The 66,642-nt window shown below is 48.3% G+C and overlaps 5 protein-coding genes across 23 annotated transcripts; 2 read left to right on the top strand and 3 right to left on the bottom strand.

Moving 5' to 3' along the window:
• Positions 1 to 11,937: 11,937 nt before the first annotated feature.
• Positions 11,938 to 17,210, top strand: Doc2a (double C2 domain alpha). 8 transcript variants are annotated; one of them, XM_032892622.1, is made up of 11 exons: positions 11,938 to 12,075; positions 13,119 to 13,402; positions 13,758 to 13,837; positions 14,001 to 14,075; positions 14,187 to 14,296; positions 15,442 to 15,568; positions 15,648 to 15,707; positions 15,790 to 15,953; positions 16,042 to 16,123; positions 16,213 to 16,309; positions 16,391 to 17,210. In XM_032892622.1, the coding sequence occupies exons 1-11, from the start codon at positions 11,972 to 11,974 to the stop codon at positions 16,534 to 16,536; spliced, it is 1,329 nt and encodes a 442-aa protein (XP_032748513.1). In that variant the 5' UTR covers positions 11,938 to 11,971; the 3' UTR covers positions 16,537 to 17,210. The 8 variants fall into 8 exon arrangements, with proteins under 8 accessions (XP_032748513.1, XP_032748512.1, XP_032748520.1 ...); XM_032892629.1 differs by lacking the exon at positions 11,938 to 12,075 and adding an exon at positions 12,229 to 12,316 and having other exon boundaries at positions 13,053 to 13,402; XM_032892621.1 differs by having other exon boundaries at positions 16,213 to 17,210.
• Positions 16,089 to 26,810, bottom strand: Ino80e (INO80 complex subunit E). 4 transcript variants are annotated; one of them, XM_032892630.1, is made up of 8 exons: positions 26,725 to 26,810; positions 26,287 to 26,636; positions 26,058 to 26,128; positions 25,814 to 25,866; positions 22,320 to 22,398; positions 22,126 to 22,237; positions 21,680 to 21,796; positions 16,089 to 17,497 (listed from the first exon to the last, which is right to left on the bottom strand). In XM_032892630.1, the coding sequence occupies exons 2-8, from the start codon at positions 26,365 to 26,367 to the stop codon at positions 17,276 to 17,278; spliced, it is 735 nt and encodes a 244-aa protein (XP_032748521.1). In that variant the 5' UTR covers positions 26,368 to 26,636; positions 26,725 to 26,810; the 3' UTR covers positions 16,089 to 17,275. The 4 variants fall into 4 exon arrangements, with proteins under 4 accessions (XP_032748521.1, XP_032748524.1, XP_032748522.1 ...); XM_032892633.1 differs by lacking the exon at positions 26,725 to 26,810 and adding an exon at positions 17,995 to 18,086 and having other exon boundaries at positions 16,928 to 17,497; positions 26,287 to 26,524; XM_032892631.1 differs by lacking the exon at positions 26,725 to 26,810 and having other exon boundaries at positions 16,928 to 17,497; positions 21,680 to 21,745; positions 26,287 to 26,464.
• On the top strand, positions 26,551 to 29,553 carry Hirip3 (HIRA interacting protein 3). 2 transcript variants are annotated; one of them, XM_032892620.1, is made up of 8 exons: positions 26,551 to 26,607; positions 26,751 to 27,104; positions 27,202 to 27,294; positions 27,395 to 27,503; positions 27,760 to 28,679; positions 28,749 to 28,917; positions 28,998 to 29,096; positions 29,168 to 29,553. In XM_032892620.1, exons 3-8 carry the CDS (start codon positions 27,268 to 27,270, stop codon positions 29,329 to 29,331), a joined length of 1,488 nt encoding a protein of 495 aa, XP_032748511.1. In that variant the 5' UTR covers positions 26,551 to 26,607; positions 26,751 to 27,104; positions 27,202 to 27,267; the 3' UTR covers positions 29,332 to 29,553. The 2 variants fall into 2 exon arrangements, with proteins under 2 accessions (XP_032748511.1, XP_032748509.1); XM_032892618.1 differs by lacking the exon at positions 26,551 to 26,607 and having other exon boundaries at positions 26,944 to 27,104; positions 27,174 to 27,294.
• Positions 29,554 to 30,165: 612 nt separating this feature from the next.
• Positions 30,166 to 49,156, bottom strand: Taok2 (TAO kinase 2). 6 transcript variants are annotated; one of them, XR_004386841.1, is made up of 20 exons: positions 48,346 to 49,154; positions 45,020 to 45,186; positions 44,771 to 44,842; positions 44,575 to 44,676; positions 43,951 to 43,996; positions 43,740 to 43,836; positions 43,483 to 43,596; positions 43,290 to 43,381; positions 40,490 to 40,583; positions 40,311 to 40,392; positions 39,507 to 39,674; positions 39,099 to 39,383; positions 38,746 to 38,907; positions 36,715 to 37,080; positions 36,422 to 36,625; positions 35,903 to 36,142; positions 32,623 to 32,835; positions 31,802 to 31,908; positions 31,484 to 31,666; positions 30,997 to 31,403 (listed from the first exon to the last, which is right to left on the bottom strand). XR_004386841.1 is itself a non-coding variant. In XM_032892615.1 (19 exons), exons 2-19 carry the CDS (start codon positions 45,149 to 45,151, stop codon positions 30,885 to 30,887), a joined length of 3,171 nt encoding a protein of 1,056 aa, XP_032748506.1. In that variant the 5' UTR covers positions 45,152 to 45,186; positions 48,346 to 49,153; the 3' UTR covers positions 30,166 to 30,884. The 6 variants fall into 6 exon arrangements, 5 of the variants coding, with proteins under 5 accessions (XP_032748506.1, XP_032748507.1, XP_032748508.1 ...); XM_032892615.1 differs by lacking the exon at positions 31,802 to 31,908 and having other exon boundaries at positions 30,166 to 31,403; positions 48,346 to 49,153; XM_032892616.1 differs by lacking the exon at positions 31,802 to 31,908 and having other exon boundaries at positions 30,166 to 31,403; positions 39,099 to 39,365; positions 48,346 to 49,153.
• A 1,548-nt stretch (positions 49,157 to 50,704) lies between these two features.
• Positions 50,705 to 63,012, bottom strand: Tmem219 (transmembrane protein 219). 3 transcript variants are annotated; one of them, XM_032892609.1, is made up of 6 exons: positions 62,915 to 63,012; positions 61,735 to 61,933; positions 61,436 to 61,625; positions 56,119 to 56,345; positions 53,326 to 53,495; positions 50,705 to 50,800 (listed from the first exon to the last, which is right to left on the bottom strand). In XM_032892609.1, the coding sequence occupies exons 2-5, from the start codon at positions 61,897 to 61,899 to the stop codon at positions 53,358 to 53,360; spliced, it is 720 nt and encodes a 239-aa protein (XP_032748500.1). In that variant the 5' UTR covers positions 61,900 to 61,933; positions 62,915 to 63,012; the 3' UTR covers positions 50,705 to 50,800; positions 53,326 to 53,357. The 3 variants fall into 3 exon arrangements, with proteins under 3 accessions (XP_032748500.1, XP_032748502.1, XP_032748501.1); XM_032892611.1 differs by having other exon boundaries at positions 61,735 to 61,936; positions 62,915 to 62,986; XM_032892610.1 differs by lacking the exon at positions 62,915 to 63,012 and having other exon boundaries at positions 61,735 to 62,902.
• Positions 63,013 to 66,642: the final 3,630 nt, after the last annotated feature.

Raw genomic sequence — 66,642 nt, 5'->3', positions numbered from 1 at the left:
AGAAGACCAAGTCACCCCCAAAGAACTTTTGCTGAACAGGTCCACTTCCCCCCATCCTAATAACTTTTCTTTTCACTACGTCTGCTGGGTGGTGGGCCACAGGAGAGGTTGAACCCTTATTAAAAGTAGGTTGTAGGGGTTGGGGATTTAGCTCAGTGGTAGAGCGCTTGCCTAGCAAGCACAAGGCCCTGGGTTCGGTCCCCAGCTCTGGGGGAAAAAAAAAAAAAAAAAAAAAAAAGTTGTAAAAAAATTGTGCCTACAGGTGGCGCCCGACATGGCCTAGGCATAATGGGTCACTGCCTCTAATGTGGGAGAGGAAACTGCAGATTATGAGGGGTTAGCAATGCTACTTAAGGAAATTGGCAAAATGGCAGCTACTGCCGCTGGGTGGTCGTCTGCTGTGTGGGGTTTTCTGGTTTTGCTTTTAGTGTTCACACATACTATTCTGAAAAATGTTTGGAGAGAAAGCTGAAAATGCAGAAGTTTCATTCAATTCTCTGCTGTAAGAAAAGATTGCAGACTTTGGCTATGCAGGTAGAGTTTGCTTGGAAAGCAAAAGGAGCCAGGGGGAGAACAGCAGCGTTCAGACTTGGTGAATGAGATGGGGAATGTACCATACGATGAAAAGGGGGAAGGAAATAGGCTGGAAGGGGAAGTGCCCCCCTGCCCTGCTCCCCGTGCGTTCACTACCAGGTGCTGCCCAAAGTGCCCCAGTGAGACAAGGGGCCCGGAAAAGCAGGAGGGTGCCACAGGCACCAAGGGTTAATGCACAACCAGGTGCACCACCAGAAGATTTGATTGGGCCTACACAGGCACCGACAGCCTTCCCAGTCTTTGTGCAGTATATGCCTGCTAACAATGGTATCCCTGCATTTAAGGAACTGACCTAGTGACCAATAGAAATGCTAGATTTAAAGCATTTGAAAGAGTCTATTTTGTATGGCTTACACTCTTCCTTTGTCAAAGAAATGCTAGCTAACCGGGCTGTACAGCATCAGTGATCAAGATTGGAAGGGATTGGTGTCAGCTGTTCTAGAAGCTGGTCAACAACTACAATGGTTGCCTGGTGGAAGCACGAAGCTACAAAACTAGCACAACATAATTTAGCAGGGGGAATAAATGTTACTAAGACCAGCTGCTTGGCGAAGGGTGTTATGCTGACTTACAGATCAGATGATGGTGTAATTGAACAATGTTGTGTTGCCAGTTTAAGAGCTTGGGATTTGGTTGAGGAACCTGGGGGGAAATCTACCTCCTTTACTTAAAATAACACAGGATTCTGGAGAAGTTTACAGAATTCAGAATTCTTACAGAGGTAGAGCTGAGCTGTGAATTTAGAGCCACATCAGAACCCGAAACCAGTCAGTCATTGATAGAAATACTGGCCTTTGAGAATGCAAACACCAAATGTAAGCAATCAGATCATTGAAAGCATGTGGAGCCCCTAATAGATGAATGGATTAGGGGAACCACTAGTATGGGTTCTCAGAAGTATAGTGCAAATATCATAGGACAAACTGTGGCTAGAAATATCAGAAATCAAAATGCTCGAAGTTTTAATTGTGGTCAGTTTGGTCATCTCCAAAGGCAGAGTTTGTATTTACAATATTATCAGTACAGTCCTAAGGCAGAGTTCAAAATGACAGGTATACCTATTCTAGAGACTACGGTAATCGTAGAGAACAGGCAGGTTTGGTTACCATGAGCCACAAAGGCTTCCAGGTTGTTGCAGCTGCTGTGGAAAGGGCAAATATTGGTCAAAGGATTGCCAGTCTTAAAAGAGACATAGGAGGGGGGTTGGGGATTTAGCTCAGTGGTAGAGTGCTTGCCTAGCAAGCGCAAGGCCCTGGGTTCGGTCCCCAGCTCTGGAAAAAAAAAAAAAAAAAAGAGAGAGACATAGGCGGTGACCTCTTGCCATCAGGAAACCAGGGGGCCGTTAGCTCAAGGCCCCACGGCAAAAATTTTCCTTTGATCATTCAGGAGGTACCAAGCAGGCAAGAAAATCTGGTGTTTCTCTGATTTTATACATGGGACAGAAGGAAGTGCAGCCTTGGCCACAGGTACTTGTAACATTCAACTTTTAGAGATAATGTAAAAGTTAAGCACTAGTGTTGTATGGTCCCTTACTTTCAGGGACAGTGGGAATAATCTGGGGGAAAAATGGATTAACTTCTCAAGGATTTGTTGTGGATCTGGGTGTTGTAGATGGGGGCGGATAGCAAGGAAAAAATAAAAATCATGGCAAATGTGGAAAAGGAGATGCACATTGAAGCAGGGGGTAGAATTGGCTCCGTTATTTCCTATATCAAGGGCAATGCCACTCCTATTGAATGAACAGGGCTTTTGGGAGCACCAGGAAATGTGTGTTCCGGCAAACAGTGGTCGATGATTGGAGACATGGTACAAATGAACGGTGTGGACATAGAAGGGTTGTTAGACACAGAAGCTGATGTAACTTTTGTGCTTTCACAAAAGTCTTGGAATTCAGATTGGCCAAGATATCACAAATAAGACAGAGTGTCTGATGAATTATCTGTGTGGGACCAGGCAGGGAAAAAGGGAAGTGTAGACCTTATGTGGATACCCATAAACTTATGAGGAAAAGGATATTTTACAACAGTGGGATGCTCAAATTAATATTCCTGCAATTCCAGGGACAGCAAATGAGATAATGGGTGATACGGTAGCTAACTCCTGAGGAGGGTCTTGATACCGTGATTGAGCAAAAACCAGGATGTCACAGGGATTGACTTTCCAAATTTATATAAAAGGGGCCACTACTGACTTACCAACAGCCTTGCCCCCAAAATGGTTATCAAACTAACCTTTGTGGCAAGAGCAGTAGCCTATAACAAAAGAAAAATTGCAAATACTTGAACAACTGGTACAAGAACAGCTTGGAGGCTCAACATGAAGAGTTTACCAGCCCATGGAATTCTGGTGTTTGTTGTTTTAAAAAAATTGGGTAAATAGAGTGGAGGAGGGTAACAGATTTAAGAGCAGTTAATGGGTCCTTTTCAAGCTGGGTTTCCTCTATCATCTTTGTTACCAAAATCACGGCCTATAATATAACTGTCTTGAATGGTTGCTTTTTCTCAATACCCTTGCATGAGAAAGAAAGTTTTGCTTTCTTGGTACCTACTCGGACTATAATAGCCATCCACTAAAGAGACCCCACTGGAAAGTACTTCCACAGGGAATGTTAAACAGTCCAATTTTGTCAATCTTTTGTGCAACAACCACTAGAAATGATCTGTGAGCAATCCCTCCATCTATCACTTATTATATGGATGACATTCTGTTGGCTGATTCGGACAAAGATGTTTTAGAGAATGTTTATGGTAACACAAAATTCTATCATGCTGGGGGTTACAGATTGCTCCAGAATAAAATACAAAGAGGAGATTCACTCAGTTATCTGGGTTATAAAACCAATCTACAAACAATTAGACCATAAAAGGTACAGATCTGTAGGGACCAATTGTGTACACTTAATGATATTTTCAAAAGTGGAGAGATTAATTGGTGGAGGCCTACAATTGGATTAAGTACGTATGAGTTAAGTAATTTGTTTCAAATATCACAAGGAGATTCCAATTCAAACATCTAAGATGTCTAACAGCCGAAGCAGAAAGTCAACTCTTGTAGAACAAAGACTGTAAGAGGCATAAGTGGATAGAATTGATCCTAAATTTGATTGTATTCTGGTCATTTTACCCTTGACTCATTCTCCTACCGGATTCATTATGCAAAGGGAAGATAGTATTTTGGAATGGCTATTCTTAGCTCATAAAGTTAAAAAAAATGGGAGACATTATAGAAAAGATTCCTAATTTATCAAAGACACAATAAGACTACATCGATTATCAGGAACATATATGGCTGAAATTGTTAAATTGTGGGTATCAATGAGGGCTGGCAAAAAGCTTGTACTTGGGCAAAATTAATAACAAATATCCAAAAGTTAAATGTATACAATTTAATAAAAGTGCTAACTGGGTTCTTCACATATTGTGAAGAGAACACAAATCCCAGAGGTACCAACTTTTTATACAGAAGGCAGGTTCTAAGTCAAAGTAAACAAGGTGGTCAAAAGTCCTTAATCTCCGTTCAAAGTCAGAATTGTATGCTATCCTTATGGTGTCATTAGGTTATCCTGAACCTCTAGACATAATTACTGACTCTTTGTATGCAAAGTCGTTTTGCATATAGAGACTGCTGAATTTGTACCTGATAACTCCAAATTAACGTTTATATAATTGTGGCAGGTCATAAGAAGTAGAAAACATCCACACATATTTGATCTTGATCTCATACAGATTTGCCAGGTCCATTAGCTCAAGGAAATGAAATGAAGTTGACAAATCACTAATTACTAACCAAATGTTAGACGCCTCAAAATTCATGAGAAACATGTTGAGGGAAAGGTAATAAAAGAAGAAAAATTAGAAAAGAAAAAAAAAAAAGGGTTGGGGTTTAGCTCAGTGGTAGAGCGCTTGCCTAGGAAAACAAGGCCCTGGGTTCGGTCCCCAGCTCAAAAAAAAAAAAAAAAAAAAAAAAAATTTTTTCCATCACTTGGCAACAAGCCAAAGAAATAACGTGTCCTACATGTTCTCTATATAATGAAATTCCATTACCTGCTGGGTAATTTCTAGGGGTACCAAAAGAAATGACATCTGGCAGATGGATGTTTTCTATTTTGCAGAATTTGGAAAACAAAGGCATACCATCATATCCTTGACTGGAACTCAGGGTTTCAAGGGGTAACTGCTTTAAGTTCTGAAAAGGCTGATTGTGTGATTACACACAATAGAAATAATGGCAATTATGGGGACACCTGCACTAAGTAAAACTTGACAATGCTCCCACATAGGATTCCAAGAAGGTGCAGCAATCCTTCGTATATTACACTATAAAAACATGGTACTAGTATACCCACAACCCCACAGGACAAGCAGTTATAGAAAGAACCAGTCATACCCAAAGAGTTGGCTACTGGGCTGGGGAGGTGGCTCAGAGGTTAAGAGCACTGACTGCTCTTCCAGAGGTCCTGAGTTCAAATCCCAGCAACCACATGGTAGCTCACAACCACCTGTAATGAGATCTGATGCCCTCTTCTGGCCTGTCTGAACACAGCTACAGTGTACTTACATATACTGAATCTTAAAAAAAAAAAAAAAAAAAAAAGATGCTTACCAAACAAAAGGGGTAAAAACCCTGGGACACACTAAATTTTAGCTGAGTTAACTTTCAATTTTTGTAATGTTGGTGTCTTGAGAGACACTGGGTTATTGAAATAACCAAGGAACTAAGCCAACCAATATACTATAAAGATATGTTGACATTAAAATGGAAACCTGCAGTAGTTTTAAGATGGGGACATGGTTATGTATCTACAGGGAATGAAAAGTCTGGCCACCAACAAAACGTACACAGATTAGATCTGATCAGGGAAAACCTCTTGTCAGCTGAGACAATGGCTTCACAAAACAAATAGCCCAGGTAATTCAGACTGAGTCAGTTACTGATCTCTCTTAAATGTGCATGGGAACCAACTTCTAAAGGGCTAGCCCTAATGACTGCTCACACAGATACTGGAAAGACAGACTGGGCACCAAATGCTACAGCTAGCTTTTCTCAAACCATTTTCCCCCTTGGGGCCCATACAGGAATCCTTCACCCCAGTTCAGCAGGAAGAAATTTTATGAAGATTGTCATCCTAGTCTTAAGGTGGGGTTTGGTCATTTGATGTGGTATAATTGTTACCATCTAGGATGGAAGGTTGGTATTGGTTATGATCAGGGATTGATAAAAACTTAGTTTTGTCTGAATTGTACATTAGAAATTTCAGGTATTTTGTTTCATTATTGTATATTGATAGTTTTGTTTATTGTATATTGAAAGAATGTAAGGTTCTGTTTGATTATATTGTATATACACCATTTATTGAAATGTGATGGTTCTTACAATTTCCATTGCTTGTAGATTGCTAATGACAGATTCTTTAAAGGGGGGGATATGAAGTGGAAACTTCTTTGGAAAGTTAGTTATGCCAAATGATTCACACAGGTGAAAGGATGTCTTGATAAAGCAAACTCATGAAAGACCGTTTTCCTGAAGCAGACACAGGTCAAAGGGTGTTTGGATATAACAGACACGTGAAAGGACGCTTGATGAAGGAGCATAACTGTGACCCCACAGACAGTGGGAGACGAGCACTGAGCCTTGGTTTGGTTTGTTTGCTCTGTCTCACTATTCTTCGCTAAAGCAGGCATGTATTGGTTCACCTTACATAGCCTTGTTGACCTCAACTTGTGACAACTCCAGCCTTGAAACTCGCCCAAGAACTGCCGCTGAGGTTCCTGAGGCAGCTTGCTGCTTCTGCAGCCTCCCCTGAGGCCGGTTGGTGAGCTTGGTGGTTTCTTCAGGATTGAGCTACAGCTGCCTGCTGTCTGCCTGCCTGGAGGACTGGTCTGCAGCCGCTGAGTCGTGTTTGGTGTTTGCTACAGGACTGAGCTGCTGCCCAAGAAGACCAAGTCACCCCCAAAGAACCTTTGCTGAACAGGTCCACTTCCCCCCATCCTAATAAATTTTCTCTTCACTACCTCTGCTGGGTGGTGGGCCACAGGAGAGGTTGAACCCTTATTAAAAGTAAGTTGTAAAAAATTTGTGCCTGGGCTGGAGAGATGGCTCAGTGGTTAAAGAGCGCTGACTGCTCTTCCGGAGGTCCTGAGTTCAAATCCCAGCAACCACATGGTGGCTCACAACCATCTGTAATGGGATCTGATGTCCTCTTGTGTGTCTGAAGACAGCTAAAGTGTACTTACATATAATAAATAAATCTTTAAAAAAAAATTTGTGCCTATATACACCCTATTATTGAAGTAATTTCAAGGGTAGTTTCTGCCCCACTGTAGCCTAGATAGTTCCCGAATAGAAGACAGAAACCTGGTATTTGTATATTAACAAGCTGTAAGCCTAAACAGGGCAGGTTCTGTGCTATTCCAACCTGCGCTCCAGCCTCAGGCCCAGTGTTATTCGCCCACCGAGTCCTGCTGTGTTTGTCCTACTCCATGTGTATCCTCAGGGTGATTTTCTCTTGGTCACATGCTCACGGTTCATCTGCATGGTCCACCCTCCCCATGGCGACCTTCTTAGTCCTCTACCTTTTTCCTTCTCCTCGTGGGTCCCTACTGAGACCTCCTACTCAATCTGGAGTCCTGCCTTCTCTCTCTCTCTCTGTCTGTCTCACACTCTAGCCTTTTACTACCCAATCAGAGATGGGGGAACGTTCTTTACAGCACACTGGTCAATACAATGTCCATGTCTAGACTGCAGCCTGGCTTTGGGACACAGCACTTAACCTCTGAATACACGACAAGCAAGAGCCCCAACACCACCTCACCCACATACACAGAAAAACAAAACCCACCCCTATCCTGCCAGCCAGACAGAATAAGGAAGATGAGAGACTTTCTCCTCAAGTAGACGTCTGGACCGCCTTTCCCTCCATCTGTCTGACCATTAATTGTACAGAGCTGCTGTGTGCTGCCATGGACTCTCAGGTTTAGAACACATTGTGAGGATGTGGCTAATGAGAGGCAGAGTATTTGTAGCAGAAATGTGAGGACCTGGGTTTAAATGCTCAGGACCACTGGCATGGTGAAGCACACCACGGGATAAAATCCCAACAGAGGTGGGAACAGCTCTGAGTTCCAGGACAGCCAGAGCTATGTCGTGAGACCCCATCTCAATAAATAAAAATCCCCCAGAACCCACCCAAAGCTGCACACATGTAAACCGAGCACTCTTGGAGGTGAGAGGTGGGGTCAAGACTCTTGGGCGATCTCTGACTAGCTGTGTGGGGCGGGGAGTGCGAGATAGAGAATTTGTCTCAAGGTCGAAGGTGAGAATACACAGGCTGTCTTTTGACTTCCACATACATGCCATGGCATACACAAATGAGGGAAGAAAAGAAGGGAGAGAAGGAAAAGGGAAGGAAGGAAAGCTATCTAGATAGGTACATCATTTCTGCCTTCTGGAATCAAGAGAATGCTCACAGATGCATCTTCGTTTAGAATTGTTGGTGTCTGCACTTGCTGCCTGCACTCAGCCCTTTCTGAGGGGGCTTTGTCCCCTCCCCTCTCCTTACTAGAGCCTCTTGGCTGAAGTCCACCAGTGGAGGTTACTTCCTTTTCCATTTGGTCTCTCTGCGGGGTGCCCCATCCCTCATAGCAACACACTCACCCTCACCGGTTTTCAAGGCTCCTCTTGGCCTCCTCTCTTCATATATATATTCCCTCTCCCTAGGTGATCTCATCTATTCTCATGGCTTTAAATACCATCTATATGCTGGTGACTCACAAACGTATATTTCTAGCCCAGACCTCTCCTCGGAGCTCCAGACTCCCATGCCCAACTTCCTGCTTGATGTCTCCAAGTCCAACGCCAGGAATTCTACAGGAAGGCCTCAATTCTTACTCCAAACCTGCTCCCCTCTCCATCTCGACGAATGCTCTGCAGTGTTTCTAGGTGTTTACTGGGAGCCTGAGGATCCTCTTAGATCTTTTTACCTGACAAACCCCAAGTGAACATCTGGTGTGATTTCCAGCAGAAAGCTCATGTCTGCCTAGATGTGGTAACACAACTGCACTCCAAACACAGGAGGCTGAGAATCCTGAATCCAGATCTGCCTGGAACGTATGCGGATTCTGTCCCAAAGAGGGGAAGGAGAGGAAAGAGGACAGCAAGGCCAGGCAAGGCAGAAATCTCACATTTGATCCTCCCCTCTCCCCCTCCCTCTCCCTCCTCTCTCTCCCCCCTCTGTCCCCTCTTCCTCACTCTTCCTCCCCCTCCTCCCTTCCCCTCCTCCCCCTCCCTCCCCTTCCCCTTCTCCCCTGTCCCGCTCCCCCTCCCTCTCACTCTGGTTTTCTTCTGTTCAAGCCAAAGTCTTTCAACTGATCTATTGAGTGCCATAGACTTTGGTCTGGTTAATGTGGATTCCTACCTCCCAAGTCCCAGCCTCAACCATTAGCAAGAACCAGTCAGTGTATTTCAGGAAAGGCTCCTGTATGAGAGCCAGGCCAGCCCTTCCCCCTTTTCATCTCCCATTTCCTTTCCTCCCTTTTCATCTTCCATTTCCTTTTCTCCAAGCTTTAAGTCACACCGGTTTCCAACCACCCTGTATTCTAGGTTCTTATCAAGTGGTTAATTTTTCTGAGAGGATTGTGTTTAGTAGCCCAGGCTGTCTTCAAGCTTAGAATCCTGCTTTCACTTCCTGAGTGCTGGGTCCCATTCCAAAGGCTTACTCAAGGTCTCCATAGTCTCCCAGATGCTCCCATACCTTGCCCAAGCCGCTCCTGCTACACTCTGGATTCAGCTCATGCCTCATTTTGGAAATGCCAGTTGACACATTTCCTGTAGGAAGGGTGCCCTGATGCACCCGGCTCCGGGCCATCCTTTGGCCATCTTGATTGTTGGAATGAATCATCCTCGTGTCTATTTCCCTACAAGGCCGTGAGGCTGGAGCCTGCTGCATAGAAGGTATTCAAGAGATGATGGGGTAATGGGACGTAGAGGTATGTTGGGCACAGAGCTTTTCCCACTGTGAACTGGTAAGGCTCATCACTGCTTGCCTTGTCCTTGGGCTCTTGCCTTTGGGGGAGGCTTTGCAAGGCATGCTGGGATAAGTCCAAGATGTCCACAATGAGATGACAGCAGTGAAGGATTCATTGATCACACAGCTCCTTTCCTTGGCTCCCAGGTCCAGACCTACAGCCTTTGCTCTGTAGTGCTGGCTGGTCTGGAATGCACTACGGCAACCATGACATGGAACTCATTGACAAATGTTCTGCCTCTGCCTCCCAGGTCCTGGGCCAGGAGGCCTGGCTTCCTCCTTCCTTTACCCCAGAGAGCTATGAAGGTCGAATGCTTTGTCTACACAAGGCCCTGAGTCTGGTCTTACACAAAGACAAATGGTAAACGTTCAATATTTATTGACTTGTGTGCTATGTCCCATGTGTAGGGGTCAGAAGTCAATCTGTAGGAATTCGGTCCTTTCTTCTACCATGTGAAGTCCTATAAGCAAAGCCAGGTTTGCATGGCAAGTGCCATTACCATGTGAGTTACCTCACACCCTCAAATTCTTTTCTTTTCTTTTTTTTTTTTTCCGGAGCTGGGGACCGAACCCAGGGCCTTGCCAGGGCCTTGCGCTTGCTAGGCAAGCGCTCTACCACTGAGCTAAATCCCCAACCCCAATGTTTGTGATTTTAATGTGCTCTTTGGAAGGGGTGACATGATCATGGCACAATTCAGAAGCATGCAGGTGGCTCACACCTTTAATCCCGCCTGGGGTCAGAGGCACACAGATCTCTGAGGCCAGCCTGGTCTCCACAGTGAGTCAGAGGCCAGCCAGGATTACAGAGGCACTGTCTCAAAGAGAACAACACAGGAAGATTTGGAGGCCAAATCTTTCCTATTCTTGCCCTTCCCTGCTTCACAACAACCTCATCCTTTAGCGGTCACCATAGATACCATTTTCTTGTGCAGTCTTCTGGAAGTAATATACGCACAAATAAACATGTGTAAGGTCTTCCCCCCATTCAACGGCAGCATTCCCAGGTGCTGCGCTGCACTCTGCATCTCGGCTTAAGCAAAAGAGATCACGAAGACAATTTTGTGTGTATGAGAATATATATATATCTGTAGCCTCACTTTTCATGGCTGCATACTATTTTGATATGGGAGATTATGTCATAGCTAATTTAACCAGTCTCTCATGCCTGGACATTTCATTTATTTTCTTTTTAGAAGTTGTAGGTAAGTCAGATGGTGGTGCACGGATTTAATACCAGGTCTTGGGAAGCAGAGACAGGTGGATCTGAGTTCGAGGTCAGCTTGCTCTAAAAACAGTGAGTTCCAGAACAACCAGGGCTACACTGAAACCCTATCTCAAAAAAAAAAAAAAAAAAAAAAAAAAAAAAAAAGAGGTTGTGCTGAGACTTCTCCATTTCATAGGGGACCAGTATTGTGTTATGACTTAATATTATTTTAAAGTTTTAAAATACAAACATGTAAAATTTACTCCCATGTTATCTTTATTCAGTGCCAGGGAGCAAACTGAGTGCGTGCTAAGTACACACTGTACTGGGGCCGCAGGCCTTGACAAACATTCAGGTGTACAGTTAGTCAGTGTTAGGCATAGTCACATGTTGGGCAGAAGAATTTCTCTGTTGAGGCCCAATATTTAGTGAGGCTGACTTAGTATCTGGGGCACTCCGGACTCAGAGATGAATCAGCCTGGTCTCTGTCGCAACTCCCCGGCTGTAAACAGGCAAAACTGTCATCAGAACTGAGTCTAAGGGTTTTCTGGCTAGAGGGATATAGAGATGAGAGGGTGTGTGTGTGTGTGTGTGTGTGTGTGTGTGTGTGTGTGTGTGTGTGTGTGTGTGTATGCTCCAAAAGATTGCTAGGAACAGGTGACTTGGAATGATCGGGGAAGGCAGTTCTCAGGAGTAGTGGATCCTAGAGGAGATCAGAAACTGAAGGTCAAGTGTTATCTGCCATACGTGGGCAGGGGATTCCTGGCCCTGAAGGGCACCTCTGAGGATTTGGCCTTTCCAGAAGGTAAGTTCAGGACACAAGAAAATCGAAGGTTAGGGTTGAAGCCTCCTGTAGCACAATCTGTAATCCAGTGAGGTAGGAGATTCAGGAGTTCAAGGCCAACCCATGCTGCCCACCTGGCTAATGCCCATTAAGATATTAAAAAACAAACAAACAAACAAACAAACAAACCAGACAGAAGGCTAGTGGCGGGAGGCAGGAGGCAGCTCGTGATGACTGCAGGTTCAAGGAACAGAAGTGGAGATGGCAGAGGGTGGTGGGAGATGTGGGTCTGATAATGGGACCCAGGTCCCGAGCTGAGTTGGATCACAAGATGGAAGGACAGAAGGGAAAGCCAGTCTCCTTCCGAATGTGGTTTCCCAGAGCAGCAGGAGCAGGTCTCTTCATCTTTTGCCGGCGGGTCCCTAGGTCACTGCGGATCTCTAAGCCACACCCACGGACACCCAGGGAGGGGTAGGACAGCTGCCCTTTCCTTTCCCCTCTGGTGCTTTCTGGCATGGGGGTGTGAGTGAAACCAGCGTCGCTATGGCAACCAGGCCGGGTGGTCGGGCCCTGGAGCCCTGGGAGCCAGCGAAGGCGAGAGGCGGGGCAGCGGGAGGCGCCAGGGCTGCGCGGCGGGGCGGGGGCCTGGGTCTCCCGGGAGGAGCTGGGGAACACCGGGCGCCTCTCGCGGAGGTGCACGCCAAGTTCTCGGGTGAGTGTGCACGCGTGTCAGCTGGCCCAAGGCGCACGGGCGGGTGTGAGCGCGAGCACACGTGTGGAGTGTGCACTCGCGTGCGTTCTGGGGCCCGTGCCTGGCCCTCTTCGCCCCGCGCCCCTCCCGGCGGCCCGCGGCAGCTCCCGCCACTCCCGCCCCGCGCCGCTTCTCGCTCGGTCCTCGCCCGCCGCGCCGCAGTCGCCGCCGCCGCCCAGCCTGCGCCCACGGGCGGCCCGTGCTGGGCACCTGTTGGAGGCTCAGGGACAGGTGCGGGGGCTGGACCGGCCAGGGGAGCGCGGGTGAGGGTGAGAGGCGGAGAAAACCGAGGCAAGGGGTCCCTACGTTGGGAGGGCGGATGACCCGGGTTAGGGACTAGGCAGGCAGACAGGCAGAAGCTTAGGCTGAGTGAAGAGAAGCCTAGAGGGGTGGTGGGTGACACCCGGGCCAGCCCCGCGCCTGATGCAGAAGATGGCCAGAGCTTCAGAGCAGCAAAGGAGGGGGAACTGTGGGGTTCCTGGAGGACTTGCAAGGATGGGGACAGAGGGAGAGCCCAGAATAAGAGGAAAGCCCTGGAAAGGTGACAGAGGGACAATGTGCAGGTAGTGGGCAGGGTTAAGTGGGAGTCACGACCTGTCTGCCAGGACTGATCTGACAACCCAGCCAGCCCCTTGTGAAGCCAGGCCTCCTGCCTGCCCACCAACTAGCACAGATCATCCTCTCCCTCAACACCCAGGAAGGGAGGGCAGTGAGGTTCCTACAGACCCCAGCGGGCCACTCCAGCTCTACACCCGTCTCCCAGCCAGAGGTGCTGCATGAGGGGCCGCAGGGGCGATCGCATGACCATCAACATCCAGGAGCACATGGCCATCAACGTGTGCCCTGGACCCATCAGGCCCATCCGCCAGATCTCCGACTACTTCCCTCGCAGGGGGCCAGGACCAGAGGGTGGCGGCGGCGGCAGGGGCTGCGGGGAAGCCCCAGCTCATCTGGCCCCTCTGGCTCTGGCCCCCCCTGCGGCTCTCCTTGGGGCCACTACACCCGACGATGGAGCTGAGGTAGACAGCTACGACTCGGATGATACCAGTGAGTCTGGGGGCTCAGTGAGCTTGTGGGAGTGAGCAGCCTCCTGAATGCGTGTGTGCATGGAGGATGGGGAGGAGGAAGGGCAGTCCCGCCACCACAGCTGCAGTCTGGGTGCAGATTACAGCTTCAGCAAGGCTCAATATTCAATATTTCTGCTGAGACACTCCACCACCCACACAGACAGTTGCGGCCGAGCCAGGGACCTAGACGCAGGCATGCACATGGCTGCTCAGCCTCTTGCACATACACTGGCAGGCCCGCAGAGATAAGGGCACATTCTTTTAGCCACCAGGTCTCACACCTTGACCTGGACCAAAGACTCACGTTACTCTCTCTCCTCTCGCTTTTTCTGCAGCTGCCCTGGGCACGCTGGAATTTGACCTTCTCTATGATCAGGCTTCCTGCATGCTGCACTGTAGAATCCTCAGGGCCAAGGTGTGTATCCCTCCTTCCCAGCCTGCCACCCTGGGGTGGAGGTTCCACCTTCCCCCAGTCCTCCTTCTGCATCTCTGGAACCGTACTCTGTGGGGATCTAGTCCTGCAGGAGGAGGGAGAAAGGCTTGGGAGGCTAAAGTCCCCCTTGCATCCTGTCCTCCAGGGCCTCAAGCCCATGGATTTCAACGGCCTGGCTGACCCCTATGTAAAGCTGCACCTCCTGCCAGGAGCCTGCAAGGTATGTCTCCTTCCAGGACTCGCTTGGTTTATGGGTCCCTCCCCACCCCCATCTTAAGCCTTTGGGGGTTATAGGGTCCATGCATCAGAACCCTTTGTCCCCATGCCCCAGGCCAATAAGCTAAAAACCAAGACACAGAGGAACACACTGAACCCAGTGTGGAACGAGGAGCTGACGTACAGTGGAATCACAGATGACGACATCACCCACAAGGTGCTCAGGTGAGGGCTTTTCCTTCAGGCAGTACCTCTGGGAAAGCTGTCGTTGTAATCTTTGTTTGGTCCATCTCATGTCCCACCAAACCCCTGTCTTGGTGACACTCCACAATAACCAGCGGCCCCCACAGCCCTCGGCAGCAAGTTCAAGTGTTCTTAACGGCCTTCTGGCAGAGGGCTAGGTTTGGCATCTGAGGGCTTTTAGTTGTGCCTACATGCCCTTGGCCTCCGGCCAACCTCAATCTTTGATCTGAGGCTCAGCCCCAAATGTGCCTCTTCCGGAGAGGATTCTCTGCTCTCCAAGACACCCTTCCAGAGCCTTTGACTCTAGTCAGATCTACACACCTCGGGCTGCCCACCCTATTCCATATCTACCTATAATCCGAGGAGGAAAGTCTTCCCGGTCAGAGAACTTGCCACCACGCTAGGTGTGAGAAGCACTTCTAAAGGGAACCGAGGCAACTGAGTCCAGGTCAGGAGAAACTTCTTCCTTTACGCTTGGGTGATAGGGAACTGCTGAGGGCTTCTTATCATGCAGAGATAAAGGCAGAAGCAGCAAAATTGGCCTCACAGTAGACAATGAACCCTTGAGGTCAAGGTCACAGAGGCAGTTTTTTTTTTTTTTTTTTTTGACTGGGTCAGCCCAGGCTGGCCTTGAACTTAGTGCTTAGGATCACAGTGCCACCGTACCCAGTTCCTAGGGAGCATTTCTTTGCTTTAACCCTCACGACAGCTTTAGGGCACTGGGGTGACTTGCCCAAGGTCACACAGGTAATGAGCAGGACTGAGATTTCAATACATCGTACCGTAACCACTCACGTCTCCACCCCATATTGCTGAACCTGGGTCAGGCTCGTCTTGCTCAAATGGGAAAGAAAAGGGCACCCAAGTCAATCAGGAGTCCTTGACTGGTTACTACCACTGTGTCTGTGGCCATACCCACCAAGCCACATCCGTGGGGTTCAGCTGGGTAATTCTTGATAAGATACAGGGCAGCCCTGGGCGGATCCAATTGCCCTTCTCAAGCCCCCACCCATTTTACAGATGAGGTGTTGAACTTAGGGCAGACCTGGAATCAGTCTGAGGACCTTTTTCTCCCTCCGGAGTGGGGCTCAGATACCCAGGGGCCCTGACACTACCATTCCCGCCAGGATCTCGGTCTGTGATGAGGACAAGCTGAGCCACAATGAATTTATTGGGGAGATCCGAGTGCCCCTCCGCCGCCTCAAGCCTTCACAGAAGAAGCATTTTAACATCTGCCTTGAGCGTCAGGTCCCGGTCCGTGTGGGGCTAACAGGTATGGGGCGAGGGGATCTGGAAAGGTCAGCTGGCCAGAACCTCTTCTTTGCCTCCTCAGCTTCCTTCGCCCTCTTCAATGTCTGCGGCGCTGAGGGGCATATCCTGTTACCTGAAGGAGGTGAGGCACATGATGCTGAGAACCCTGTCTAGGTGGGGGGTGGGGCAAACCACAGACTGACCTCTGCCTCCTTCTCTGGCAGCTAGAGCAGGCAGAGCAGGGACCTGGGCTGTTGGAAGAGCGCGGGCGCATCCTGCTGAGCCTCAGCTACAGCTCTCGGCGGCATGGGCTGCTGGTGGGCATTGTTCGCTGTGCTCACCTGGCTGCAATGGATGTTAACGGCTACTCTGACCCTTATGTGAAGACGTGAGCCCTTGCCCAAGCCTGACCCCAGCCTAACTGCTCTGGGGCCTAGCCTGTCCCTAACTAACTTCACGTTCCCCTCTCCCCCTAGGTACTTGAGACCAGACGTGGATAAGAAATCCAAGCATAAGACGTGTGTAAAGAAGAAGACGCTAAACCCGGAATTTAATGAGGTAAAAATGGCAGGGAGCAGAAATCAAGATGGTCTGGGGAGAGCAATGTGAGAAGGCCTCTCAGAAAGCACCTCCTGCCTTGTTCTCAGGAATTCTTCTATGAGATGGAACTCTCCACTCTGGCTACCAAGACCCTGGAAGTCACAGTCTGGGACTACGACATTGGCAAATCCAATGACTTCATAGGTGAGTGGAGGAGTCCACCAGGTGTCAGGGAAGTGGAGGAGAGGGGCACTGACAGGTTGGCCTGCCTTGCCTGTTCTTCAGGTGGTGTGTCTCTGGGGCCAGGAGCCCGGGGAGAGGCCCAGAAACACTGGAGAGACTGTCTACACCAGCCAGACACAGCAGTGGAGCGCTGGCATACCCTGACCAGCGAGCTGCCCCCAGCAGCAGGGGCGTTGCCGTTGGCCTGAACAGACTGCAGCTGCCCAGCACAGGCCCTCTGCGGCCGGGTCCAGTACCCAACCTTCGCACGAGTGTGTTGCACGTTTACATGGGTGGGATGCCCCTGCCCCACACTACCTGTCTTATTTTTGTGAGTCTCTGTGACCGTGGGTCTATCTTCTTGTGAGGGATGTGGAGAGCTATATTCACATATGCAAACTTCCTCCTGCCTGACTTGCTGTTACCTGCAAATATGCAACCACCCCATGCACAGGGCTACGTGGGAGTCTCCTGCCAGTGCCCCACCCAATCCTGCAGCTCCTCTCTTGGCCTCTCCAGGCTGCCTGGTCCCCTGCCCCACAAGGAGGGGGTGGGATTAGGGGAGATTAGAGGAGGACATTTCCAAATAGAGGAAAGGACAAGGAAAGAAAGAGCCAACTCTTTAATACAGAGCCTTCATTAAAATGTCCCAGCCCTGCGCAGCTGCTCTTCTAAAGGGGCGGCCACCAAGGGTCTCTACCTTCCTAAGACGTAGCAGACCCTTTTGGCCACTCATTAAATAACTGTTCCCAGGATGGGGGTGGGTGTGAGGGCAGGGCCCCTGCCACCTTCCTCGGGGACATTTGTGCATGTTTACGCCTTTTCTGATTGTGTCAGTGGCCGAAGCATGGCAACTGGGCATCAATAAACATCTCTTGAGGAAGTGGGCTCAGTGTGCTGGCTCAGGAGGAGCACTGGGCGGGGTGCCTGGCAGGTAGCACTGAGTGGCTACTCTGGGATGTCGATCACCAGGTCATCATCTCCGTCTAGGGCATCATCTCCGCTGCCGGCATCGCTGAACATCTGCTGAGGGACGGTGCTCAGGATTGTATGTGGAGGCATCTTGGGAGGAGGCAGGGGGGTCAGGGCTGCCCCAACACTGGCACCAGAACCCCTGGCAGGGAAAGCCAGCGGTCCACCCACAGGGCAGTCAGGGGGGCCCACCGCCATCTGCAGCAGGGGGAGAAACATAAAGAGGTCTAGTCAGATGCACCAGCACTAGGAAGCTGCACAGTGCCCACTGAAAGTCAGGTCAAGGTGTGTGTGTGGGCCCACCGCAGCCCCTCAGTCTCAAGCCATGAATGCCTGGGGTGAGGGGCAGAGATGGAGGCATGATGGGGATGGGGTGAGGGGAGTCTGACAGGGACCCTGACAGAAGGCTGGGCTCTTCCTTTTCTACCAAGGCACTCTGGTTGCTGTGTCCACGGTTACAGCCAGATTCAAGACTAGTGCCTTCCTCCTGCCTCTGGGTACCACCTGCCACCACTGGTCGGCTCTCCCTCCTCCTCCTGTGGGAGTCACTGGTCTATGAGGCATCACAGGCTACCTAAGCCAGAAGCCTAAGCAACAGCTTTGCTCCCCAGTTTCTATGACCATTGTGGATGAGCCCCTCCTTGGGACGAGCCCCAGCAGCCACCAGCCTGGGCCAGGACCTTCTCTCAGCTCACCTGGTCTAGGCACCAGCCTCCTAACTGGACTCCCTGCCTTCAGCCTCTCCCAGCTCCAGCTCCTCCTCCACACTGCGGCCAGAGTGGTCACTCTAGAACACAAACCTGAGCATGTCACTCCTCTGCCTGAGGGCCTTGGCCTTGGCTGCCCTCAGGATGGGCAGTGAAGTGTGCCTAACAGGCTGGCTCCGTTCCATTTGTCAAAGTCATGCCTTGTCCTCTAAGTTGCAAAGGACTGTTTGCCCCACCCTGCCAGTCCTCATACATCCTCCCTCAAGAGAACTCCCTGGATGCCATGACAGCTCATGTGCCTAATATGGCCTAGGTGACTTCTACCAATAATCTCCACCTTACATACCATCCTAGAAGAGAGACAGGGTCATCTGTCAGGAGAAGGAACTGAGGTGTGGAAACAGAAGTTAAAGTCTAGTCCTCATTGCACAGCAGCCAAGGGGCCCATGTGGCTGGGGCAGTGAGCAACACACATGTGTGGCATCTACAACGACCTCCTGACATTGCCATGCCTGGCCTATGGCCTGCTCCTGCTTCTCAAGGACCCCCTCCTTTTCCTTTGCTTGTGGAGTGATGTGAGGGTGCTAGAGTAGCCGAGGTCTCAGACAGGGGCAGCTTTGGGAAGAACCAGGACCCCTAGAGTGGTTGGAATGAGAATGCTTCCCCCATAGGCTCTTATGTTTGAACATTCGGTGCCTAGCTGGTGAAACTGTATAGAACTCAGTAGCTGGTCTTGCTGGGGGAGGTGTGTCACTGGAGGTGAGGTTGGACTTTTCAAAAGCCCTTGGACTTCTCATCTAGCTTAGATGCTCTCTGTCTCTCCCCTCTGTTCTCCACAGACTCATGGATTCTAGTCCTCTAAAACCACAAGTCCCAACTAAACACTACTGGTTGCCTTGGTCATGGTGTCACAGCAATGGAAAAGTAACCAAGACAGCCCGAGTGCACAGAGAACTGATGCACACACATGACTAAAGACAACTCCAGGGGACCAGGCCTCTATGGCTCCTCTGCATCACCACCCCACTCCCCAGGACCTACACTCCCCAGGACCTCCTCAGCATGACCAAGAGCAGCCAATGCAGCTCTATGGGGCTGCCAAGGCGCAGGCATTGGCTAGGCTATGTTCTCATCCTGCACTCATTTTAGCCTCTCACGTGCTCCATGAAGGAAAGAGAGCTCAAGTGACACACCCAAGGTCACATGTGAGTATGTGAAAGAGTTGAATCCAAATCCTTTCTCTCCCACCTAGGAAGTTCTGGGACTCAGCTCTTCAGTGGTGGCATCTAGGCCTCCCTTCTGTGTCTTCAGCCATGTTGTACCTCCCCCACCCCACCTGGGACTATGCTCATCTTACTGACCCAGTGCTCCATCAGCCCTTCCCTGATTCCCCATGCCCAGAAGCAAAAGCAGTCGATTCCAGCCTTTCTCTTGCATCCCAGCCACCACATCCAAACCTGCCAAAGCTCTTACCTGCCCTAGGTTGCCGTGCCGTGTTTTCTCCCACCGTCCTGAGTGCTTTCAGGAAAGGCCAGCATGCATTACTAGCCCAACTGTTCCCCAGTGCTAGGGACTCAAGGCTTTGAAAATGCCAGGCAAGAACTCCCACTGAGCCACTAGTCCTGAGAATTCACACATAATCCCCAGGAACTAGAGGTGCAGGGAGCTGTGAGCTGCTTCATGTGAGCCTCTCAACTTGGGTCCCTGGGTTTCTTCTAATCCCTGGAGTTCATTCACTCATCCTTTATTTCTCTCTCTCTCTCTCTCTCCTCCCCTCCCTATTCCTTCTTTTTCTGAGACACTCATAGTCACCTGCCTCTGCCTTCCAAGTGCTGGGATTAAGGGTGTATAGCACTATGCCAGGCAGAATTCGCACTCTCAGCCACTATAAATACACTCTGATTCTACTTGTGATGTCAGGGCACCCAGAGCTGTGTAGCCTGGTCCCTACTCAACTTTGCTTTCCAGATGAGGGGCATGGCTGCCTCCCTTTATCTTAGGTTTGCTTCTCATCAGTCTGGATCGAGCAGCCTTTTCCCCTTCTCCATTCGTACAGCCCCAGCTCACAAAGGCCACTGTCCAAATAGCATTTCCAGATGCTCTCTCGACAGGTTCATGGCCAATTCCCATCTCTCTTCTAGAACCAGCTTCTCCCATAATCCTCATTTCAGCTGCCGGTCTGCGTCTTTATACTCTCAGGTTAAGAGCCCTGGGATTCGGGGAACCCTTCTCCCTCTCAGTCAAACTGCAGCTCTCAGGAAACCCCAAAGGCCTTCTGACACGGATCCATGGTGTACTCTGCAGGGTTCTTGCAGTCACTTCCTTCTGAGTGTACCCAGGCCTGTCTCCACAGAGCCACCTTGTCCATGTGTCTGAAAATGCAAGCTGATCTAGACCTTGCCCTGCTCTCCCTGCCCTAGCAGCTCTTACTCCATTCCCACATAAGCCCTAGTCCCTAGCACCTCGAGGCCCCGTGTGCTTTCAGCCCTTGGCTCTATGGGCTCTCATCAGTGACCCAGCCTCCTCCCTTTTGTTTTTGCTCGTTTTGAGACACATCCTGACTATGAAGCCCTGGCTTGTCTATGCAGCTCTGGCTGGCCTTGAACTCATAAGAATTCACCTACTTCTACCTCCATAGTGCTGGGATTAAGGACATGAGCCACCACACCCCTGGCCTCCTTGTCTTTCAACAAGCATGTTTACCAGACTGAAACACTTTCCCAGACTCCTCATGGCTTATTTCCTGAATCCAGTCAATAGTACCCTAGATTATCCACCTTAAAAGTCCCACCGATGGGGTTGGGGATTTAGCTCAGTGGTAGAGTGCTCAAGCGCAAGGCCCTGGGTTCGGTCCTCAGCTGGGGGGAGGGAGGGGAAGTCCCACCCATTCTGTTCCTTTGTCTCTACTAGGGCCAATGGATCTTATTTGTCCTCTGCCAATTGTGCCAGAACAGGAGCCCTGTACGAGGGTTTGTCTCAATGTCTGTGGTAGAGTTGCAGCACTCCAGATAGGGTCTTTGACACAGACATAGGAGGCAGTCACGGACACTTGCTGATTTTACCAGGTTGGATCAGTTTGAGTATAGGATACTTGCTCAAAGTCACACTGTTCTGAACTGTGAAGGCCTTGATTAGACTCTAAGCACCACAATCCCAGCCCAGCTCCAGGGCTGCATACAGTACTCATGCACAAAATGCTTCCCTCTAGCCATGCTGCAGGTCCCAGTCACACAGCCAGGCTGTGAGGCAGGACCTCAAGCACCCTAACTTGGGAGTCTTCCAAGACTAATTGTACTACTGCCAGCACAGTTCTCTGCTCTGCCCTTCAGTGTTGAGCCTTGGGTTAAAACTACACATCTCAAATTAACTTTTCAAAATTCCTGGACATTGGACTAAGGGTGTAGCCAAGTCATTATGCTAGTACGCACCAAGCCCTGGGCTCAACTCTCAGCACTCCGTAAACAAGGTGTGGTGGCACAGGCCTGTAATCCTAGCACCAAAAAGTTGGAGGCAGGAGAACCAGAAGTTCAAGGTCATTCTTCCTAGATAATGCAGCAAGAGACCCTTTCTCAAGCAAAACCACTCAGTTCCTGTACATGCCCCCTAGTGCTAAGCTTCCTTTAGATCCACGTCCTGCCTTGTGGCCCCTCCCTACAGTCCCAGGTCAGGGTACCTTGAGTTTCCGGGGTAGGCGGGGCCGTTTCTCCAGCTTGGGCCTCAGGGGGCTGGGCTCAGGCAGCTGCAGGGCCAGGTAGTCAGAAGGGAATGGGGGGTAAGGGGGAGAAGCCAGCTGCAGGTGGGAGCAGGAAGATGGAGATGGGAAATGGAACAGGTGAAGGGAGGGAATGTACACAGGAGAATGGAAAACAAAAGACATGCTGATGAGTGTGGCTCCCAGGGCTCCTGAGAACAGAAGGGAAGGGACAGCAGCAGGACTGTGTCCTGGGTCTGCCCCTACACAGGCAAGAGTAGGCCACCCTGACTCACACCCGCCAGAGGTTACTTGCTGGCCACATGTGGACACATTCTGAATCAGTAAGACTCACCCTTGCCCAAGCGACACCCACAGTATTCCCAGGCACGGTAGCACACTACCTCCTAGCCTTGATCCCAACTCACCGAGCTCAGGTATGGGGAGGGGGCCCCAGAAGTCTGCAGGGGAAATCCTGATGAAGGAGGCAATGAGAGGCTGGAAGGGGATGGGGCACCTCCCATCGGGGGGCTTCTCTTCCTGGAGGACAGGGAGAGAGTTAGAAGCAGCAGGAAAGCCCAGATCCCCACTCCCGCCCTGGAAGAGTCTGGTTCCTGCTTACCTCTTAGGGGCTGGTGTGTCGGACAACTTGGGCGTCCCTTCTGTCTCACTGTTATCTGAAGACGCAGTGGCATCTGAATCTGTGGGGTTGTAGAGGGTTTCCCAATCCACCTCAGAGGTCTGTAACCTCAACACTACAGAAAGGTGCTAGGGAGGGTGACCTCCCAGTTGGCACACATGCAAGGGTGTGGTTCTGGGGAGTCGCTCAACTCTCATCTGCTTCTCACACAGGCACAGGCACTTTTTTTTTTTTTTTTTTTTTTTTAAGGATTTATTTGATGTATGTAGCTGTCTTCAGACACAGCAGAAGAGAGCATCAGATCCCATTACACATGGTTGTGAGTCATCATGTGGTTGCTGGGTATTGAACTCATGACCTCTGGAAGAGCAGTCAGTACTCTTTTTTTTTTTTTTTTTTATTAAAATAGTTTTCTTTTTTTTTTTCTTTTCTTTTTTTTTTAAGATTTATTCATTTATTATATAAAGTACACTGTAGCTGTCTTCATACACACCCAGAAGAGGGCATCGGATCTCTTTACAGATGGTTTGTAAGCCACCATGTGGTTGCTGGGATTTGAACTCAGGACCTCTGGAAGAGCAGTCAGTGCTCCAACCACCGAGCCATCTCTCCAGCCCCTCCGTGGCACTCTTGCCAACACGTGCAATGTGCCAGGCTCCTTACACTCTCCTGGTTTTTTTAGGCACAGAAGTAGGAAGTGCACCACCTGTGCTCCCAGATGAGCTCACTGAACGCAGGACGCAGAAGGCACTGTACGGAGCCTGTGAGTCTCTGACCACCCTAGGCCACACTCTCATGTGCCTCTAAGTAACTGTCAGTTTCTGCTCTACTTTCCTTATCCAGGGACCCATACAACATCCCTCAAAACCATTAGAGCTTCCTCTGCTCCGCATTCCAACTGCCACCAGCTCAGGCCGCCAACATGTTAAGACACCGGCTCAGCCATTTGCCACTTGCTGTTCAACCCATTTAGGATCTCGGTGCACATGCTCTAGCATCTACCTTAGCACACACTAAGGCCCGACCCCGGCCTCTGTGCTCTGGCTAATTGCTTGCTCAGTGTGGTCCCTCGAAGGCTCATCAGTCACTGAGCAACCACTGCACAAGACACATGTTTTCTTCTACTTGGATCCCTTATTTATATCCAAGACTCTCAATGTACGTGCATCCCTGGGTGCCCTGAACTCTGAGAGCTTCCTGCTACTATCTCCTATGTTTGTATGTATGTGTTTGTGTGTGGAATGTTCATGCGCAAGCCTGAGGAAGTCAGAAGAAGGCATTCGACCCCTTGGAATAATGATGTCTGTTGCGGTTGTACACACCAGCCTGGTAATCAACATTACTCACCTAGAATTCATAGGTGAACTGCTACTTCAATTTCTACATAGCCCACCCCTTAAAGTGGCTTTCTCTCATTCACACACAATTCAGATACTACCTGCTTTTGTGTGATCTATAAGCTAGAGCACTTTGTTGTTGTTTAAAATGGATCTCTGTAATCCAGGTTGGCTTGGAATTCACCCTGTTGACTAGGCTGTCTTCTAAACTGGTGGTGGTTATGCCTCAGTCTCCTAACTGTTAAAATTAGAGACATATTCCACACGCCTAACTGCCTCTCACTTATTTTTGTTTTTTTCAGAAAGGGTCTTTGTAGTTCAAGCTGGCTTGGAACTTAAGAGTTATCCTTCTGCCTCAGCCTCCCAATGCTGGGATTACAGATATAAGGCATCTGCCCCGTGGCTCTTGCATTTGTAGCTTTTCATTTTTGCTTAGAGGCAGGGCATTATGTAGTTGTAGTTGGCCTTGAACTTTTGGCCCTCCTGCCTCTACCTCTCAAGAAGGGCTGGGATTAAAGGTCTGTTCCACCATGCTTGGCTTTACCTCCCACCCCCCTCTCTATGAAACATAGTTTCATTTAGCTCATATTTAAGCTTTTTAAAAATTACATTTACTTATTTGTGTGCATATGTGTGCATTCATGAGGAGGTCAGAGTACAATTTAAGGGGACGGTTATCTCTTACACTGTAAATCCTAGGGATTGAATTCAGGTGGTCAGGTTCAGCCACAAGTGTCTGTGCTACTCAACAAGCCATCGCAAAAGAAACTAGGTGTGGGCTGGAGAGGTGGCTTCTATTCCAGAGGACCTGGGTTCAATTCCTAGTACTCACTTCACTGCTCACAACCGTCTGTAAGTCAGCCTAGGAGACCCAGTGCCCATTCGGGCTTCCAGAGAGACCTGTGTGTACATGGCAGGCAGGTAGGCAGGCAAACACCCACCCGTGCACATAGAAATAAATATCTTAAAAACTGAAAAAAGTAGGTGGGTGGGTGCTGTGGCACAAGTATGAAATTCCAGCATGGGTGAGGTTTGGGTATGAGTGCAAGACCTACTAGTGCTACAAATGAATATACCTCAAACAACAGCAACAAAAGCAAAAAGTAAGACGTTATAAAGATTACATCAAATTATATAAAATTCAAAATTTAATGTTTACAAATAAAAGTTCTAATAAAACAGAGCCATTTTATTTACTAATATGCTGGCTATGGCTGCATCTGCATGAGCTAGGCAGTTTGTTTAATGACAATATTTTATAAGACTATTTTCCTGGCCCTTTGCAAAGGAAATGACTACCCCGTTTCCTGCTTCAAGGTTTATTTTTATATGAACATGCTGTTGCTGTCTTCAGACACAGCAGAAGACGACACAGGATCCCATTACAGATGGTTGTGAGCCACCATGTGGTTGCTGGGAATTGAATTCAGGACCTCTGGAAGAGTGGTCAGTGCTCTTAACCACTGAGCCATCTCTCCAGCCTGTCTTGCTGACTTTAATCTACCTCCTGTTATACAGTAGTTACTGCCGCCTTTAGTCCTCATCACACTCTCACCATCACTTAAAATCCTAGTTTGTCGTTTTCTTCTCATTACCACAGTGTGTTTGTGCAGATGCCCATATGCTGTGGCAAGTGTTTCAGGTTAGAGGACAACTTTCGGGGTTATTCTCCTTTAAGGATTGAGTCTCAGTACTAACTCCATGCCTCTGTCATGCGTTACTGGCATGGGGTGGGGTCCTGTATCTTTCTAGTTTTTTTTTTCATTTATTACACATAACTGATAGAAATGACAAGCAGCCAGAGGCTTCCTTCATTTGCTAGCCTGTGACAAGCACAATGCCTGGAACACAGTGGATAAGTAAATGCTTAAGAATCCAGGGGCATGGTATGTCTAAGGCTAGCTTCAGGCTAGCCTGGTCTATGAAGCAAGTTCCAGGCAAGCCAGGGCTACACAGAGAAACTCTGTCCTGTGGGGTAGAAAAAAGACAAAACAGAGAGAAGGCAACAGAAGGCAGCAACTAGGCTTAAGAACCATTGGAGGGGCTACATCAGCTCCATATCCTAAGAGGATGAACCCAGGGACACTTGTTTAACGAACCAGTATCTCATGTCCTAAAAATGTGCATGACTTTGCTCACCGGAAGAGTCTTCATCCACGTTCTCATACTGCAGAAGTCGATCTAGAAGGAAACTGAGAGAAGTGGGAAGGAGAATGATTATTCCCATTTTGGTGATGTTCTTGAGCTCTATCTAGTCCCTCCTAGAAGGCCCACTGGATCCTCCTAAAACTGCATGCATTTGGGGTCCTATTCCAGGGCGGAGTGAGAACGAGGATTCCCAAGGATAAGGAAACTACATTGCTGTGTCCACAACAAGCCTTACCTCTTGTCTCGGGAAACCTTCAGCAATTTTCTTTGCGCCTTCCTGAGCTCCTCCTGGAAGCACTCGTGTTCCTGCAGCGGACAGGGAGGGTGCTGAGCCAAGAGCAATCCGTAAAAGACCCAGAACCCAGAGACATCTCTCCCTACTCACCCCCTTTACCACATGGGTAAACTGAGGTCCTCTCAGAGCTAGGCCTCACACTCCATAACCGTCCCACACCGGTACTCACGTAAATGAGGAACTTGAGCTTCCGCTTCAGATTCCTGTATTTCTTTTTGTAGTCCACTTCGCCGTCCGCTGGTCCGTTCATGACCCGCCTGGGAGAAGCGCCCCGGAGTAGAGTCCCGCTACCCAAGTCCGCCCGTCCTCTCACACACACACACACACATACACACACACACACACACACACACCCCTCCACTTCCGGACTTTGCAACGCCGTACGAAACGGACTACGACTCCCGGCGTGCTCCGCGCGCAGGGAGCGTAATCACACCACCCGCCCTCCTGGGGAAGACCTGAAAGGAACGCAGCTTCCAGTGGCTTCGCGGTGAGCTGAGGTCACAGAGGAGCTGGACACTGGGGGGCGCAATTATTGATTCTAAACTGATTATAAAGATTTGGAGCCATAAGAATATAACCAGAAAGTCAGTGTTGGCGAGAATACCTTTTCCCTTTTACTTGTTGATCCAGACTACAGGGCAGCGTGAAAAACTACGTTATACGAGACGGCCAGCGCCGAACCGGCTTCTAACAAAAATTTTAATACATAGCTCTAACAAAGAGCAGAAACCTCCCTCAAGAGCTACCAAGGAAAAGGCAAAATCTGGCTAAGTTTTCCGTCCCAGTCCTCCACATCCGAGGCTCAACGGTCCCTTTCCTCACGAAGCCGCGGCACTGCGCGTGCGCAAACTACTGTCAAACGAACTGAAAGTGGCCCGGAAGAGAAAAGGCGGGAGCAACCAATCCCCGGTGGCGCAAGATGGCGCCGGGAGATGAGATGCTGGAATTCACTCGCAGCTTCTTTCGAGCTTGCCCCGATCTCAGGTGCAAAGAGTCTGGGTTGTAAAGGGCCGGGGTTGGACTGGTACTCTGTCTTGATACGTGTTTCTGTAGCACGGTTACTCACTCCATCGTGCGACAGAAATTTTTGATTCACGTGGGTCGGGATCATCTTGAACCTGAGGAGAAGCAGGCGTTGAAAAGGCTGATGGAAGAGGAGCTGCTGAAGATGCAGGTGTGGGCCTAACTCTGGGCCAGGAGAGACAGGGTTTGTTGCTGAGGGTTTGGGGCAGGACACAACCTTGGTTCCATTTACCCTCATGCTGCACCCACAGGCGGATGCTGGTACCAGGGAAGGAAAGCCAGACTTTATCAAAGTTAAGAGGTCTCCTGCTCCCTGCAGTCACCCAGAGAGGAAAAGGTTCCGCTTCAATTCAGAGTCAGGTTAGTGCCTTCTCCCGGTGTATCTGTCTGTGACTCCAGCATCATTGGTTTATTCAAAAGGCGAGGTGCATGTATTAATTGCAAAGCAGTAAAGGAGCTGGGGGAGGGATGGGAGCAATGGGTCAGGAACCATGTGGAGCCACATCTGTGGTGGTGCTTGCTGTCCTTCACTCGTAACCAGAGTGGATCCAGAAGCATCCTATTCTAAATAGAAGGGAAAGGAGGAACCCATCCCAGCCCTGTCCCCATGTTCCAGAATCCAGCTCTACACCATCCAGTCCAGACTGCTCAGGACCTCCAACAAAGAACAATACAACCAAGAAGGCATGCCCAAGAAGAACCTTAAAGAAAGCAGTTGAGAGCACAGATGAAGAGCAGCAAACAGACCTGGTTGCAAAGATGGGATTGGAGGAGAGTAGTGAGGAGGAGGAAGAAGGCTCTGTCAGATCAGGTGAGGTCTGGAAGGCAGAGGACACTGAGGATGATGATGTGAGAAAAGAACAGAAGGGTGGGGTTAGAAAGAAAGCTGGGGCCAAGAACAAGCCAGCACCACACAAGGCAGATAGGAAGCAGGCTAGGGAAGAGAGTGGAAGCAGTGAGGAAGAGGCTGTGCAGAATAGAGCAAAAGTGGAGAGACGCACAGGCGCTAAATGCCAGGACGAAAGTGAAGACAGCGAGGATGAGATCCTAGCCAAGAAGAGCAAGCACAGGGAGTCCAGACTGAAAAGCAGCAAAGCAGGGAGAACAGCTAGGGGGAGAAAGAGCTCTAAGCAGAAAAGCAGGGCTGGGAGGCCAACTGGAGGCTTGGGAGACAGCGAGGAAGAGAAGGAAGGGGATGCAGTAAGTAGTGGGGACAGCAGTGGAGAGGAAGAACCTTTAGCGAAGAGAAAGAGCAAGGACAAGACCCAGACTGAGAGTGGGAGAAGGCAGAGCACAAGCAGCGATGATGATGATGGCAGGCAGGTGCAAGCAGCCACTCAAGGCACGACGAAGATGGGCAGCCTAGGCAGCAGTAATGGTGACAGTGGCACGGAGAGGGAAGTGAGTGATTCCCAGGCAGGACAGAATACCAAAGAGGAGAGGAAGAGCCGCTCTTCCAAGAAGAGTTCCAAGAACGGCAAGGCACGAAGTTCCTCATCTTCATCAGATGCAAGCCCAGAACCCACAGGTCAGAAGGTGAGTGGACATACCAGGTGGGTGGGCTCCACTAGGAAAAAGGGCCTTCAGCTGCAAATTCCTTATTAGGCTGGCTCTCGTCGCTGTGGAGAGGACCACCCAGCTGTGGTTAGACTAAAGCGGTATATTTGGGCTTGTGGTGCCCGACGAAACTACAAGAAGCTGCTGGGCTCCTGTGGCTCCCACAAGGAGCGCCTGAATGTCCTCAGGGCTGAGCTGGAAGCACTGGGCATGAAGGGTGAGAAGTGATGTGCCTCAGAACTGCAGGAGGGCCTGGGCACTGGGGAAGAGGGCCTCATTAAGCTGCTTCTGCTCCAGGTAATCCTTCCTTAGAGAAGTGTCGGGCTCTGAAGCAGCATCGGGAAGAGGCAGCTGAAGTGGCTTCCTTGGATGTTGCCAATATCATCAGCAGTTCAGGTAAACAATTTCCTCTTTGGGGAAGGAAGAGCCTGGGGTCAGGTAACTAATTTTCTCTCACCACCTCCCAGGCCGACCACGAAGACGAAATGCATGGAACCCTTCAGGGGAAGCAATCTCTCCAGGGGAGCTTTATCACCGAACCCTGGACTCAGATGAGGAGCGGCCACGCCAAGCACCTCCAGACTGGTCTCATATGCGTGGTATCATCAGCAGTGATGGTGAGAGTAGCTGAACTCCATGTCCAGGATGGACCATACCCTGTTATACAAGTGCTTGTAGCACTGAAGCAACTTTCAAAGACAGACTACAGCGGCAGGATCCAAGTTATCGGTACACTACTCAATTCATATTCTCTAAGGTGGTTTTGGGGTTTGTGTGCAAACAGCCTCTCAAAGCATTTGAGGCAGTTGTTTTATTTTTAAAGACTCAATAAAATGTAATTACTTTATCCAAACTGGTCTCCAATTCTCATGCCCTGTCTGTCCTTTGGGACCAAGAATTTGGGAAGTGGCCCTTGCTACCAGGCAGTAGTCTAATTCTCTTTTTTTTTTTTTTTTTATCAATTTTCCAGTTGTCCTAGCCCCTGGACTGTGTCATCCAGTCTGTCACCAGGCTGCTTCAGAGAGCATATGGCTCTTCTTCCTCCAGTGTGACCAGTTGGTTTCTTTGACCAATCTGGCTTTAACAATGTAGAATTTACTGGAAGAATGCATGCCTGGCATGAACAAGGGCCTGCGTTACAACCCCAACAAAACACACACATAGGTTCAGTTAATCTTCCTTCTCATGCTGCCAGGGACTCTTAGCCTCAAAGAGGTAAATACAGTAGACCTGACTGGCCAATCAGAGCCTGACAAACCTCAAGTGTCCAGGCAGGCATAGTAAGACATGGGATCCCCAAAGCAAAGCAGAATAAGAGTTCAACAAGCTGATGACCATCCAGTCATACGTGTACTCACTAACATGGCTAGAACTTCAATCACATCACCCAATTAAGCACAAGTAACACTATCACTTGCCACTGATAAATTCTTCACACACACCTTAGACAGAAAGGGAGAAGTCCTGTGGTCTGTTAGAATAACCAACAGTTTATTAAAAGCTTGCCCTAGGGCTCTGTGCCAGCCCCATAGCTGAGAGGGGCTCCCGTGACTGCTCCCAGGCTTGGTAGCAGTCCTTTCCAAGGTCCTTCCCTTGTCCCCCGCCCCAGCCCTGACCCCAGTTTAAAAAAAAAAAAAAAAAGACAAGACGGCACAGGACGTCAGACAGCAATAGGAGAATGGTGAGACCCAGGCACCCTGACCGAAAGACCCCTGCTCCTTCTGGAGGAAGGCCTCCTCCCATTCTCCTTGCCTTGGCACCAGACCTGCTCTGCCATTCCACCAGGTCTGGGGGCCCTATTGTCCCCAGTTCATGGCCCCATCACAAGGGTTGTATAATTCTCTGAATATAATATATCTAGACCCACCCTTCCCCTCCCCTAGGGGACCAGATGAATATTTGACACTCACAGTTCCCACCTTTTGTAGGTGGTGATGGAGGGAGACCCTGGCACCATGGTGGGGAGGCAGGGCTCCTGGTCAGCCTTGGGGCACCAATGCCCAAGCTGGCCTGGGATCACTGGCCAGCCCCAAGAAGCTCATGAGATGAGAGGAGGTCTGATGGGGAAGCTGGAGCCAACATCCTATCCCCACCTCTACTGGGCAGGTGTCAAGCACACTGCCTGTAGGGTCAGGCACCACCCACTCCCACCTTGCCCTATTCCTCTGCTCACCACCCTGTACTTCAGGAATAGAAGTGGGAGGAGCCGTTGAGGATGTGGGAAGCAACACTGGTGCTTCGGCTCAGTGGCCCTGGCACTGCAGCAGGTGGGCCAACGTTCTCACCGCTGCTGCCCCCTGATGCTGCCCGCCTTAGGGGTTGAGGACTGTTTCTTAGCAGCAGCAGAGCCCCTCCTCGGGGTGTTCCACTCTGTGTTGGGGGCCCTAGCCAGTTTGGAGGCCCTGGGGGAGCCAGCAGAGCTGGCTGACGCCAAGCTGGTGGGGGCATGCCTGGTGGAGGAGGGCCATGGCTCCAATGGGCCCCTGAACGGGGAACTGGACGGGAGGGCCAGGCAGGGGCTGGGGGTGGAGCAGGATAGCCCTGGGCAGCAGCTTCAGCTGGAATGCCCCCCAGAGCCATGCTGGAGAAGCCCAGCCTCATGCTCTCAGCATCGAAGGCCTCGATCTCACGGGCCTGCCGCTCAAGCAAACTCCGGATGCGTTCCGAACGCCCTGTCTGCAGGGCCAGCAGTTCTTCTTCCACCTGGGACACCCAGAACAGGGGTGAGTCCTGGAACAGAGAGCCTGCCCTTCCTTTCCCATCCTGGGAGTCAAACCCCTTACCCGTTGCTCTAGCAGTGCCCGCCTCAGAGCTACTCTCTGCTCCAGCTCCCTCAGCTCCCGCTCATGCTGGCTCTCTGTACGGATCTTGATCTTGCTCTGGTAAGCATTAAGGAGCTCCAGTTCCTGTTGGAGCTGCTGCCGCAGGGCCTGAAACTCTGCCTCCTGGGTCTCATCAAGCCGGAGCTGGAGGACAGGGAGAACAGGGTTTAGGGACCTCCTCCTCTGTCCCCACCATCCTCCCCTGCCCCAGTAGGCCTGGGCCCTAAGGTGGCAAGGAGCGGCAGTCTCAACCTCTATGAGAATGGAAGATGGTCATACCCTGTGGCACAGCAATTACACTTGCAGGAATCTATCCCCCAGGTATACTTGCACATGTGCTCCAAGTGTTCACGGAAGCGTTGTGATAGCAAAATGCTGGAAACAACCTAAATGTCCACCAATAAGGGATGGGTTAAATAAATTATGGTACATCTATTCCATGGAAAATCCTATACTGTAAAAAACTGAGATAGACATGTGATATGGAATGATGTCCAAGAAATACTGGGTGGAAAAAAAAGTCAGAAAACTATGTAAAGTCTGATTCTATTGTGTTTTAAAATTTCTATATAATCTTCCAAATATGCATTGGAAACTCTACACAAGTTAATCATTACAAAATTACCTCTGAGAGGTGGGCCTGAGTGAGAATGGGGCCCTCTAGCTCTTTAGACTCAATGTGCATTTGAAGCAGCCCACTCCAGTGCTGTGTACAGTTTTCCTAAGAGATTCTTTTCCAGATTCCTGAAGTCTGAGTAAAATGGTCTGAGAGCCACACTCATTGTAATCTGCTCCCCTGCTCCCTGTTTACACAAAGTAAACTCAAGTCCAGAAAAAATATCACAGTCATTATTTTCTTTGGTGGTTCTTGGCAGAGCAGGCAGGGTACTTTCTTAAGATATTAGGAAATAGTAAGAGATATAATAAGGCCACTAAGGAGAATGTGAGACAAAGCCACTATGGAAAATGTTAGTAGTGAAAGAGCACCGGAGTTTCCTAAATCCCAAAGTTCTGTTCACATATCCCACCTTCCTTTGCCACAACTAAGTTTAAAGCAAAGGCCAACCTCCATAGTCTCCCTCCCAGACCCCAGGCCTCACCGCCTGTGAGCTGAGCATCTCTGAAATGGACTGGTCATACTGCTCGGCCAGGATCGCCAGTTTGCGGGTCTGTTCCTCCTTGAGCCGCTTAAGAAGGCTCTTGTGCTGAGCTTTGGGTGTGGTCTCCAGCAAGTGTGCCCGAAGAGCCTTGTATTGCCGTGTCTGGATCTTACATGTCTCCTGGAACTGCTTCTTGATCTGCAGCTCCTTTGACTGTGCAGTGAACGGATCAAGGGGAAATGGGGCAGGGGAGAAGGAGAGGAGGAGGAGGAAGAAGAGGAGGAACAACGAGGGGAAAGGAAGAAAAGGAGACAGAAGCAGAGACAGGGAGAGGGAGAGAAACAGAAAACATGTTAGACAGAGGGGGCGGGGGGAGCTGTACACAGACAGACATGGAGAGATGGAACTGTTGAGAGATGAAGAAAGTCTCCATGGGCAAGAGAGGTGGAGGGACGAGAGAGGTTCTGAGTACAACCAGAATTGCATGGGATGCACAAGAAGAGACATGAAGATCCACAGACAGGAAACTGAGAGTCTTTAGAGGGCTGAGTATACAAAAGCAGCTCTGGTCATGCATTCGTCATGCAAAGAGGGAGGGAGAAAATATCACCCTGGGAGAGCAGCATGTGGTCACATTTAGGAATATAAAGACTGGGTGAAAGACCAAGGCACACACAACATCCACGAAAGGGTATACAACTAAGGGCAGGCAGAGGAAAGCCCAGATCCAGTACCTCAAGGAAGGCAGGAAGCAGCTCTGGGCTGAGGAATGGGTAAGAGGTTGCCCGATATCAGGCCACTGAAGGGAAATGGCAGCAGAGGGTGGCCAGAAAAGACCTGAGAAGTTCCGCTGGGGGCAGCTGCCCCACTAGATCCACACTTTAGCTCAGTCCAACAGTCAGCCGCAACTCCAAGCCCACAGCAACCCAGACCTCTAGTCTGTACATTCTACCTGACCCAACTCACCACCCTTGACTGGAGGTTCTGTGGTCCCAACCCCCAACCCTGTAGTCTAAAGCCTGACCCAGGTGAGACGCAGCTCCGAACTCTGTAAGCAATAGGTTCACAGTAAAGGCGGGGGCAAAAGACCAAAAGCCTTTAACCCTAAGTACTTTCTGGAAGGGTCCCACAAACAGGGGCAACTGTGAGATCAGGAAGTTCTGTGGATGCTCCACAGGGGCTCACAGCCCAGAGCTGTTTGTGGTCATGGTGTAATGAATCTATGAAGGCAAAGAGGATGAGGCTGAGGTGTGAAAGGAGTGAAGACAACGGAGATGGTGAAGAGGTCATGGAGCTGAGGGCCAAGGGTCCAGATTCAGGGCAAACCAGGGAGGCTAGGCGGCAGGACAAAGCAGACAGAGGCAGCCTGGGCCAAAGGTGTAGTTCCGCTCAGACATTTTATTTGTGTTTTTCTTTTTTCTTTTTTTTTTCTCTTTTGGTGGAGGGGAAGGGGACAGGTTGGAAGGGAGACAGAAAAACAAAATCAAAGAGGGAAAACCCCCATGACTTCCCTCCCTGCCACCCCTGGCCCCAGGCCTAAGCCGATGAGGGTGAGGATGAGCACACACACAGCAGGGGACAGCAATAACTTAGGGGACTGGGGAAAACACAAGAGTGTCATTCTGGACTCCACAGTAGAGGAGGCTGCCTGTCTAGAGATCTAGATCTGGGGCTGGGATTGGACCTGGGGAAACATACTGAGGAAGAAAGGTCAGAAGGGGAGGAGAGGCCAAGGGACTGGACAGACTTTACTGAGTCATGGGAGATAAAGTGCTCAGTGCCCTAAATTTGGGTGGAGGGTTAGAACTGGTTACCTCCAGGGAGGCAGGGCCCTGCGGGTCTGAGATCTCCGCCCAGCTACAGTCCCTGGTGGTAGCTGTCGGGAAGCTGAGAGCCCAAGACGGCGTTGGCTTCGCGGTAGCAGCCGAGGGATCCGACTGGGCCTTTCACCCTTAAGCAGGCCCCAGCTAGCTAGTATATGAACAGCCCAGGGGGGCAAACAAGAAGCTAATCTATGGCTAGCCCGTGCTAGGCGCCAGTTCCAGCCCTTGCACAGAGCCCAAACTCTTGCTAACAGAGCTAGTGGGTGCTGAGTAGTGCGAGGATTTCCCTGACGGGGCCAAGGGACAGGCAGTCGACTTCGGAAACCATTCTTATTGGTCTTAGGGTACAGGGCAAACAGCCCCCGGTCTCCCACAGCCCCACAGCCCTGTAGGGCCCGAAAGACCATGGGTGACAGGCGTAGCAGAATCCGCAACCAGAGTCGAGAGATGCCCCGACGCATCTGGGGGCCTTGCTGCCGTACCCATTTGCCCCCAGCCGCCATAGCTGCCAGAGGTAAAGCCAGGCTGGGCCAAGCTAGGAGCCAGGCAGCCCCAAGGCCCAGAGGCACACCCATAAGGCCTCTGCGCCAGCTCAGGCTAAGGACAGCCCCCAGTGCAGTGCCCTGAGCCAGGAGTAAGAACAGACTGGGTGGCAGGTGTAGAGCTGTACAAAGGAACAGGTAGGAGGCCCCCAGGCCCACTAGTCCTACCTCAAGGGCCAGCAGTGCTGCCTGCAAGCCACCTCCACCCTGGGCTGCCAGCAATGGGAGTAGCAGCAGAAGTAGTAGGGGCAGGAGGCCAGAGGAGGACCCCACTGCAAAGGAGAGGCCAGCCAGGAGGCCATGAGACAAGAATCCAGGAAGCTGGCTAGCAGGGTACTGTCTCAGGTGTGATGGAGGTGGCTCTGGGGGGATATCTGGGGAAGGACAGCCATCTCCAGGGTCCCTGGGGGTTCCAATTGGAGCCCCTCCCTCCTCTTCCTCCTCCTCTTCCTCCTCAGGTACTGGAGTCAGAACTGGACCTTGGACCCAGCCAAGCTTGAACTCCACATCCACAAGGTTTCCATCCTCCTTCTCCCACAGATTCCATGCCCCAGCCTCTTCCTGGCCAATAATATTTCTCTCCTGGGATGCCAGGGATGGGACTCTACTCTCCTTCATTTCCTTAGATATATCCCAATCTTCCTCATTAACCAGACTCCTATGTTTTTGTGGGCTGGAACTAAAGGTTCCCATTTCTTCCCCCAGAATCCTCTGCTCCTCTGGCTCCAAAGTAGTCCCTTCCTTTCCCAGAATCCTTCTCTCTGGCACTGCTTCCTCCTCCTCTCCCAGCATCCTTTGGCCCAGGATTGCCTCCTGGCCAGATGAGCAGGGCTGCTCTTCACTAAGGGTGCCTGTGCTGAGTGGTCCCAGAGCCCCGGTAGCAGGGAGGCCCATGGGTAGCTGGCCTGCACGTACTTTGAGGCTCTTGGGCTGCTGGCGAACCTGGGCCGCGTGCTTCTGCCGCAACTCTTGCTCCCGTCGCTTGTTGTACTCCAACTGGTTGCCTAGCTCTGTCTGGTGCTGAAGGCGGGTGAGTTCAGCACGTGTGCGCTGGACAGCCTGGAGCTGTCGTAGCTCCAGCTCTCGGGTAGCCTCATGCTGCCGTAACAGCAGAGCACACTCCAAGTCCTTCTGTGTCTGTTTCTTATTCAAGTCCTAAGGCAGAAAAGTGACAGAACTCAGGGCTCAGTGAGGGAGCCTTCTTGGTATTGAATAATTAAGGGCACAAAATTCTTTAGCAGAGAGGAAGTGAATAAGACAAGTAAGGGCATCCTATCAGGGTCCAGTGGGCACAGAAAGCAAGAAGGATGCTGAAAAGGAGCCAAATCAAAACACTAGGAGAGCAGATGAAAAGAAGACCTTATGGAGGCAAATGAGAGAAGAGAGGTGCTAGGTCCTTGACTGTGTGGGGGAAGACAGGTGGGTCAGGTCTACCTCTCGAAGCAGGTCCTGGTCTAGGCTGTGCCGAGCCAGTAGCATCTTGCGCTTGTATTGGCGACACTGAAGCTCAAAGTACTGGCGTTGCCTCCGCAGCAGCCCTGCCTCCTCCTCTGCCTGGCACTGTTGCAACTGCTCTTTCTGCCTCAACAGCCACTCAGCCTTCTCTCGTTTGGGTGTGCTAGGGTTCTCCTGGAGCTCCTGGGAGGGCAGTGGGGGAGTAGGTCAGTGCCCGCCATCGTCTTGCCTACCTGCTAGTCCTAGTTCACCCACAGCAGTTCTGGCCAAACCTCTTTCAACTGCTCCTTCCGAAGCTTATAGGTTCGCTTCTGTGCCTCCAGCAGGGCAGCCAGTTCCTTCTTCTGCTGCCCCAAGATGTGCTGCTGGAACTTCCGCTCCTCAGCCTGAGCAGCTCGTGCTTCCTTCTCACCAATGGCCTGGTGCCTCCGGGCCAACTTCTCAGCCTCAGTCCCAAAGCCAGCCCGCTGTGCCTCGAGTTCACGCTGCAACCGCCCACTGTGCTCCTCACGTTCACCCCTCAGACGGGACTCCAGGGCCAGCAGTTGCTTCTGGTGCTGACGCCGCATCCGCTTGTAGCCACTTAGTTGCTCCCGCAGGGCCGAGTCCTGCTCATGCTCCTGGATCTGACGGCTGACCTAGGGTAGAAGAAAGGATAAACAGTGGGACTCACCCCTAGCCCCATTTTATTCATATAGATACAGTGAAGAACAAGGTTCTCAGACTCATGGTTTCATTGTTATTGTCTTCTTTACACTTAAACTCTCTGAATCTATTTCCTCAACTGAATACTTGTCTACATCATGGGTTGGGGTAGCAGACTGAGCTGATAAAAGGTGGTAAGCACAGGCCCTAGTACAAACAATTCAGAGGAGCAAAAGAATGAATAGAATGCGCCTGGGCTCAGACCCCAGCACTGCCCTTTATTATCACTTAATCTCAAGCAAGTTAACTTCTCAAACTACCAAGTCTCTCACCTGTAACACAGGCCAACACCTCTGCACAGATAAGAGTGAGTGCTGGCCAGCACCTTCCCTTCAGCAAACACCACTGATGGACGATTATGTTCCACGTACTAAGCTAGGATCTGGGTTCTGATAATGTTAGATCAAGACCTCTGCTGACTTCTGGTCTCATTTCAACTATTCTATCATTGGCTCTTAAGTAATCTAGGTTGCTTGCCAAGGCTGAGGAAAACCAAATCTCTCTGCATAGTAAGACAAAGCAGCAACAACAGCTTGAGTGGTCCTAACAATCCGCCCCAATTACAAGCAAAAGCTCGAAGAACACATCAGATTTGCCCAGTGGCCTCCAAAGGGATTGTTGGTATTCGAATGTAGTAAAAACTGGAATGTGACCTAGAGACTTATCAAGAACATGATCAGAAAGCTATGTTTTAGGAGAAGCCTCAATTTGCTGGGCATGGTAGCACGTGCCTATAAATCCTAGGACTCAAGAAGATGATGAGCAAGTTCAAGACTGAGCTACTTAACAAGAACCCATCTCAATAAGCAAATAGCCCCTTTCCCCATGAATTGAGAAAAAATAAATTTTAGAGGACTAAGATCCTAGTTACAGGAATAGACCCCTACCCAAGAGTACAAGGTAAGTATGTTTGGTAACAGCCTCCCCAAGGCATAGTAGCCTCAACTCTTTTTTTTTTTTTTTTAATTCACTTTTTGTGCCGATCACAGCCCTTCTCTCTTCCCAGTTCCACCCTTACAAGTCCCTTCCCCTTATCCCCTCTCCTGTTCTTAGAGAAGGGGAGCCCTCCCTTGGGTACCACCCCATGCTGGTGCAGCAGGCTCAACTCTTAAATGGGATTCAATCCTTTCCCTCCCAAGAAGGCTGGAAAGATTAAACATAAGCATGTGTGTGGGCCTGACAACGAGTAACTGACATGGGGCAGATCCCTGAACTCCACTCCTGCACTCTGAAGCACTAAAACTAGCAAACCTGCACACTGCCACCCAGACTACCACAGCAGGGTAGATGTGCCTGTCCAGGCATGTAAAGCACCTGACTAGCCAGAGGAGCCCAGGAAAGTCTCCACAAGCTGTTATTTCAACAAGGCCTTGAAAACAGTTTGCCAGGCTGGGAATACCCAGATTAGGTAGTGTGACTAAGAGTCTGCTTAGAGAAGGGAGCCAGCAAAGACAGCAGTACACTGAGGGTAGAATCTAGCCTTAAATCATGTACCACAGAGAAAGTAACTGCTGGACTTTTGCCTGATGTATCACAGAGAAAGAAAACAGAACAAAACAAAAGTTGTAGTGAAGCTGAGTGAAGCTGGCCACACTTACCAGGGAGGCAGTACGGATGGTGGCAAAGTGGTCTCGGTTTCGGCAATAAGCTCTGCGGCGAGCAGAAGAGGAGGAGGTGGAGGTGGGAGGGGCTGCAGGTGGTTGGAGTGGACCTGGGGTCATCTCTGGCTGGTAGGGATCATCATATAGGTTGTCTGAGCCCTAGAAAAGGAAAGAAGGAAGGGATGCCCACAACTCAGGTGCCAATGGACCCAAAGGGTACCTAAGGAAACTCCTTCAGACAGGAAGGAGGAGCAGACACACTGGAGAGCAGGGACCTAGTCAGTTCCTGAGCAAATCACAGCACAGGCTTGGCTTTGTGTTCACTAAGCTGCTCAGGGTGACCTGCATACCGGCAGCCGGTGGATGATGGAGCTGTGGGAAGTGACTGTATGCTCCCCCTCCTGCATCATGGCCATCTCTCGGGATTCAGGGCCTTCTTCTTCCTCCTCCTCTTCTTCTTCCTCTTCTTCCTCCTCCTCTTCTTCATTATCTGAGGCATCTGCTAGGCTGTTGACTGAGCTGCTTTGGCTGGAGGCGCTGATGGACATGCTGGGCACTGAATGGCTACTCTCTAGACTGGTCAGTGTCCCTGCTCGGTGCATGTAAGGTTCTGCTTCCTGTGAACAGGGTGTGAGCTGTTGGGCAGGGAAAGGGAAGGACAAGGATATGGAGTAGCATAAAGAAAGAAGGTGAAGACAGATGGGGAAGAAGAGCCAAGCCCTTCTTGGGTAGGGAGGTGTCAGGTTAAGCTAGGTCACCTCCTCTTCCTCTGGGGCCTCAGCACCAGGGCCATTGGGTGCCTCTTGGAATAGTATCTTCTTCATCTTTCGGTACTGCAGGTTATCCAGTTCCCGTACAGCATCCTTGGTCCTCTGGATTAGGTCCATGATGACTGTCGGTGGCCGCTCCCGGAGCACAAAGCGGTGCTAGGGAAACAGAACACCTGAGATCTGCGGTCAGTTCTCCCTTAGCCCCTCTAGATTCCATTTCTTTCAGCATCTCCTAGTCTGAGGCCCCTGCCCGCTAACGCTGCATGCTAACCCTTATTTTATCCTTCTTCCCACAGAAACTGTCTTTACTACCCAGACAGTGCCTTTTCTCCAGGCATCATTGAAAGCAAGATATTCAGGAGATCTAGATGCCAATGCAGCTCTGCTTACCAAAGGCCAAGTGCCTTTGGGTCAATCACAAGACCTCTTCAGGCCCTCAAAAGTTATCCTTTAAAACCCAGCAGGTCAATCCAGCAGTCTGTTCATGATAACTAGGACTTCTTAAGACACACTGGGTCTGTGAAGGGAATGAGATTCCCACAGATTGGAAAACTTAAAAACATCTAAGGGAGATCATACACTTATGGTCTTTGACTAAGGAAAATGTGAAAACAAATTATAACTTAAATTAAGACAGTATGGCAGATAAAATCTAGCAAGACACAGGGAAGTGAGACACCAGGGCCTGGGCAAAACAGATAAAGGAAGCTTCCTGGATGAAGAATTGGGAATCATAGATGAGTTTTCTGTGGCTCCACTAGCCACCAGTTCTAGAACACTAAACGTGCTTACCTTCAAAAGAACCTCTGAGGTTGGTCTGTCTTGAGGGATTTTCTGAAGACAGGAGTCAACAAAATTCCGGAAGTACTCAGACCTGATATCCCAAAAAGGAAAGAGACAGAGGAAAGGGTATGAGCCAGGCAGCCAGATCCTATGACCTAACCCCTTGGCACAAGAACCCCAGTCCTCACCAGTGTCCTGACTGGAGAGCAGGGGATTCATTCTGTGCAATGTGGTATAAGGCACTCATTGCATTCATGTTAAACAGTGGTGGCTTCCGCTCCGCTACAGAGAGGACAAAAGAAGGTGAAAAGTAGATGATCAGAAACTAGAACGGAACTCAGAACAGCTTGGGTTCAAATCCCATCTTCCTGGCTCTCTTCCTGTTTGACCTTCCTGATCCTGCAGCATTTAATTTCCTTTCAATAAACTGTAATGTTCATTTTATCTGCTGAACATGAGCAGTGTAGGGACTAAAAAACACAGCAAAAGGGCTAGAGAGATGGCTCAGCGGTTAAGAGCACCCGACTGCTCTTCCAGAGGTCCTGAGTTCAATTCCCAGCAACCACATCGTGGCTCACAACCATCTGTAAAGAGATCTGATGCCCTCTTCTGGTGTGTCTGAAGACAGCTACAGTGTACTTATATATGATAAATGAATAAATCTTAAAAAAAAAACAAAAAACAAACAAACACACAGAGCAAAAAAAAGGCATAAAAAAGTACACAGTTATCAACCAAACTAGTATGAGGGCCAAAAAGAGCAAAACCTATAATGTAGGAAAGAGAAACAAACATGTACTCTGTTCAAGAAAGTTCCAGTCTAAAATTAACTAAACAAGTAACGTTGGGAAGAACTCAGCGTGTAGCATAGTATGCCAGCCTCTAGATTTGATCCCCCAAAACACCAAAACTAAACCCAACTAACACCAAATTAAAGTTGCTGACTGTGGTAAGGGGAAACCAGATAAGTGGCTAGACAACTAAGAGAGGTCTTTTAGAAAAGGGAGTGCTGGTGGTAGCTGTAAGTGGCGAGTCAGGAGTTCCTTGTAGTCCAGACAAATGTTTTGTTGTTTTTGACTTAAATAGTGATTTAATTACCAACAGTTACAAGAATGTAAGTTTCCAGTTTTCCTTTAAGAATCATTATGTAAAAGGAGTTGGAAGCAGACATCAGTGGTCCTGTGTAGGAACAGAGACCTCCAGATTGTCCTGAGTACCCTCAACACTGTTCACTGACACAACACTGGCTGCCACTTTTTTTTTTTTGGTTTTTTTTCGAGTTGGGGACCGAACCCAGGGCCTTGGCGCTTCCTAGGCAAGCGCTCTACCACTGAGCTAAATCCCAACCCCGCCACTTTTTTTTTTTTTTTTGGTTCTTTTTTTCGGAGCTGGGGACCGAACCCAGGGCCTTGCGCTTCCTAGGTAAGCGCTCTACCACTGAGCTAAATCCCCAGCCCCTGGCTGCCACTTCTAATCAGGCTCTCCGATAATGGAGAACTAGTTCTGGGTATCCACATCTCTACAAGATCCAAGAATACAACAGGCAGCTCTTCTCTGAGATCTGTTCCATACATCTCACCACCTGTCTGATCATGGCCTCAAATGGTAAATGCAGTATATGTGAAAACAAAGGTCAAGAGTACAACCAACTCTGATGGCACGCACAGGACACAATACAAACCAAGGCAAGACATTGGGCCAGCTCTTAACATGTTCACATGCACAGAACCCACGAAAGAAAGAGGAACCAGGGGCTCTAGCTGATATAAGGAAGTATAGGGACAGTTCTGGTTGGGAGGCAACAGAGGTCCACAGAGGACTCTGAGCAGGGAGCAAAATGACTGCACTGAGCTTAGGCAGACCTCGCTGGCATCAGCACATCAGAGAGACTATAAAGAAGAAACTAGTTGTAGGGCATGGTGATGCACTTAGGAGGCAGAGGCAGGTGGATCTCTGAGTTCAAGGCTAGCCTGGTCTATAGAGTCAGTTCTAGGACAGCCAGGGACACACAGAGGGAAAAAACCCTGTCTCAGGGATGTTGGGGGGAAGATTGGCAGAGGTGAGATCTCTGCAGGAAGCAAGTCTCTTTCCTTGAACAATTACTTCATGCTTGGTATAGAGGTCTCACAAGCATCACCCTGTTAGACAATTGTTTCAGTAGTCCAGACTGGCAAAGAGCACCAACGTAACTCAAAGACTCAGGGGCTCACTTGGACCTAACTTTTAGGGCCTTTCAACTCACTCCTCTGTACTACATATGTAGTTCCAAAAGCTAGTCTCAGGCTTGCCCTGACCTCTAAACTTCTGCAATGCTGCTTTCTGTCTAGAATGTTCTACCCTGCATCTTCCTCGCAGCTCTTGGTCTTGAAGGTTTATTTAAACATCTCTACCACACACAGGTTTCCTCAGCCCCTAGCTTTATCTCTGTACCACTTTACACTCTTATCCTAGTGATAGAAAACACGCCTAATTTTCCCTACTTGAATGCCTTTTTAATGAAAGTAGAAGCTTTACCTCTGCACCCCTGGAACCTAGCACACTAGGTACTAAAAATAGATTTAGAACCCAGGTAATAGACAAAAAGCAAGAACTGCTATAATATCTTGAGTTTTAAGAATTGGCAGGAGGGGGGTTGGGGATTAAGCTCAGCGCAAGGCCCTGGGTTCGGTCCCCAGCTCCAAAAAAAGAAAAAGAAAAAGAAAGAAAGAAAGAAAAAAAAAAAAAAAAAGAATTGGCAGGAGGGACCTCACATGGTGGCACACACCTTTAATCTCAGAACTCAGGAGGCAGAGGCAGTCTGATCTCTGAGTTCAAGGCCAGTCAGGACTACAGACTGAGTTCCAGGACAGAGAAACCCTGTCTGGAAAAGACAAAATAAGACGAAATAAAACCCAGGGTTTGAGAGCTTGTATTAAAGCTTCAGAGAGGTCTGGGGTCCATGGGATGGGGGTGGAGAATGAGTTGAGGAGGTAGAAAGGATACCCTTACCTAGCTCAATACAGGTTATCCCCAAGGACCAGACATCCACTTTGCCATCATATTGTCCCTCATCCATGGCTAGGATCACCTCTGGAGCCATCCTGGGAGGACAACAGAAAAGAATGGCTAACTCTGAACCCAGATCCTACACTTCTTATTCCCACCATTCTGGGACTCTCGCCACCCACCACCTTTTACTCACCAGTATGGAGTGCCCACAAATGAGTTGGCAGGTGCCATGATGGATGCGGAGCCAAAGTCCCCCAGTTTCACCAAGCCTGGTTCTGACAGCAAGATGTTCCCAGCCTTCACATCTCTGACAGAGGCAAAGTGCAGAGATGAGAAGTTCATCTCAGAAAAGATGCATGGGGGGTTGCAGTACCAAGACAATCAGAGCACAGCAAAATGAGGACTGGGATACAAAGGATCCTACTGTTGCCACAGTTGGCACCATCATACCTATGGATCATGTTGTGTGAGTGTAGATAGGCCAGGCCCTGAAGCGCACCATGGGTCACAGCTGCAATCTCTACCTCCTGCAGCGGCTTCTTGTGCACTGTAGAAGGAAGCGAAAAAACAAACTGAGGGTCCACAGAGAGATGGAATAAGCTACTTTCTCCTACGGCTTTCTTGTTTACCTTTCTAATTCCCCACTTTCAGATTCACCTACCTTCGAGAAGATCAGAAGCTGAGCCCAGGCAATACTCCATCACCAGCTAAGGAAAGGTCAAGTGTTAGAGGTCATCAGATTCTGGCACCCCTAGCCCAGCCCCCCTGAGCAAAAACTCAAAACAGAATGTTCTTGTTTATCTTCTACTGAGGCAAGGCCAAAAGGGTGACAGAGATGAAGGGCAGCTAGAGAAAACAAGAGGTGGTGGGAGTGTCTCTGGATCCACACCCCCTAAAGATTCCAAGACACCTCCCATTGCTCCCATCTGGACCCCTTTAGAGTCCTCTTTAATACCCGCCTAGAAAAGACCATGCTATCTATGCCCTCTGAGTCAGCCTCTTCTGCACTTACACAGATGCTTATTTGTATTTCTTGATATAGGACCCTACTGTGTAGTGTTAGCACAGGCTGGCCCAAAACTCACTAGGTAGTCAGAACTGGCCTTGAACTCAAGAGATTCACCTGTGTCTGCCTCCTCAGTGTTGAGAGCCACCATGCCTGGCTCATTGGTTTTTCTGAGGACTAATATAATCAGAAGGGGACTGCCCACTTGAAAGGCTGGACCAGGAAAAGATAGACCCAAGTAAAACTATTACGGCAAAACTATTGGGTGAGATGGCTCACCCAAGCTGTGTGCTCCCTCAGGTAACAGCCCCGGTACTGAATGGTATTAGGATGCCGTAGCTTCTGTAAGAACCGCACCTCCTTGATGATATCCTGCCATTTCTAGAAGGTCAAGAGAGGAAGGGGTTACCCAGGTTGCATGATGAGATTAGGGTCCTCTGCCCTCCACAACCTGATCTTAATGAACCTGACTCACCTCATTTGATTGCTTCCCACTATAGGACATCTTCTTGATGGCCACCACCTCACTGTTCCGGACATCCCGGGCCTAGAGGAGCAGATTGGAGGTTGGGAAAGAGCACCTTGGGCATGGGGTGAAAAAGGACCTGCTAAGCTAGTAGGAGAGGGTGGGAAGGGCTGTTGTGGTGGAATGGTGCAGAGGCCTGGAGACCCACAGGTTTAAAAAGACTGAGCCATGCTTTACCCTTTCCAAGGCCCAACTCACAAAGTACACAGCTCCAAAACTGCCATGGCCAATTTCCCGGAGGTCAGAGAAAAGCTTCTCAGGGTCATCCTTGAAGAAGAGCTCAGCTACATCAGGGTCCTTCAGGCTCCCGGCCCGGCCCCCAGCTGGCATGATGGCCCCTGGGGGCCCTGAAATTGGGATCTTGCCTGGAAAAAGCAGATAGGACCCTTAGAGCAAAGATAAGGCCCAGAGGGAGAGAAAGGTCCTCCCTCAGGTTTCTGCCTCCTCCCCACCTCATTTACTGATGAGGGGGAGGTACTGCTGAGGAAAGGTAGGGGGTGTTAGGAACAACATCAAAGCTCAAAAAAAAGTTGCCCTGGCAACCAGATGGGGGACGGGGGTGGTGGGATGGGGTGGTGGTGGTTGGTGGTCTCTGGAGTCCCTAAAACTTTAGAAAGGTAATTTTGGCAAGCCAAGCATCCTCGTCGACCCCCTCAGCCCTCAATAATTTCTCAGCTTCCTATATACTGCCATTCCCCTCAAGCATAAAGGTTTCTATGTCTTAGCCAGTGCTTCAAATCCGGACATGTCCTGTCCCACAAGTTCTCATAGTCCAGTGATTTCCAGGCACCTTCCTGTATCCCTTGGTGTTGAGGCTACCTCCTCCTTCAAGCTCTCAAACACTGGATGAGAACAGGAAACAGTCAGGCCGGATGTGGTGGAAATCCGGCCATTGTTACAAGTAGGTACTGGCCTGAAAGGACAAGGAGACTCGCTTTCAAAAAATGTAGGGACACTGTGGCAGGGAGAACATCTAGAATAGGAACAGTAGAGACTGGCACCTGACTCTGGGGGCCTTTGTGTTCTGGGGCTGTCTTAGTTGTCCAGTCTAACTGCATAAGCAGCATACATGAGAACGGGATGTTGTGGGTCACAAGTAACATTCATTGAGCATCTCACATGCATCACCTCTCAATGGGCTCCTACAACCTTACAGATAAACACTGTTGTTAGGTTTATCCTTTATAGACAAGTAAACAGGTCCTGAAAAGACAAATGATTTGCCACCACCAGGCATCCAGAACAATTATACAAAACTAGCAAGGCATGATCAAGATCACCATTTTCCAGACAGTCACTGAGGCACAGAGAGGAAAAAGGGCTTTCCCAAGGTCACAAAACAGGACCTTTTCCTTTCAGGTTCTGGACAGAATTGTTAGGAGGCAACTAAGCCCAGCCTCCGTGTTTTAGGAGAACCTCCCAGATCATTCCAGCCCTCGATGGGTGGGAGCTCCAAAGCAAACTCAAAAACAAACTCCAAAGCAAAGTTGCCACAGGGTACTAGAACCGGAACATACAGGGACTCTAGGATAGGTTTTTTTCGGGACTAATGGGAATTTAGACACAAAGAGCCCTCAGCAGAGTTGGACTCCTGAGGCAGAGTTCTAGCTACTTAAAGGTACCTAACAATTTCAGCATATAATTATATTCTGTGGTGCATTGTTCCCTGTCCATGTTGTTAATTTTGTCTCCTTAGCTCAACTGGAAGCTAGAGGGTAGAAATGGAGCTTGAGTCTTTGATAGGCCCCTAGGGTGTGAAGGGCTCACAATTGATTGATTGGTTGTTCTCAGTAGCTCTTAAGTCTGCTCAAGGCAGACACCCTTCTTGAAGCAATAGTTGCAACCACCCCTCACCACATACCCACACAAAAAGCAGAGCATCACAACTTGCCAAGGGAACCCTCATGACTTCTTAAGCAGTAACAAGGCCAAGACTACCAACCCAGAATCTCAGGCCACATGAAGAGTGCCAGCCACTGTAAAAACATCATATAGGCTCCCTTCCTTACAATAACATTTGGGCAATTACCATGGTCTGGGCTAAATCATAATCACCTTCTAAAACCCATGTTGCAAAAGAATCCCTAAACTGTCTTACAGGTATATCCTATCTGCAACCTACAGCAAGAGCTTTAAGTAAGTTCCTTATACTTCTCTTTGGTAAGTAGATTACAGAATTCAACTATATGAGATCTCACTCGTACTCAGAACACTTTGTAGACACTAAACAAACGGCTTTTCCTTCTGATTCCAGAGTTGACACAGGCTTTAATCCTGGGAGCAAGGGTGGACAGAGGGGGCTCATTCTAACTCAACAGCTAAGAAAAGGCACTAAAGCCATAATTTTTTAGAAGAGAGAGCTATCTCTGGAACACAGGCCAAAGTGTGGGATCAGGATAAAAGTGAAGGTCACATTAGAAAAATACCCATGAGGAAGAAGCACAAACCAGAGCTTCCTCGCAGGAAAAGCTCCTTCTGAAAAGGAAGATCATTACACCCCCATTTTTTTTTTTTTTTTTTTTTTTGGTTCTTTTTTTCGGAGCTGGGGACTGAACCCAGGGCCTTGTGCTTCCTAGGTAAGCACTCTACCACTGAGCCAAATCCCCAGCCCCTACACCCCCATTTTTAAGCCTTCCCCTGATACATTCTCCTGTGGGACACTGATCAAGCCTTGGCTCAGAAGAAGTGGGTAACTTATCAGGGACAAGACTTGGGTTAAATTCTGAATCTGCCACTGGGTGACCTTGAAAAACTTCTCTGGGTATCAGTGTTCTCAACTGTAAAATGGGAAGATAAAAGAGCTGCTACAGGTTTTGTAAGAATGAGTGTAGCATGGGAAAAATATATGCAAAGGCACTTCGTGAAGGCTAGGTCACTTGACAAAAATATGAGGTTATTTACACCGTCAAAGTCAGAGACAGGTAGGTAAATGCAGCAGGAGGAAAATATTACCAAGTACAAACACACACTCCAACTAAACCAAGCCAGAAAAGAATATAAGCTCCCAGCGTGGTGGCTTGCACCTGTAGTCAAAACAGTAGAGAGGTTAAAGACTGCCACCAGTTTAAGGCCAGATGGGGCTACAGAAAGTCTGTCTCAAAATAAATAATAAATAAATAAATAATGAATAAATAAATAAATAAGTCAGTCATTCAGTCCACCTACATGGGAATCAACACCCTAAGAGCAGTCTGGAAAAAAAAGAGTATAATAAAATCTTGGAGAAGAGGTGGTTGCGAGGGCAAAAATTAATAAGGGAAAAGACTAGAAAGGTGGAAACCCATTTGATTAGCTAAGCATCCTAGGGCGTGACCCTTGGTGACATGACAGGCTCTGTCACCTGAGGGTACCCCTTCAACCAGACACAATGAAGGGAGAAGAGGTAGCAACAGAAGGCAAGGCTGGCCAGAGACTGACCATGGGCTCAGCAGGAATTCCCCATCCTGAGGAGAAGGCCTACCCATTCCCAGCTTCTCAGAAAGGAGGTGACCAGAGGGACTCATGCCCATACACCCATGTCTCACCTGGTAGGGGTCACTATGGTGCCCCAGCGCCTCCGCTTCCGCCTGGGGTACTCCAGTTGCTCTGACAAGCGGGGAGAGGGGCAAGGAGACCTTCCCCCTCGCCACCTCTTCCTCAGCTTTCGCCCTTCCTGAGGGGCGGGCCCGGGAAGCCTCCCCTGGAGGGGAGGGGGTGACAACCTGATCTGACCTCGCGGTCCAGTCCTCCCCCAACTCGAGGGCGACAGTTGCTGAATCCCGGATTTCCGATTGTGGGGTCTGAGCCCCGTATATTTGCAAGGGCTAAAAATGAGTCCGATATTTGAACGCTTTGAGGATGAACCCCGGATATTTGTGCACACAGGGTCCTGAACCCCAGGTATTTTAAATTCTATAAAACAGAGACCCAGCTTTGTAAAGGTTAGGACTGGAGTCCCAGATATCTGATGTATGAAGGCTTGATACCTGGGTATCTGAGAATCGAGGGTCCAAGCCCCAAAATTTAGGACCCAGGGGCCTGAGCCCCAGGTCTTCGGCCACGACAAGGGGCCCACCCCGAGGACGCCCGGCTGCACGGCCCCTCTAAGGCTGGGGTCCGAGAGTGACAGCCCCCACTCCAGCCCTGGCCTACTCCCTTTCCCGTCCTCTCTCTCCGGAACAGCTGAAGGACTGTAGCCGAGACGCTGCTGATCGTCCCTGCGCCTCACTCCCTTTCCTTTTCCTCTCAGCTTCTCACCGCACCACAGCCCTGCTCTCGTCCTGGCCTCCCTCTCTCTCTCTCCCTCTCTCTCTCTTCCTCCCAATTCCAAGATGGAGACCGGGCGGGAGCGCGCAGGCGCGGTATGCACGCCGGGCCAAAGGGGGTGGGGTCCAAAGGAAATAGCCCCGCCCCTCGCCTGTAGCTGCCGCGGCCCAGACGACAAGCTGCCCTGGAGCCCAAGTGCGCGCGCGCCCCGCCACGCGGATCCTGGGTGGGAAGAGGCGAGGAGAAAGGCTTGGCTTGCTTGGGGTGGAGCCCAAGCGCGCTATCCGAGGACTGCTGGAGAGAGCTGTAGCGCATGCGCCCGCCACGCTTTCGCGCTGCGACTGAGCCTGTTGCTAGGGGAAGCTCTGAGGGGGTGCGCTAGGAAGGAAAGCTGTGGTCTGCGCCTGCGTGCAGGGTAAAGGCTGAAAGGAGTAAAGCAAGGCTGCTAGCAGCTGGGCGCGGGGAAAGGCGGGAAACTGGACCATTATGATACTCCTAAGTACCTAAAGTAAACCTGAGCTCCCAAGTGTGAGAATGATGTTCCAAAGTTGGGAAAACCCAATGGGTCAAATTCCTACAGGAAAATTGAGGTCCAGTAGGATTTTATAACTTGCCAAAAGTCATGAAGCATTTATGCCAAAGCATAAACAGAATCATCAATTTATGTTCACAGAAGAAAAGAAGTGACAAAGTAGCACGGTCATGTTGACAGTATGTCTAAAAAGTATAGTGCTGGCTTAATGCTTACAATTCCAGCACTCAGCAAGTCTGAGTGAGATAGGACAGAAGTTCTGCAGAGCATGTAACCTAATGGAGTTCCAGTATCAAAAACAAAAAACAGACACATGCACACAAACAAAAAATCCAAATATTTTCCAAACACCCAAATCTGCAAACACGGTCAAAATTTTAAGTGACCTATGCCAACTTGTAGTCCAAAGTAAGGTCAACAAAGGTAACAGGATGCATGTCAAGAGAGGATTGACATCCAAAGATTTTGAGTTCCAGGCCAGGGGGTGGGGCTCACGCTTTTCATCCCAGTCTCTTGAGAGGTAAAGGCAGGCAGATCTCTGAATTTGAGACCAGCCTGGTCTACACAGTGAGTTCCAGGCCAGCTAGGGCTAGATAGTGAGACAAAACAAAACAAGGCTGGGGATACTGTTCAGTGGTCAAGTGCTTGTCTAGTGTATGTGAAGCTCTGCATTCAATCCATGGTGCCACAAAAGGTACAGGACCAAAACAGCTGAGCAGGCAAACCAGGTGCTTGCCATGGAAAGGCTGGCAAACTGTGTTCAATTCCTGAACCCATGCGAAGTTTGAAGAAGAGAATATGATTGTTCTGGGACCCCCATGAACATGCCATGGCACATGCATATATCATGAGCATGTGCTCACTCAATAAGAAAAGAAAAATCCCCAGGGAGTGGTGCCACATGACTTTTATCCCAGCACTTAGGGGACAGAGGCGAGAGGATCTCTGAGTTCTAGGTCAGCTTGGTCTGCAGAGTGAGTTCCAGGACAGCCAGGGCTACACAGAGAAACTGTCTCAAACAAAACAAAACAAAAAATCTTTTACCTCAACAAGGAAGTCCCCAGTGGGTTTTTTAAATCCAATCCCAATAAGTACCTTACACAATAGTAGTCAAAAGCCATTTATTTTCCCACAGTCCAGTTCTTCATTTTTCTAATAGGTCTTCTAAACTCAGAAGTAGGCCCCAAGAACTGGATCTGTACCTGGAGAAAAGGAAGAAAGGGAAACAGGTAAGGAAGTCCCTGGATGAATTTCTGCACGAGTGCAGAAATTACAGAGGAAGCGATATCTAGAGATAGGTTCTGGCACTCAATCCCACGAGGGTAGCCTTGGAACTCTAGGATCAACCAGAGGCCAAAAAGCTAGAAGCCTTTTCCCACTCCTGATTGAATGGGTTCCATTGTTTCCTATTCTAAGAAGATGGGTGGTGAGGCCTGGCCAAAAGGAAAATTAACAATGTTCTCTTGAACTCCAGTTCCTCTGGGCTGGATTCATTCCACAGTTTAGGCTGTTTTGACTTCTCCCACAGTGATCTCCTAGTGCACAGAGGCCAGCAGAACCTGGGGAAGGCTTAGGAGCTAGACGTATAGCATACAGCTTTCAAATGGGGTAAAACCCATCCAGCAAGGTGAAGAGCTTTTTGGATTGATTTTTTTTTCAATCAGTGAAAGGTTAGGCTGACAACTTGAGTTTGAATCCCAGGATACAAAGGATGAAAAGAGAGAATGACCTCCAAACATGTGCCGTTCCATAAACACGAATACATGACTCCCCCTTAAATAAATAAACATAAAAAATAATAATTTTGCAAATGTAAAAATTAATAATTTTGCCAGGGATAGTGGTGCATGCCTTTAATTCCAGCACTTAGGAAACAGAGGCAGGTGGGACTTTGGGGCCAGTCTGGCTTACACAGCAAGCTTCAGGCCAGCCTGGGCTACACAATGAGATCTGGTCTCAGAATGAATAAGTAAATATTAAATAAGCTTCAGGAGAAAAAATGAAGACTCCATATTTAGGGCAAATCATGGCAACTGAGCTCCCCTGATTCATCATGGCTGACATGTGGTTATGTGAAGTTCAGCTCCGAATCTGACAATCCTAACACTACTTGGAAGACATTAGTCACAGAAGATATGTATGAAAGTGTGTCTAATTACAAAATAAGGCTCTGTGTGTTGTTACATGTCTTTAATCACAACATTTGGGAGGCAGAGGTAGGTGGAGGCCAGCCTGGTCTACACAGTGTGTCAGGTCACTGGAGCTACAAATGAGACCGTGTTTCAAAACAAACAAAAAAGTAAGAAGAGGTCTTGGTGGTTTGGTGGTTAAGAGCACTTACTGCTCTGGAAGAGAATTAGAGTTTGATTTCCAGCAACCACATCTGGCAGCTTAAAACCACTACCTCTAACTCCAGCACCAAGGAATCCACCGCCCTCTTCTGGCTTCCTTGGGCACTGTGCACTATGATGTACATAAACTCATGCAGGTACACACATATACACATAAATAAAAATAAACCTAAAGAAATGTAAAGGTGGGGCATTAGGGGGTTAAAAATAAAAATATAAACAAATAAAATCAAATAATATCCATGCTTGGGAAAAGCTTCCATTTCAATAATCACACCTCCAATAGACTTCATTGACTTTGACCCTGACAGTCACAAATCACACAGTTGCCACTGGACAGGATAAAGCAAGACAACAGCTTATAGGGAGAGCGAGTGCTGTCAGGGGATATGGAGAGAGCAGCCTTTCCTTTCCTTTTCTTTCTTTTGTCCTCTTCCTCCTCCTCCTTCTTCCTCTTCTTCTTTTTATTTATTTATTTTTTTTGGTTCTTTTTTTTTATTTTTATTTTTTAAAGATTTATTTATTTCATGTGAGTACACTGTAGCTGTCTTCAGACACACCAGAAGAGGGCATCAGATCTCATTTCAGGTGGTTGTGAGCCACTATGCGGTGGTCACTGGGAACTGAACTCAGAACCTCTGGAAGAGCAGTCAGTGCTCTTAACCACTGAGCCATCTCTCCAGCCTTTCCTCTTCTTATTGTTGTTGTTGTTCTCCTCCTCCTCTTCCTCCTCCTCCTTTTTTTTTTTTCCTTTTTTCCGAGACAGAGTTTCTCTGTGTAGCCCTGACTGTCCTGGAATTTGCTCTGCAGACCAGGACAGAACTCAGAGAGATCCAAATGCCTCTGCTTCCTCAGTTCTGGATCAAAGGTGTGTGCCCCCTTAGCACAGCTTAGGGGAGGCATCTGAATTGCTGATACAGTGTTTTTCTGTCTGGGTGGATTTACAAGCATACACTTTATAATAATTTGCCAAATTGTACTTTTATGGTTTTTCTTTTTACATGAAAGTTATTTAGTTTATAGTAAAAATAGGGCCAGCAAGATATCTCAGCAGGTAAAGGTTCTTGCCATGAAAGCGAGTTTGGTGACCTGAGTCCCATTCTCCCGGCCCTACATAAATGTGGAGGTGAGAATCAACTCCATCAAGTGGCTCTCTGACCACACGTGCACACCATGGCACATGGGTGAACACGTACACAGAGAATAATAAAAGTACTCTGTTTACAGAGAAAACTGTTCCCAGTTCCGTAAGGACACAGCTGAATAGGGCTCTCAGGAACTCAAAGGAAGCTGTATTTGAGGATGAAGTCTAAGGATCTGCTTTGCCAGGTTACAGCTGCTGTCTCTCCCCCACCCTAATTCCCACAGAACCTCACCTGACAGCAGAGTAAGGCACAGTCCGTCAACCTCAAAGCCGTGCCCTAGACCAGTGGAACTCGGGACGTGGATGGAAGCACGCTGCAGTGGCACAGCAGAGAAAACCACAGAGCAGAACCAGGAAAGAGCCCAAGACCAGCAGTCTACTGCCACACAGAGCTAGCTCCTCCTAGTGGTGGGGACAGAGAGGGAAAAGGGAAATAATAACAGTAGAGAGGCTTGGGAAGCTTTGGAAGATAGCTTGCCCCATACCATGAAAACCAGAGACAGGTCTCCATGAGGCAGAGTTCTCTTAACACCTAGGGGCAGCTACAGGTCAGGTGACAGATAACATTGGTCCAGATGCTTGCCAATCTGCTTCCTTTAAGATTTACTTATTTATTATTATATATAAGTACACTGTGGCTGTCTTCAGACATACCAGAAGAGAGCATCAGATCTCTTTTTTTCTTTTTTTTTTTTTTTCTTCGGAGCTGGGGACCGAACCCAGGGCCTTGCGCTTGCTAGGCAAGCGCTCTACCACTGAGCTAAATCCCCAACCCTGAGAGCATCAGATCTCATGACAGATGATTGTGAGCCACCATGTGGTTGCTGGGATTTGAACTCAGGACCTCTAGAAGAACAGTCAATGCTCTTAACCACTGAGCCATCTCTCCAGCCCCCAAACTGCTTTCTTGCCCAATCATCAACTGAACTCTCACTGAGTCCCCAGGAGTCACTATTCTCCACATTTCACGTTTTCCTTCCTTTCTTTCTTCCTTCCTCCCTTCCTACAGACCTCCCTCCCTCCCTTCCTTAACGAGGTCTTTTATTCCTCAGGCTAGTCTCAAACTCTCATGTTCCTTCTGCCTTGAGCCTTCTGAGTGCTTCAGTAACAGGTGTTTACCATCACACCCAAATGTAGATGTTTTCAAAATATTTTTATATCTATATTTGTACATGGGTGTGTTTGTCTCCACATGTATCTGTGCACCACCTGTATACAGTGCCTGCAGAATCCAGAAAGGGGCTTCAGATCTCCTAGGACTGATGTAACAAATAGTTGTAAGTCACTATATGGGTACTGAGAAATGAACCCAAGTCTTCCGGTGGAGCAGTCTTTGCACTTAACCACTGAGTCATTTCTCCAGCCATAAAACTCTGGTTGCCACCAAATGCCTTTACTTGCTTAAGCCATCTTGACAGCCTTGCACATCTTAAAGACTATGCAAATAGAGCCAAATTCTGCTTCCCCTTTAATTTTGGTTTGCCAAGATAGGGTTTCTCTGTGTAGCCTTGGTTGTCCTGGAACTCTGTAGACTAAGTAAGCCTAGAACTCAAGAGATCCACCTGCCTCTGCCTCCCGTGTGCTGGGATTATAGACATTATGGTGGTTTGAACATCCATGGCCCATAGCAGAGTGGCACTGTTAGAAGGTGTGGCCTTGTTGGAGGAAGTGTGTCACTGTGAGGGTGGGCCTTGAGGTCTCACATACATGCTCAAGTTTGGCCACAGTCAGTCCGTTCCTGGCTGCCTTCTGATCAAGATGCAGTACTCTCAGCTCCTGCCTGGACTCTATCATTGCTTCCTGGCACGATAAAGGATTGAACCTCTGAACCTGTAAGCCAGCCCCAATTAAATGTTGTCCTAAGAGTTGCCTTAGTCATGGTGTCTGCTCACAGCAATGGACTAAGAAAGCATGCACCACTACCCCCTGGCAACAAATGGACCTTTTTAATATGAGGGCTGAGTATGTAGCAACCCTTTACCCATGCTCCTCTGCCCTCCTGAGAGCTGCTTTCTCTTCCCTAAGGGCTCTAGATGGCTCCCACTTGAGTGTTAAACTGTAGCACAGAACTGGCTCTGAGATTGAGATTTCTCCTGCTCCCTCCCACATCATCCCTAAACACCTCCTGTGAATCCCAAAAGTGTGAGCTGCACTCATTTCCTCCTTGAAGGATCATCTTCCCAGGGAAAGGAGGCTGGACTGCCTGCCACCTTAACTGCCTCTTAACTAGCTGTGTGCCTTTAGGCAATTCATTCCCTCTCTAAGCCTCTTTCCTCATCTGCAAAATGGGATCACAGTACCTGTCTCACAGGACTATCAAGATCAAATGATACAATACTTTGTACTTTGAGACAATACAAATAAATACTTTTGTATACTATAAGTGACTATAATCTGACTCTTTCTTACTTGAAATGTTAAGTTAGGGCTAACTGCTCCTTGCTTTATATCTGTGTAACACTCTGCTCATGTCTCTATTACAATAACTTCCTCATCCTGCCTCTAATGGCACTTCGGAATCTCTTTTGTTTGTTATTGTTTTGGTTTTTGAGACAGGATCATAATAGCCCTGGCTATCCTGGAGCCCCCTACATAAGCCAGGCTGGTCTCCAAGTGAGCAAACAGCAAATGGCTGTCTGATCAAATCTGTTTTGCATCAGGTACTGTGCTTCGTACTTTACAGTCATTCTTATTCAATCTCAGTTACAGGAATTTGTAGGTTATATCACATTTTGTCTTTTACAGAAGATTCCATGCTTGCTCTAAACATCACTGCCTATAACCTAAGGCAGGGTTATCAGAAACTGTTCTTGTTTATGCTTCTTTTTTAATACATGGTTCTTATAAGGCCCAGGCTGACCTTGAACTTTCAATTCTCCAGCCTCAGACTCTATGGTACCAGGATTGTAAAAGAGCATGGCTCCATACCAGACCAAGCCCATTCCTTCTCGACTTGTGAAGTGGCCTCTTCACCCTTTCAGGCAGTCCTCCACATAAAACCTTGAGGATCAACTGATGTACTTACTGAGGTCAGCAGCTTGGTGAGCACAAAGCGTTCGTGGCTCCAGACTATGACACACTCCTCACCCATCATTGGGCTCAGGGTAGCATTTCCAGCTCCCTCTTCTGAGCAGGATATAGGTGGTTGGCTAGAGGGCAGAATTTTTGGAATACCACTAAAATACAGGCAGGTCCCTGGAGTCCTTCCTGCGGCCACTCTGGCTGTGACAAGGACAGACTCTCCGGCAATCTCTGCAAGAGGCACAAGACACAAAGTGGAAAACAACAGAGTGAGAGACTGGAAAGATGGCCAACAGCAAAGAGCATTGGCTGTTCTTCCAGAGGACCAGAGCATGCACATCTAGAGGTTTCTAACTGCCTGAGACTCCAGCTTCAAGGGATCTGATCCCCTCTTAAGGCCTCCTCTGGTACACACACACACACACACACACACACACACACACACACACACACACACACACACCCTGCATTCACAGATATATGCACATGCCCAAACCAAACCAAGTGTGATGGCACATACCTTGAATGCCAGCACTCAGAAGGCAGAGGCAGGCAGATCTCTGAGTCTGAGACCAGCCTGGTCAAAAGAGTGAGTTCCAGGACAGCCAGGGCTACAGAGAGAAACCCTGTCTCAGAGGGAAAAAAGAAAGAAAAGAAAGAAAAGTAAAAAAAGAAAGAAATTAACTTGTCCAAAGAAATCAGTTATTCATTGGACACCAAAAGTCATTAAAAGTTCATAGTCTGTTTCAAATTGCTGGAGAAGGGGCTAGAGATATGGCTCAGTGGGTTAAGACCACTGATTGCTCTTCCAGAGGACCCAGGTTCAATTCCCAGCACCCACAATGACAGCTAACAACTGTCTGTAACTCCAAGATCTGATAATCTCACACAGATCTGCAGGCATAATACCAATACATATAAAAATAACACTGAAAACAAAATAAATAAATAAATAAATTAACAGACAATGGATGGCTTGCTTGGTAAGTACCTTTGGGGTGATTCTCCGTGCAAAAACCACAAAGCTAGCCTGTCATGTCACTGTCAGTAACTCAGATATACTAAAGAACATACAAACCAGGAAGAGCTTTCAGAAAGGATTAAAGAAAATACAGGTTATATTTCAATTTCAAAGTGCTGAAGTGGGCTGGAATGGCTTGGCAGTTAAGAGCACTGACTACTCTTCCAGAGGTCCTGAATTCAATTCCCAGCAACCACATGGTGGCTTACAACCATCTGTAATGGGATCCAATGTCCTCTTCTGGTGTGTCTTTAGACAGCAACAGTGTACCATACATGAAATAAGTAAATCTTTAAAAATAAAAAAGTGTTAAAGACATTTCTATGAAAGACACAAACTCAAAAGTTTTTTGTTTGTTTGGAGCCCAGAGTAACATAGAAACCATTATCTACCTATCTACCTATGTGACCTCGACCTCCAACTATTAGGATTATAGACATGAGCCACCATGTTCAACTTCTAGCATCCATTTCAAACTGTTGGGGAGCTGACTTTTTTTTTTTTGTTCATTGCTATATAGTCTGAATTTCGAAATGTTTCAGGATGCAGCTCAGTTGACAGAATGCATGTGGACCACAAACCAGCATGAATTAAGAGTGAATGGTGGGTTGGGGATTTAGCTCAGTGGTAGATTACTTGCCTAGCAAGCGCAAGGCCCTGGGTTCGGTCCCCAGCTCCGAAAAAAAGAAAAAGAAAAAAAAAAAAGAGTGAATGGTACCACACACTTGTACTTCCAACACTGGGGAGGTGGCGGCAGGAGACTGATGGTGCAGGGATTTTGAGTAATACAGTGAGTTTGGGCCAACTTTGGCTAAATGAGACCCTGTCACAAACTAAGAAACAGCAAAATCAAATGTACAGTAGTAAAAACAGAAGAAAGGGGACAAGCAAGATGGTTCACCCAGGAAAAGTCCTTGCTGAACAAGCCTGAAGCCTGTTAACACTTGGTATCCAGAAGCCAGGCAAAGGTGTAAGAAGAGAGCCAACTACACCAAGCTTTTCTCTCACTACCCATCCCCACACCAATTAGAAAACAAAAACAAGGGTTGGGGATTTAGCTCAGTGGTAGAGCGCTTGCCTAGGAAGCACAAGGCCCTGGGTTCGATCCCCAGCTCCGAAAAAAAGAACCAAGAAAAGAAAAACAAAAAAAAAGCCCCATAAAACTGCACGTATGCTAACAGTGAGGGGTGTAGCTCGATAGCATGTATGAGACCCTTGGGCTCATTCTTAAGCACCAGTAAAAGAAAAAACCAAAACAACATAGTCTAAAATGTTTGCTTGGGGGCTAGAGATGGCTCAGTGGTCAGGAGCACTCACCGCTCTTCTGAAGGTCCTGAGTTTAATTCCCAGCATCCACAGGGCAGCTCACAACCACCTAATCCCATCTTCTGGTGTGCAGAGTACACGCAGCCAAAATACTTATATATGTAAAATACATAAATCAGTAAATCTTTGAAAAAGTTGGTGCTGACTTTATCAAATACAAAAAATTAGGAAACAAGAATGTTAATTGCTTGAGAAAACATTAAAAATGATGGCCTAATCACTTATGGATGAATTACAGCCATTAAGATAATAGGCCACATATGGAAAGCTATATGTGTCTAAGTAAAAAAGAAAAATAATTTCAGGGGTTGGGGATTTAGCTCAGTGGTAGAGCGCTTGTTTAGCAAGCGCAAGGCCCTGGGTTCAATCCTCAGCTCCAAAAAAAAAAAAAAAGAAAAGAAAAGAAAATACGATTTCATATATATTATAATCACAACTGAAAGAATGCACAAGAATATTTCCATAGATAATTTGTCCTTTACTCACTGCCCAGTGGACTTATGGGCCAGATATTATATTGTTAATCCCAGACAGTGAATAGCCCTCTTAGGTCACAAAAGTTTTATCTAAATTTTCTTCTCCTTATCTTCTCCAATTTTCTTTCTTTTTGTTTTTGTTTTGTTTTAAGGCAGGTCTCATTGTGTAGCTCTGTCTGCTCTTAACTTACTATGTAGTCCAGATTGTCCTCAAACCTGTGCTTCTTTCTGCCTTAGCTTCTCCAGTGCTGGGCTTCAGGTAGGCACCATGACGCCTTACTTACATCCTTCCCATGAGCCACTTCCTAGTGTCCCCTGAACCACCAATCCTACTCCTCTCTTGGTTAGACTAGTTTTCCCAATGAACTAGATAAAGTCTAACCACTTCGAGTTGCACACAAAATCAATCTCTCTCTCTCTCTCTCTCTCTCTCTCTCTCTCTCTCTCTCTCTCTCTTTCTTTCTTCCATTGGTTTTTTGAAACAGAAACCTTCTGTAGTCCTGGCTGTCCTGGAACTCACTTTGACAATCAGGCTGGCTTCAAAATCAGAAATCCACCTGCCTCTGTCTCCTGAGTGCTGGGACTAAAGGCATGGGCCACCACTGCCCAGCTCATACAAAATCTTTTATTGGATGTCATCAATTGCAGCTCATACCTAGAAGGAGTGAACCAATGTCTGTGATTGGTCTCTGACCTCCACAAGTATGCTGTGGAGGTCATACACACATGAACAGACACTAGTAACTAAATAAGTGTAACTAACTAATGAAAAGACCATCCATGGGGTTGGGGATTTAGCTCAGTGGTAGAGCGCTTGCCTAGAAAGCGCAAGGCCCTGGGTTCGGTCCTCAGCTCCGAAAAAAAGAAAGAAAGAAAAAAAAAAATCCATGCATTGCTGCTTCCTGCTTTGGACTATTTCCCCACTCAGCATTTCTTCACTACCCAATCAACACTGAGCCTGGGAAGGTCCTAAACATGACATCACAGTTCCCTCCTGGCTACAGGCCTTTGTGCCTGCTGCTCCCTTTGCCTGGAGTGGTTAAGCATTCTAAAAACTTAGCTTAGATGCTGTATCCTTACTTTTCACATTGACTGACTCTTTTATTCTTGTTAGATAGACTGTCAGCAACCTAAGGAAAGGCCAAGGGACTAGAAAAATCGCTACCAGAACCACAGTGAAATAAATAGGGATTCTCTGTGATTAGAGTAGGGCGTGAAAATGAGAGAGAAGATACTGATGAGGAGAGAGTGGTGGTGCACATTCAGGGCAGAGGCGAGAGGGTCTCTGTAAGTTCAAAACCAGCCTGCTACATAGTGAGTTCTAGGATAACCAGAATTACATGGAAAGACCCTGTCTCAAAAAAACAAAAACAAACAAAATAAAGTGCTAGTGAGAATAGAAGACAATGTAAAGCCCCAGTTGTGACTATAAAACTCAGTTTGGAGTTTCTCCAAAACACTTACCGTGGAGCTATTCTATATTCCATGAGTGACTGTATTCTCAATAGTACTAAAATGCACGCCCACACAGAGACTAGTGTTAAGAACAGCATAATTTCCTTTTGGGTTTCTTTTCCTCTTTAGGGAGACAGGGTCTCATTATGTAGCCTTGGCTGGCCTGGAGCTCAATATGTAAATAAGGCTACCTTGTGGAGATCTGCCCACCTCGGCCTCCCCAGTGCTGGGATTAAAGGTATGCAGCACCAGACCAGGCTGAAACAGCATAATTTCTAATCACCCAAAGTGAAATCCAACTAAATGTCAACCCAATGGTAAGCAGATACATAAAAATATGGAATACTCATCCAAGAATATTATTCAACAATAAAAAGAACTGAAATAATGCTGCTTCATGATAAACGTTAAAAAGCTTATCGCAAGTCAAAGAAGCCTGTCACAAAGGATGGCATACTGTAGCAATGTCCAGAACAGGCAAACCACCAGAGATAGAAAGCAGACTTGTAAAGGCCTGGCAACCTGGAATATAATGTATTTGTGGAACTCAGGGTAGTTTCACAGCTGGGTAAACAGACTAAAAGTAACTTAGTTATATGTTTTCAATGAGTGAAATATATGGTGAGATGTGACTGATATTTTAATACTGTCATATATTTTGGAGGTGGTTTCAGATCTTGCTGTGTAGTCCTAGATGACCTGAACTCGCTATATAACCCAGGAATGTTGGCGCGCTGCACACTCTCTTCAGATCTACCCAGCTCTCTATACATAGTGGGGCAGGGCATTTGCTTTTGAACCTAAGGCCTCTTGGTACATTTTAGGACAGAACTGAAGAAACTTGGAACTGGAACAGCAAAGCCAAAACACAAAACCTCGACTGTAGACAGCATGACTGCAAGTATCTCATCCTATCTAATCTGTGTCATAGCAAAAGTCATTAAAGTATACGATGTGTCCAAGGTCACCAATCAGATGAAGTCAGAGGTCAGGCCCAACCCTAACTGTCCTGACACTGGACCACCATATTCCCCAGATCTCACCTTTAAATCCTATCTGACTACCAGGGATCATGGCTTGGAATGTTTGGGTTTTGTTTCTGTCTGGATCACCTCCGAAGTTCAAAGTGGTCAGTAAGCCGACGACGTGAGGCCCTTGCCACTTCCCTGTGACTGTCTCATTCATGGGGCACAGACTTAGCTGGCCAAAAGATCTCAAGAAGGTAACCCAATCCTGTGTACAAAAAGGAGAATGACAGAGAGGTGAGGTGAGCAGCAAAGGCGAGTATGTGCCACGGGGTAGGTGGGTACGTACCAGAAGGGAGAGCACCCCGGGTACTTACCTGGGGAATGTCAGGGCTACGAAGGCCAGTTGTGTGGGTGAGGAGGAAGCCACCAAGGCCCAGACCTGAGAGGCCAAGGAGCAGCAGGATCAAAGTGGCACAGACCAAAGGTGGGTGATGAGCCAGACAGAGGTGCAAGTTGTGCCCTGCCTGGCAGCTGCCCATGGGGAGCAGAGGGGTCTGGGCCTCTGTGGAATGCCTGCTGGAGGACAGTAAGGAAGAACTGGACAAGAGCCTGCTGGTCAGAAGGCACTCACCCATGTTATGCAAAGGTAAGCTAAAGCTAGAAGACAATGAATTTGCTCAAGGCCACACAGAAAGTGGCAGAGCCAGGACCAAAATCCAAGACTCTATACTCCAAAAGTCCCCCTCCTTGCAGCACTAAAAAAGGCTTTCTTTCGTTTCTGAAATATCCAAAGGAGAAGCAGGGAAGAGCGTTCTGTACTAGCAAATGGGACATCGAATTCTCAGCTGGAGAAAGAGGAAGCAGTTCATCTGGGGTTAGGCTTTGGCAACCAAGACAGAATCCACACCGGAAGTGTCTGGGTTCAGAGTTCCTACTTTGGAGGTAAGCTAACTAGTCAGATAGGATGGGTGGTGCTAAGTGCAACCAAGCCAGCTGGTTGTCCGTGAGGTTAGGATGGCGAGAAAGGAAATTCTAAGAACACCAAATGAGGATTCGACTGGGCACCAGTTTGCTCGGAACTTGGCCACGCAGGAATTCAACAGACGTCCAGCTCTTTTCTTTTTATAGGTGTCATACTGATCCTTAAGACCAGAAGCCAGTAGAAGAAATACTGTAGCTCAGGGACTCTAATATATAAGTGGTCTAAAATCCGTCTTCAACTTCCGAGTACCCTATTCCAGGCAAGAAGCGATAGACTGATGAAAATATACATCTGGAAGGCAGGAGATCAGTATAAGGTGTGGGGGGAGAGCGTGGTAAAGTGTGGAAGCCACTGGGAAACACAGGTGTCACATATGCTCAGCCTCTACGTGGCCCCACGTCCCGGCATTTCTGCAAGGGGGAGGGTAGGAGGAGGGAGAGCAGAGCCTAAAGGGCAGTAGCGGCTGGTGCATCTGGGCCTCCCGTCCTCCCCAAAGCCCCCTCCAGAAATATCTCGACACCCGCATCCCTTCACCAGCGAGCGGCTTCAGTCCGTTCGCCACTAGCTCTCACCGCTTGCAGCCGGGCGGAGACCGGCGCCCCGTGACGTCATGGGCGGCGCGGCGGAGGGGTGGGACCCGCGCGCGCGCGCCCGCTACGGCCCCGCCCCAGTCTGTCCAGACGCGCATGCGGGGTGAACATGGGAGTGGAGAGACTTGCTGGCTACTCCCCGGCCTGAGTCAGGCCGAACCAAAAAAGAATTCACCCTAGGGGCCAAGTGGAGGAGGTAACTCGTGAGGAGGTGATAAAACTAGCAACGGGCGAAAGAGGTCGTGCTAGCCATTTTGGACATCTGAGAGTCTCCCTCCCGAGAGAGCACAGGAAGGTCAGAACCTCACCAAAGTCACTTTTCTGATGTTCGGGACCCACCGGTGCCATTCGCACTCCCCGGCCGCGCCCAGGTTTCCGGGAAGGTCTTGGGGTCCTCTGGGAAGTATGGGACTTTACTCCTCCTCGCTGAGAGTATTGTAGGTTCTGCTCTTCTCTGCCCTCTTAAATGCTTACGGTCTACACACCTTGCACTTGGCCTTTGGCTCCTAAGAGGTTCCTAAGTGCCTAGGACCCTAGAGTTGCAAGGTTGTTCAACCGGGAGCGTCTCTTCTCACTTTGTTAACCTTTTAGAGGGAATATGATCTTACCTGAAACAGCATAAGACACGGAGCCAGGAACTCAGGCGCATCCTCAGTCTGGCGGTGCTGTCCGGTAACCCCAGCACTCAAGAGATGGAGGCCTGAGCATCAGGAGTTCGAAGCCAGCCTGGGAGCCCTCCAAAACCAAGCAACAACAAAATGAATAAATCTAATTTTGCATAAGCCATAATAACCATGTTGACCTGGGGATAAGATTGTTCCCTTTAAAGGAGAACATTTGTTTTGGTTTGGGAGAGGGCGGGGTCTCACTGTGCAGATGACTGGAACTCACTTATGTACTCAGAAAGTGTCTTTGAACACAGACATTCACCATCCTCTGTCTCCTGTGTGCTGGGATTAAATATGTAAAACATGGTTCTCTAAAGAACATTTGTACCACTGGTTTTAGTTCAGAACAGTTCTCAAAAGATGTAAAAAAGAAAAAAAGAAAAACGAGGTAGGTATCATTCGTATCCATTAGTACAGCTACCAAGGAGAAATCAGAAAATAGCAAGTGTTGGTAAATACGTGGACAAATTGGAATTTCAGTTGAACATTGTTGGTAGGAAGATAAAATGGTATAACTTATAGGAAAAAATCTGGCTTTTCCTAAAAAGGAAAAACAACAAAAATAGCATTATGATGTGGTTATAATTCCACTTCTGGATATAAAATTATTCCCCAAATTTGAAACAATGTCTTCGTGAGACATTTGTATACCCATATTCCTAGCAAAATTATTCATAAGAGCCAAAAGTGGCAACATCCCTAGAATGGCTAATCCAAATGTGGTCCACTCCACAGATGAGGGAATATTATTCAACTTTGAAGAGGAAGGGGCGCCATATACAGTGTTGCATGCCTGTGATCCAAGCATCCGTGAAGTAGAGGCAGCAGGACAAGGAATTTAAAGGACATCAACTTTGGTTACATATTAAGGCATTTTATGCTGAGTGAAATATAAAATGCATGTCACCAAAAGACAACAGCAAATGGTTCCAAGTATATGAAACAGATACGACAATAGCATATGATCCCTCATATAGGAGATGCATGAGGTAAAAAGCATATGATTCCACCAACATGATATGTACAGGAGAATAGCAAATGATTCTCTGCATGAGATGCATAGAGTAAACAAGAGAATGACTCTAACGCTAAGATAAACAGAATAGCAGTTTATGATTCCACCTACATGGAATGCACAGTGTGAAAGTGCAACACCAACAGTGCGAGATCCGAAGACAGTGGCATGTGAGTCCACTTACATGAGGCCCTCGAGACAATAGCATGTTATTCTAACAGTGTGATATGTACAAGACAATGGCAAACATCTATACAAGATGACTCCACCTTCTTGAGACCCTCGAGACAATAGCATATAGTTCCATCATCACAATATCACAAGAAAATAGCATGTGGTTCCACCTGTACATGATAAATACCATGATAGTGAAGGATCCCTATGTAAGCTAGACAAGATAACGGCATGTGATTCCACTAATGTGTGATATGAAGGACAATTGCTTATGAAGACACCAACCTGAGAAGCACAAGACAATAAGCAAATGATTCCACATTATAATGTGCATAAAACAATAGCATATGCTTCAAACTTTGTGGGATGTATAAGACAGTGGTGTAAGAGTCCACTGAGGTGCACGTGACGTGCATGTCCCATGAGACGCATGAGACGATAGCATACGAGTGCACCTGTACGAGAAAAGCAAGATCGTAACAAATGATCCCAACAGTGTATGTATGACACAAAAGACAAACGTAAGCGATATCACCTACATGAGTTGCACAAGACAACAGTGAATGATCCCGCTCATGTGATCACACAACAATAGCTTATGGGTCCCTCTAGATGAACAGAAACAGAGCAGATGATTTCACCTCTGAGATGCACAAGACAATAGTGTGTGGTTCTTCCAACACGTGAGGCACAAGATAGTAAGTGAATGGTTCCACCTATACAAGATGTACAAGACAACAGGATCCCACTAGATGACATGCGCAAGGAAATAGTTAATGATTCTGCCTATGTGAACTGCACAAGATGATTGCATACCACCACGAATGGAGAAAAGGGAGAGTATATGATTCTACCAACATGAGATGCTCAAGACAATAAGAAATGATTCATTCTGTATGAGATACAAAAGCATGTATATGAGATATTTAAGACATGAATGATTGCACTCTATGAGATGCACAAGAAAATAGTGTATGATTCCACTGACAGGAGATGCGCAAGATAACAATGTATGATTGGTTCCACCTCTGTGAGATGACAAGTTCTATAGTGAATGATTACTTTTTGAGCTGCACCAAGACAAGAGCATTAGATGCCAACTCTATATGACCCCAAAATCAATCCTGGTGATGGTGATAATGCATGCCTCTAATCCCAGCACTGGAGAGGAAGAGACAGGCAGGTCTCTGAGTTCAAGAGATGCTATTGTCGGGCTGCAGAGATGGCTCAGTGGTTAAGAGCACTGACTGCTCTTCCCGAGGTCCTGAGTTCAAATCCCGACAACCACATGGTGGCTCACAACCATCTGTAATGGGATCTGATGCCCTCTTCTGGTGTGTCTGAAGACAGCTACAGTGTACTCATATATAATAAATAAGTAAAATATTTAAAAAAAAAAAGGGGGGGGACCGTGGCAGACATTTAAAAAAAAAAAAAAAGAGATGCTATTGTCTCATGCATCTCAGTGGAATCTTAAACCATTGTAAGAACAAGGCAAGCCTAGTCTACAAAGTGAGTTCCAGAACAGCCAGGACTATACAGAGAAAACCTGTCTCGGGCGGGAGGTGGGGGTGGAAGAAGAGCCAAAAGACAGTAACAACTTCTTTCAAATATGTGAGATTTGGGGTTGGGGATTTAGCTCAGTGGTAGAGCGCTTGCCTAGGAAGCGCAAGGCCCTGGGTTCAGTCCCCAGCTCCGAAAAAAAGAACTAAAAAAAAAATATATATATATATTCACATATATATATATATATATGTGAGATTCACAAGACTGTAGCAAATGATTCAAATTATTTGATCTGCACAAGACCGTAGTGCATGACTTCACATATATGAGAAGAAGACTAAATAGAA

The sequence above is a fragment of the Rattus rattus genome, chromosome 2 (assembly GCF_011064425.1).
Source record: "Rattus rattus isolate New Zealand chromosome 2, Rrattus_CSIRO_v1, whole genome shotgun sequence".
NCBI classification, from domain to species: Eukaryota; Metazoa; Chordata; class Mammalia; order Rodentia; family Muridae; genus Rattus; species Rattus rattus.
Note: the sequence above shows the minus strand (reverse complement) of the source record. Positions and strands in the feature narration are given on the sequence as shown.

What these genes read in the sequence shown, in the direction of transcription:
- Tmem219 (XM_032892610.1), bottom strand. Translation starts at nt 61,995, where the DNA reads ATGGGTGAGTGCCTTCTGACCAGCAGGCTCTTGTCCAGTTCTTCCTTA. An exon ending in GTAGCCCTGACATTCCCCAG is followed by an intron (nt 61,626 to 61,734) that starts GTAAGTACCCGG and finishes TTTTGTACACAG; the next exon opens with GATTGGGTTACCTTCTTGAG. An exon ending in TCACCAAGCTGCTGACCTCA is followed by an intron (nt 53,496 to 56,118) that starts GTAAGTACATCA and finishes CCCCACCACTAG; the next exon opens with GAGGAGCTAGCTCTGTGTGG.
- Doc2a (XM_032892621.1), top strand. Translation starts at nt 11,972, where the DNA reads ATGTGGTTTCCCAGAGCAGCAGGAGCAGGTCTCTTCATCTTTTGCCGG. An exon ending in CTACGACTCGGATGATACCA is followed by an intron (nt 13,403 to 13,757) that starts GTGAGTCTGGGG and finishes CTTTTTCTGCAG; the next exon opens with CTGCCCTGGGCACGCTGGAA. An exon ending in GCCTTGAGCGTCAGGTCCCG is followed by an intron (nt 15,569 to 15,647) that starts GTCCGTGTGGGG and finishes TTGCCTCCTCAG; the next exon opens with CTTCCTTCGCCCTCTTCAAT.
- Taok2 (XM_032892612.1), bottom strand. Translation starts at nt 45,151, where the DNA reads ATGCCAGCTGGGGGCCGGGCCGGGAGCCTGAAGGACCCTGATGTAGCT. An exon ending in TCACACAACATGATCCATAG is followed by an intron (nt 43,597 to 43,739) that starts GTATGATGGTGC and finishes TGCCTCTGTCAG; the next exon opens with AGATGTGAAGGCTGGGAACA. An exon ending in ACCAGGACCTGCTTCGAGAG is followed by an intron (nt 36,143 to 36,421) that starts GTAGACCTGACC and finishes TTTCTGCCTTAG; the next exon opens with GACTTGAATAAGAAACAGAC.
- Ino80e (XM_032892630.1), bottom strand. Translation starts at nt 26,367, where the DNA reads ATGAACGGACCAGCGGACGGCGAAGTGGACTACAAAAAGAAATACAGG. An exon ending in AGCTCAAGTTCCTCATTTAC is followed by an intron (nt 26,129 to 26,286) that starts GTGAGTACCGGT and finishes TGTCCGCTGCAG; the next exon opens with GAACACGAGTGCTTCCAGGA. An exon ending in GCCTACCCCGGAAACTCAAG is followed by an intron (nt 17,498 to 21,679) that starts GTACCCTGACCT and finishes CCCCTGCTGCAG; the next exon opens with ATGGCGGTGGGCCCCCCTGA.
- Hirip3 (XM_032892618.1), top strand. Translation starts at nt 27,040, where the DNA reads ATGGCGCCGGGAGATGAGATGCTGGAATTCACTCGCAGCTTCTTTCGA. An exon ending in AGGAGCTGCTGAAGATGCAG is followed by an intron (nt 27,295 to 27,394) that starts GTGTGGGCCTAA and finishes CTGCACCCACAG; the next exon opens with GCGGATGCTGGTACCAGGGA. An exon ending in CAGAACCCACAGGTCAGAAG is followed by an intron (nt 28,680 to 28,748) that starts GTGAGTGGACAT and finishes ATTCCTTATTAG; the next exon opens with GCTGGCTCTCGTCGCTGTGG.